Source organism: Aedes albopictus, chromosome 3 (assembly GCF_035046485.1).
Source record: "Aedes albopictus strain Foshan chromosome 3, AalbF5, whole genome shotgun sequence".
Taxonomy (NCBI): Eukaryota; Metazoa; Arthropoda; class Insecta; order Diptera; family Culicidae; genus Aedes; species Aedes albopictus.
In genome coordinates, this window is record NC_085138.1 from 329564545 (window position 1) to 329636633 (window position 72089).

The 72089-nt window shown below is 40.2% G+C and overlaps 3 protein-coding genes across 3 annotated transcripts; 1 reads left to right on the forward strand and 2 right to left on the reverse strand.

Moving 5' to 3' along the window:
• Positions 1–10512: 10512 nt before the first annotated feature.
• On the reverse strand, positions 10513–11220 carry LOC134290836 (uncharacterized). Its single transcript, XM_062858045.1, has one exon. It carries the CDS (start codon positions 11218–11220, stop codon positions 10513–10515), a length of 708 nt encoding a protein of 235 aa, XP_062714029.1.
• A 501-nt stretch (positions 11221–11721) lies between these two features.
• On the reverse strand, positions 11722–13158 carry LOC134290837 (uncharacterized). Its single transcript, XM_062858046.1, has 2 exons — positions 12637–13158; positions 11722–12246 (listed from the first exon to the last, which is right to left on the reverse strand). The coding sequence occupies exons 1-2, from the start codon at positions 13156–13158 to the stop codon at positions 11722–11724; spliced, it is 1047 nt and encodes a 348-aa protein (XP_062714030.1).
• A 16576-nt stretch (positions 13159–29734) lies between these two features.
• On the forward strand, positions 29735–30406 carry LOC109427046 (uncharacterized). The gene is made up of 2 exons (XM_019702597.3): positions 29735–30021; positions 30085–30406. The coding sequence occupies exons 1-2, from the start codon at positions 29799–29801 to the stop codon at positions 30336–30338; spliced, it is 477 nt and encodes a 158-aa protein (XP_019558142.2). The 5' UTR covers positions 29735–29798; the 3' UTR covers positions 30339–30406.
• The last annotated feature ends 41683 nt before the right edge of the window (positions 30407–72089 follow it).

Consider the following 72089-nt stretch of genomic DNA (forward strand, 5'->3'; position numbering starts at 1 on the left):
ACCGAACACGACCGGATCCGTCTGGGTAGTAATGTTACGATAGACGGGGATACTTTCGAGGTGGTGGAGGAATTCGTCTACCTCGGATTCTTACTGAGGGCTGACAACAACGTGAGCCGTGAAATTCGGAGGCGCATCATCAGCAGAAGTCGGGCCTACTACGGGCTCCAGAAGAAACTGCGGTCGAAAAAGATTCCCCCACGCACCAAATGCACCATGTACAAAACGCTAATAAGACCGGTGATCCTCTACGGGCACGAGACATGGACCATGCTCGAGGAGGACCTACAAGCACTCGGAGTTTTCGAACGACGCGTGCTAAGAACGATCTTCGGCGGTGTGCAGGAGAACGGTGTGTGGCGGAGAAGGATGAACCACGAGCTCGCTGCACTTTACGGCGAACCCAGCATCCAGAAGGTGGCCAAAGCCGGAAGGATACGTTGGGCAGGGCATGTTGCAAGAATGCCGGACAACAACCCTGCAAAGCTGGTGTTTGCAACGGATCCGGTTGGCACAAGAAGGCGTGGAGCGCAGAGAGCACGATGGGCGGACCAGGTGGAACGTGACTTGGCGAGCATTGGGCGCGACCGAGGATGGAGAGCGGCAGCCACAAACCGAGTATTGTGGCGTACTATTGTTGATTATGTCTTGTCTTAATGATGTTGAACAAATAAATGTATGTATGTGTGTTGATCAACCTTTCAGAAAGCACATCGTGATAGCTTATTATCGATTATTTTTACAAACTTTCCATAATCAGCAGATTTCAAAATTTTGAACCACCCTTATATAGTAAAATCAAAATATATGATAAGTTCCATGTCACAAATAGATTTAGGGAGCTAAAGTCATCATAACCTGTGAATTTTAGCAATTTAGGTTAACATTTTAGGTTTTGTCCGACTTTTGTATGGAGGCCCGCCACTGTGCAGCGGTCCAAAATCGAAGATGGTGGACCGAAATATAAGATGGCGTCTATTTTATGGAGTTTCGAGCTCTGAAACTTTGCAATATACGGAGAGATGTTTGGTGTTCAGATATGGTTACCAGTGATTCCAATATGCCGGGCCTAAATCCAATATGGTGGACTAAAATTCAAAAGATCAGTTTTTTTTAGTTTTGAGCCGTAAAACTATGAAATATGAGCAAATTTAGTGTGAAGAAGTTGCCTGGAGTTTAAAATTGATGACCAGTAGATCCAAGATGGCGGTCTGAAATCCAAGATAGTGCTCCAAAATTCAAAATGACGGACACAAATTTAAAATGCCGTCTGTTTAATTTAGTTTTGAGTTATAAAACAATGCAATATGGGGTTAAAAAAGACTCGGGACACACGGAGCATGCAGCAGTGGATAAGGAGAAGAAACTATGCTCGCGAAAAGTTTCATCGCATGGAACGGGAATCGAACCCTGGTGTGAGTAGAAGCTTGTTTACCCTAACCGCACGGCTACGAGGCTCCACAAATTCACTATGGGGTTGTTCGCTATAGGGAAGATGTTCGAAGTCTAAAAATGATGTCCGGGCAAATTTTTGGATCTGTAGTTTTGCCTAGAATTGAATCGCCAATGACCTACTATATAACAATTTTCAAACCTTCAAGTTTATATCAAATTATATATACATACAAACAAGTATTATTCTTCAACATCACCTTAAGATAAGACATAATCAACAATAGAATGCCACAATACTCGGTTCGTGGCTGAAGCTCTCCGTCCTCGGTCACGCCCAATGCTCGTGCTCCACCTCTCCAAATTTGCAGCGTTGTTGTGCGGCATTATTGCAACATGCCCTACCCATCGTATCCTTCCAGCTTTGGCCACCTTCTGGATGCTGGCTTCACCGTATAGTGCAGCAAGCTCGTGGTTCAGCTTTCGCCGCCACACATCGTTCTTCTGCACGCCACCAAAGATCGTCTTAAGCACGCATCGCTCGAAAACTAAGAGTGCGTGCAGATCCTCTTTGAGCATGGTCCATGTTTCATGTCCGTAGAGGACCACCGGTCTTATTAGCATCTTGTACATGATATATTTGGTGCGTCGATGTGTCTTTTGAACGCAGTTTCTTCTGGAGCCCGTAGTAGACACGACTTTCACTGATGATACGCCTTCGTATTTCACGGCAAACGTTATTGTCAGCCTTTAGCAAGTAGACTAATTCTTCTGCCACCTCGAAAGTATCCTAATCTATCGTAACATTGCTGTTATGGCTTATCCTGTCCTGCATCCGTTCCAAATGTTCTTGCAATAATATATCCATGTCACAAAACAGACAAATTGGCCGGATTGCGTGAAGTTTGTATCCCGGCTGTTGGGCAAAGTTCGTAGCTTTACACCTTCCAAGGCGATGTTGAATTGAAGGCAGGAAAGTCCATCGCCTTAATAAGTTAGCCTACGAATGTATTATTTAGGCTGGCAATAGAGCTAATAAACTATAGAGGGAGATTGTCGCTGGCGTCTCCGCCGCAACATCTCTTGTTGGCGGAGATAGGCAGGTATAAGTGTCAAAACGAAAAAGTATGCAGTTTTATAGATAGACAGGGATGGGAACACTCACTTGTAAACAGTTACATTCATTTATCATTTTTTTAGTTCAGAAGCATGCTATCAAAAAACAGTGTATGGAGCACTTTTACCTTGTAGTTTTATCTAAAACTTTGCCGAACACATCAAGGGTCGTACACGCATACCAAAGTCGTGAGAGGGCTATGAAGATGAGTCTCCACGAGGTGAAAGCAAATTACACTCACTTCGTGGAGAGTTGCCTTCAACGCTCTGTCACGACTTTGGTAAGCGTGTGTGACCCTTACTTTATTCGGAAAAGTTTGAGATAAAACCACAAGGTAAAAGTGCTCTGTTTTTTGATAGCATGCTTCTGAGATGATAATATAGCAAGTGCGTGTAACTCTTTCCAAGTGAGTGTTTTCATCCCTGCAGATAGATACCCGACATGATTTCGAGCGAGAACAAAAGGAACACCAGTGACATTCGTCCTCTATAGTTTATTAACTCTATTAGGCTGGCTTAGCCTACGAAGTGTCAATCTTGTGCAGAAATGGAAAATGATGAAGATTGCAGTTGAGCAGACACAAACCAAAACCAACATACTCGTGAACAACAGGGGCCGGAGAACACTCGCACTTCTTTACTCGTGAGTAAACGAAGCTGGCAAGCACTCGCATGTGATTCGCGAAGCTTCGTGAGTTTTTGCATTTTGTCGAAAAACGCATTTTAACGACTGGCAGTGCTGCTTTTCAGGAACAATGTAGCATAAAGCATTAGTTTATGTTGGATTATCACTGGATTTGCTATTATAACCACAATAAAATGCACTTCCCGCACATCCACTAGTTATTCACGAATAAAAACTCATGAGTGTTTGTTTTTGTTTTGCTTCTTACTCACGAAACAGGCGGGTGCGAATAAACTCACACACTGTTTACTCTCGGAATCGTTAGTAAACCTTGTGTTGGCTTTACACTCGCGAATTGCTTCATGATGAGAGTAAATCCATCACTGATCTTGTGTGCCTTTTAATAAACTTCGAATTTTCATAAGTGTCAAACAAATGTTTTCGCTTTAGTTCATTAAAATATTTAACCTCGTGTATTTGGGGCGTCATGCTTACACCTAGAAAAATCATGCTATTTTTAGGTTGCCTTAGCCTGCCATATTCGAGCGTGTTCAAAGACACTAGTTTTACTTGGAAGAACATCGCCAGCCGGGATGGGAACACTTACTTTCAAAGAATTACACTCACTTGCTATTTATTCAGCTCAGAAGCGTGCAATCAGGAAACGATGTATGAACGACTTTCGCCTTGTGTTTTTTTTTCTCAAACTTTGTCGAACAGAGTAGGGGTCGCTCATGAATCCCAAAGTCGTGACAGAGCTGTGAAAGAGTGTAATTTACACTCACCTCGTGTAGAGTTGCCTTCGCAGCTCACTCATTATTTCGGTATGCATGTGCGACCCCTACTCTATTCGGCAAACTTTTAGACAAAATCACAAGGCAAAAGTCGTTCATACATCGTTTTTTGATTGCACGCTTCTGAGCTGAGAAAACTGCAAGTGAGTGTAACTCTTTGCAAGTTAGTGTTCCCATCCTTGATCGCCAGTCTCCACTATGTGTATTATACATCCCGCGCTGGAGTAAAGCTATGCTGCGTTAGGGATGCTCTAACTGCAGCAGGTTACCCCAAAGTTCCGTTCGGTACGCGAGTAAAAACGAATTAACATTTAAAATGTAGAATGCTGCTTGTGTCTCGGATCGGGATCTGGTGATAAGATAGGAGCCGAGTATTTTAATTAAATTATTTAGATGTCTGCCCTTTAGCGAGTAATTACCGTTGGTTTGAGCTGCCGCGTTTCAGTTCGTGCGGGAACCCGTAGCGATGGGAAATCCGTAGGAATCCTTCCTTTGGCGTGGCTGGATTGAGACAAACTGACGCACAAGCCCAATTGCTCTCTCCGAACTGCAATCAAACCTAAATACCGGGTCATTACTTAGATTTATACTGCGAGGATAGGCTGGCGAGGATTGAGATAAGAACCGGGGACTTCACGCTCGCCGAGGGGCACCACTTCATAAAAACTTCAGAATCGGGCTCGCAGCGAACTCAATCATCAACTTTTCATCCCTCCAGGGCCGGTGGGAGGCTGGATGATGCTGCAAGAAGCGACCAGAATCGTCATCGCTTCGTCGTCATTTATCGTGGCTTTAGTGCCATTGCTTGATCCCCGGCGCGTACGTACTGTACCCCCTCCGGGGCGAGCAGATCCTATTAAATCTTGACTGCAAGGTGGCAATAAATTGATAAATGTTTTCCTCTTCCAAACGAGCGGACCCTGATGGTTATCTTGAGACGGCTCCGACGGCCGGGGACTGGGTTTTATTACAAGCAATCATACGTCGCCTTTGTTGCCCGCTGGTTCCTGCGCGATTTCATATTTTCTCTTCCAATACACGGTTCAAGACCCCAAGGTGCGAATGCAATTCGTAGTTTTAGTGGCTCATCATAGTTGCGAGATTGCTCGACTCGGCTTTTGAATTGAGGAGCTGCGGTACACCTGGCAATCATCTGTGATTCCGATTCGAGGTTCGAGGAGAAGGTCATACCGAGAAGTTCTGTACCAAGGTGTGAATCGAATCGTAAACTTATGATTGTCGACAACTTTATTCCTAGAGCGATGGGTCGCAATCGGTCACGTGTGTTATAAAAAAACGGAAAAATATGAGATTCTCGATTGCTTTCTGAAAAATTAATTGGCAATTCGTAAAGAGTAATATTTCACATCGGAATTTACGGTCACATGATTTTGCTTATTCTTCTTTATGTATTATTTTAGGTTTAGAGAAAATCATACAATCTACCAGTGCTGCGGCAACACATGTGAGCTGGGAACAGCTTTTATCGTGATGGGTGGCATGCAGAGGCTGCATAATGGTTAGTCCATAAGGAGAGTGTCCAACATAGCTCTGATCCTCACAAGTTCCTACCTAATGCTTCCACGGGTCAAGCGATGGCAAAGACCGTCAGCAAAGAGTTGTGCGCTTAGCTGGTAGTGCAGCCTGGGCACTGTTGTGCTTCTGACTTTAGCTAGATTGAGGAGGTACGACCCGAGCGTCTATTCACCAAGGAGGTGCAGCTCAAACAGCGTCTGTTCTGGCATCCAGCGGCTGAGTAAGAAACGCAGCACCACGCCTAGCTAGATCCAAGGTGGTAGCCCCATCAGCGTGGTCGTCCCAGTGTTGGTTGGGACGTTAAACAGAACTGGCACGATGGCCCTCCGGCGAGACAGGAGTGTTGGCGTAGGCCCTATAAGCCACCTGTAAAAATCCATATTGCGGATAACATAGGAGAAAAAACGACTCGATACAATCGGCAAAGACTCACGCGACGAGATAAGGACTACGATTGGAAACTTGGAACATGGAATTGCAAGTCACTAGATTTCGCAGGATGTGACAGGATAATCTACGACGAACTACATCCCCGCAACTTCGACATCGTGGCGTTGCAGGAACTTTGTTGGACTGGACAGAAAGTGTGGAAAAGCGGGAATCGAGCGGCTACCTTCTACCAGAGCTGTGGCACCACCAATGAACTGGGAACAGGATTTATAGTGTTGAGCAAGATGCGACAACGTGTGACCGGGTGGCAGCCGATCAACGCAAGAATGTGTATGTTGAGAGTTAAGGGCCGTTTCTTCAACTGCAGCATCATCATCGTCCACTGCCCACACGAAGGGAGACCCGATGACGAGAAAGAAGCGTTCTTCGCGCAGCTAGAGCAATTATACGATGGTTGCTCGCCGCGTGACGTGAAAATCGTTGTCGGCGACATGAACGCGCAGGTAGGAAGGGAGGAAATGTACAGACCGGTGCACGCCGTATCGAATATTACGGGCAGCGATGCGTAAACTTTGCAGCCTCCCGTGGTATGGTAGTCCGAAGCACTTTCTTCCCCCGCAAAGATATCCACAAAGCCACCTGGAGATCAAATTCTGGTAAATTCTTCGCGGATATAACCAATGTCCGCACATACCGCTGTGTGAATAAAGAATCGGATCACTATTTAGTCGCTGTATGCATGCGCTCAAAACTTTCGACAGTTATCACCACGCGTCGAAGACGAACGCCGCGGCTCAACATCGAGCAACTTCGTAACGTAGAAGTGGCTCAAGACTACGCGCAGCAGTTAGCAGTGGCCCTACCAACGGAAGAGCAGCTTGGCGCAGCTACACTTGAAGATGGCTGGAGGGACATCCGATCCGCCATAGGTAGTATCTCGGCTACAGCACTAGGCTTCGTGACTCCGAATCACAGAAACGACTGGTACGACGGCGAATGTAAACACTTGAAGAACGAGAAGAATGCAGCATGGGCGAGAATGCTGCAACACCGTATGAAAGCGAATGAGGCACGTTACAGACAGGCGCGGAACAGGCAGAACGCAGTCTTCCGGAGGAAGAAGCGCCAGCAAGAAGTACAAGATCGCGAAGCGATGGAAGAGCTGAACCGCTGAACCGCTCGCGCAGAGGCTTCGTGCCACAAGCCGACATGTGCCGAGATAATTACGGGAATAGTCTCACCAGCGAGCGCACGCTATGTCCAAAGGGAAGAATTATGAAAATCGAATGTACCTCAAATGTTATTCCATAGGATCGTAGGTTTGAACCTCTAGTTTCAGAATCTGTGCGTGTTTACGCACATAGAACGTTCCGGAGGTCCGCGGTGATATCGTCACTAATGAACACTTATTTCGCGGGTCGAAATAACAACTTTATTTACGGCAAAAGTATGACACAGTACCGATCACGGCGGAGGAATATTTATTACTAACTGCTATTTACACTTTCTGCTGCCTCTGTCCCGCAGAGATGGACAGGGAGCGAAACGATCGTGAAGCAATCGTTGCCTATTCTATTGTGTGCGTAAGCGCACGCACAACAGTATGCGACGATCAGCTGTTGTAGCTAATAGTAGTGGAATGTTAACAAGGAGAGTGAGTGACCACGCACTAGGGTGGCACTCGTAACATAATTGAAATCAGTTAACTTTTGGCGCAGACATAGCCGGCCGCCTTGAAACCTACGGATTTAAAACTGGTTTCCTAATTCGCTATTCTTTCACTTCAATTGAATTCAACGGTTCAGATGCTGCTCTTCATCGGTTCCGGTTTCGGTGGAGTTGACATGGGATGTTGCCGGACCGCTTCTTCGGTCGTCGTGCGCTACACGGCATTCGGACGTTCTTCCTGACTTCGATATCCTTCGGACTCTTCGTGCGAGGGCTTCAGGGGATTCTTCTCTTTGACGTTGCTTGACGACTGGGGCTGGATGGTACAGTGCGGGACGGGTTGATCTTCGGATTCCTGGTACATCGATTGACGACGCACTTCTTCAGGGATGTCCTGCGGTCGTCCTCGACCGCGGGGGGAGGGGATCTTCACGCGTTGCTGCAGATGAGAGGGTGCTTTTTAAACAGGATTTATGAACAATACAAAGACTTGCCTGGAACGGAGGCCCTTGCGGCCTCCGCAGCCGCTACTAGCGGCGGTGACGATGCCCAACGGATGCAAAAAACGGATGCCAAATCGACTGCCGAGGGTCTCCTGACGGTTGCGGTGAGCTCCTACCGCTTCGAGGGTGTTACGATCCGGTGGTCACAGTGCCGATCGTGGAGTTAGTCAAACTTCAACAGACGCTAGGGATTGCTGGATCATCGGAGGGTGTCAGGTTGTACCTCGACGAGACGAAATGAAAAATCTTCGGTTGAGTCGATGGACCCAGAAACAAACGAAATGCTCCACTACTAGGGGATCCTCAATTGGACGGACGGACTTCACAGGACTTCAACAGCTACCATCACCAACGCATGCGGATACCTCAAACTTGGAGACAAGATCTTGGACTGGTTGACTTCGGAGGGTGGAATGTCCCGGGGATCCGGGACCGGGTAGAACAGCGGCTATGGGGTATGGAACTTCGATTACTTTTTGGAATTTCTGATAAATATACAAACTTACTGGAGTGCGGAGGCCACAAGGGACCTCCGCGAGTGCCGAAGCACCACCGGTGGAGGCGAATTATGCCTCTTCTTTGGAAAACTCCACGTTGTCCCTGATAGGGAGCACGCAAATCTTCGAGATTGCTCTCCGAAATACCCCAGTGCTGGTCCGCACTTCTACCACTCGGATGTTTCCGTCCGAGCCTCGGAACACCTCACTAACACGGCTGAGGTTCCGCTTCAACGATGGAAGCTGTTCGTCCATCAACAAGACCATTGTCCCAACTACGATGTTGTCACGTTGTTGCCTTGTCCACTTTGTCCGGATGTGCAAGTCGGAGAGGTACAGCATAGTCCGCTTCTTCCGTACCTTAACCACGAGGCAGACGAAGACTGCTATTAAGCATTTTACGGGAGGACCACGGGACTTCGGATAGGAAACCTGGAACGGATCGCAGTAATCCACTCCAACCTTGAGGAATGGCGGTGCCGCATTCACTCTCTCCGGCGGCATCAATTGTTCCTGGCATCGTGGTCTCATTCGGAAGCATGTGACACACTCGTGGAGGACCTTCCGTGCGAGCTTCCGAATGTTCAGTATCCAGAACCTCTCTCTGGTGCTGGCGATGACTACCTGCTGCCCGGAATGGAGCATCTTCAGATGGTAGTGCTGGATTATCATCGAGGCGAGCGGATGACGGTAGTCGATAACACAAGTTTACAAAACAAAACGAAAGTCGTGAACTTCTGTCAACGACCAAAATTTTTGAAGCACAATTTAGTGCTGATTTCGAAACCGACCTTCAAAAAATTTTAAGTAGAACAGTTTTTGAGTTTTAGCTCAATATCGAGTTTTACAAATTTTCAAAATAAGTAATTTACTAAAATTCAAATATATTGCGTTTTGTTCAACCAATTTTAAATCTTTTTTCGTAAATTGAAAGCTGAATACAATACCATTCGATCATCTGAATACAGGTTTTGCGTCAGATTGATGAAATTCAAGATACTGGTGAGCTTTGGGGACGATCTTCTTAAATTTTAGCAAAATTCCCAAATTTTTTTGAAGAAATGTATTTTTTTCAATATGAAAAAAAAAACAACTTAAAAATTCTTTCTCGACGTTTTGTTGACATATCATATGTAGGCGAGTTACAGTAAAAATTTCAGCTCAATCGAAGCATTGATTACGGAGAATGAGATGTTTGAAGTGAGCGACTTTGCTTAAAAATAGAACAAAAATCGATTTCAAATCATCAACCTTGTATGGAAAGTCGAAAAAATTTCCGCTCTACTGTATTTTTTTTCTTTCGCGTTTTCGAACTCAGGGCATGATTCTACACCAAAAATGATCATCAGCTTACCGAGTTCAAAAATGCTGTAAACTAGTGTAATCATCGGGTGCTTCCGGTCTTCCGAAACTGGTGCGTTCCGTAGCCGGCCGCCAACGCGGAGTACTCCTTCTCGCAGCTTGGGATGCAGAGCCAATATTTTTGTAGAATCTTTCACTTGATCCTCCCGGGACAAACTTTCTATCTCCTGCGGGAAGCATTCCTCTTGAGCCAGCCGAACCAACTGGAGCAGCGCGTTCTCGTACTCCTGGTGCTTCCGGTCTTCCGAAACTGGTGCGTTCCGTAGCCGGCCGCCAACGCGGAGTACTCCTTCTCGCAGCTTGGGATGCAGAGCCAATATTTTTGTAGAATCTTTCACTTGATCCTCCCGGGACAAACTTTCTATCTCCTGCGGGAAGCATTCCTCTTGAGACAGCCGAACCAACTGGAGCAGCGCGTTCTCGTACTCCTGCGAGCTGAGGTACTCGGTCTTCCTAGAATTGCGGTTCACTCTCTGCGAGTTGTGCCTAAATCGTCGTATCCAAGCAACCAGCCAGACTAAGGGCGACAGGGACGAGCGCAGTGAAAAGATTTCGCTAGGAGGGACTGCTTGCACCGGCAACGCTACGCCCTTTCGTTCTTCCAATGATGCTGGATCTAAGAAACCGTACTATTGGGTGGATATCGAGTCCTTGGCGAAACGGACCCATCGCGGGATGCTGATAGATTCGAGAGGTCTCAAATGTTGCTTCTTCAGCTGCGGGCTTGCAGCGAATCTTCTCTCCAAGCTCATGAATATCCTTTCGGCACTCTTCCTGGAATCTCTCAACTGTGCCACGATGCTCTGCTTCCTCGGCAACGGTTCTCGGCCTTGGGGCTCCGCCGTAGAACACAGTGTGGTGGCAGTCACTTGAACGGACGCAGTAGCTTTGGAGATACGGCCAGACACGATCCAACCAAATACCGTGTTTTGGAATGTTGGTCCATCTTCGCTCGGTCGGAATCTTTCCTCCTGCAGCAGATCGAGGTAGTACTCGGCACCGATGATCATGTCGATGTCCGACGTTTGGTAGAACTCGGGATCTGCTAACACGATGCGATCTGGTAGATTCCACCTGCTGACGTCGAACCCTTCGCATGGTAGCGGAGTCGTCAGCTTCGGCAGCACGTTGAAATGCATTGCTTTCTCGGAATTGGAGATGCTTGCGAAGCGTGGACTGACCGTGCCACTCACAGTCCTTTGGGAGACGCTTGCGGAGCCTCCGATTCCCTTCACCGTCAGGTGGTTCGGGAATTCCTTTAGGTTCATTCGTCGACAGAAATCGGATGTGACGAAGCAATACTGCGAGCATGAATCCAGCAATGCTCTGGCCAGCATCGTGCTTCCGTCATCATCACGAATCCGAACAATGGCAGTAGATAGCAGGACTTGCCTTGAGAAAGGTTTTATTTGTGACGGAAGGGAGACAGTGTTTTGCAATGTGGGTTGTTGGTCTGTGGCGAGTTGTGGATTTGGCGAATGTGTGTGGATAATGGATAGAGAAGTGGATGGTTCGTATTGGTGGTGTGTGGTGGATGCTGTCTGGTGTGTTGATGTTCCCGGCTGTGCTTGCGCTTGAGATTGACTTGGGGGTTTTGATGACGTCTGCGGAACGCAGGATATTTTAGCACTGTTTGCTTCGGAGTGAAGCAGAGTATGGTGTTTCCTTCCACATTGTCGGCACAATCCCTTGCTGCAGCTCCTGGCCAAGTGTCCCGATGACAGGCAGTTCATGCACAAACCGTTCTTCCTAACAGCATCGTATCGCTCTGGTATCGTCATCTTCTGAAACCTTCCACACAGAAACGCTGGATGGAATGACTCTGAACAGAAGCAGCATCACCCGGTGCTGCCGGTCGAAGGATGGCTCACGCTTATCTTCGCCTTCTTCATCTCGACGACGGGGTTTCTCGAACCGACGGATTGGAGAACAGCGCAGTGATTCTTCAGGAAGGTGATGAGGTTTCGGTATGTGGGTACTTCTTTCGAATTGTGCGCCGCTTCCCAGAATCGTAGGGTAGCACTGTCAAGTCTCGAGCAGACTATGTGCACCAGAATCGTGCTCCAGCTGTCGGTGTCCTGGTTCATCTTCTGCAACATCTGCAGATTCTTCTCAAAGTCGCTGATCAGCTGGCTCAGCGCTTCGTAGCTCTCTCGTCGCATGGACTCGATTTGGAAGATGGCATCGAGGTACGCCTTCACGATTAGCTTTCGGTTGTGATAGCGATCCTCCAGCGCGTCCCACGCTACCAAGTAGTTGGCAGCGGAAAGCTCGATGGAGCTGACTTCCAAAAGTGCATCACCGGACAACGATGATCGGAGGTAGGTGAACTTATCCATGTCCGTGAGCCAGGGATGGGAACACTCACTTGCAGAGAGTTACATTCACTTGATGTTTTCTCAGCTCAGAAGCGTGCAATCAAGAAATGGTGTATGGACGACTTTTGCCTTATGGTTTTGTCTAAAAGTTTGCCGAATAGAGTAGGTGTCGCACACGCATAGCAAAGTCGTGACAGAGCTGCGAAGGCGACTCTCCACGAGGTGAGTGTAATTTACATTCACCTCGTGGAGAGTTGCCTTCGCAGCTCCTTCACGACTTCGATATGCGTGTGCGACCCCTACTCTATTCGGCAAACTTTTAGACAAAACCACAAGACAATAGTCGTCCATACATTATTTCTTGATTGCACGCTTCTGGGCTGAGAAAACATCAAGTGAGTGCAACTCTCTGCAAGTGAGTGTTCCCATCCTTGCCGTGAGCTCCCGGTTCCTATGAATCAGGCTTTGGAACGCGTCACGGTACGAAACCCAATCTCGCAGTACGCCGCTGAACGATGGGAGCTTTATCTCCGGAAGCTTCACCCTCGAGAGAACCGGCTGTGCAGCTGGGACCGCAGAGCTTGGATTGGCAGGCCTTATCTGATTCTGCCACTTCAGCAACGCAGACTTCGCCTTGCAGTAGCAGTTCTCCACGCTCCTCGAAACAACTGCGCGTTCAGCTTCCCGTTTCTTTGCCGTATATTTGAGCCTTGCTTGACGGTCCAGTTCCGACTCCTCTGTATCGACCACTTCCTCTTCGTCGGCTTCATCCAGAATCACGTCAATCTTCTCGCGCACATTGTGAAAGTCATGGAATGCACTTTCTAACAGCTGCAAACGAACTACCACCTCATCTTTATCTTCTTCTTTGAAATCTCGCACAAACGAAGCCACGGAGTCCAAACTGTCCCGTATGCGCTTCTCTCGCTTCAGCAAACCACGCAAATCGTCCGCCATGATTCACTACTGTCCACTGAAGTCACTAGTCAAAGAATATTCACAACACTGAGGAGTTCGTTTGCACTGTGCACTAACACCGCACTATACGCTGCCGCACTATTCACTACCACACTGTAACACTGCACTTGTTGACTGTTGATCGACTCAACGTTCCGCGCCGCGAGACGAACCACCCAAATTGACAGCACAGCGGAGGGGAAACCGACCAACGAACAGTCAAAGCCAACCAAAACCAGCAGAATCCAAGACCGATTTCTAATGAATGCCACAGGGACCAGATCCACTTGAATCCAAAACACAATTTCGCATGCAAATCGCACTGCCAGCGCAATGGCTACAACCCACAGTGGCTCTCTTCATGCAATTTGCCACAGACCCAACATGCAATACTGTACTTTCCTGTGTTTCTGCAATCCGTCCGGAATCGTCCTGCTCGATCGGGTTCAATCCTGGTTCCGTCGTCCTGATGCGGGTTACATCCACCGGTGGTTGTCCCGTCTCAGCAGTCACCAAAAACGTCGATCACCGCAATGGCCCCAGCACACAAAAAAACCATCAAATTATATCGCCGCCGCGCCGCAGTGCGATGGCGATCGTTTAATTTCACCGCACTTCAATGCACTTATTGTTCGGCCAACTTGGCACTTTCACCCGCGAAACGGAGCACAAATCCGCGCGAAATCGATCCACATCGCGTATGATCCGGCTCGAAGGACCATTTATGTTTACGCACATAGAACGTTCTGGAGGTCCGCGGTGATATCGTCACTAATGAACACTTATTTTGCGGGTCGAAATAACAACTTTATTTACGGCAAAAGTATGACACAGTACCGATCGCGACGGAGGAATATTTATTACTAACTGCTATTTACACTTTCTGCTGCCTCTGTCCCGCAGAGATGGACAGGGAGCGAAACGATCGTGAAGCAATCGTTGCCTATTCTATTGTGTGCGTAAGCGCACGCACAACAGTATGCGACGATCAGCTGTTGTAGCTAATAGTAGTGGAATGTAAACAAGGAGAGTGAGTGACCACGCACTAGGGTGGCACTCGTAACATCATTGAAATCAGTTAACTTTTGGCGCAGACAGTGCGGTTTAAAATATTTTATCTTGGGTTTTTCGATTTTTTTCGATTTCTTTGATTTTTTTCTTATTTTTCTATACAAATGGCTAAAAAAGTCATTTTAAGGTTAATTTCATCCCATATAAAAATATATGAAAAAAAAACCCAAGATGGATTATTTTAAATCAAACATATTCTGAATCTATAGGTCCACAAATACGGTTCTAGCGAATAAATTTTGAGGTACATTCACTTTTCATAATACTTCCCTTTGGACATAGCGTGGAGCGTGAAGTGGTCGACAGGTGGCGGCAGCATTACGATGAGCACCTCAATGGCGACGTTGCAAGTACCGAAGGTGGCGTGGTAACAGATTTAGGAGTATGTGCACATGACGTAAGACTTCCGGCCCCTGACCTCCAAGAGATTGAGGAGGAGGTTGGCCGGTTGAAAAACAACAAAGCCGCTGGGGCAGATCAACTACCAAGCGAGCTACTAAAATACGGTGGAGAAGCACTGGTGAGAGCACTACACTGGGTAATTACCAAGATTTGGGAGGAGGAAGTATTACCGGAGGAATGGATGGAAGGTATCGTGTGTCCCATCTACAAAAAGGGCGACAAGTTGGATTGCGAGAACTACCGCGCGATCACACTACTGAGCGCTGCCTACAAGATACTCTCCCAAATTTTATGCCGCCGTCTATCACCGATTGCAAGAGAGTTCGTGGGACAATATCAGGCTGGATTCACGGGTGAACGCGCTACAATGGACCAGACGTTCGCCATCCGCCAGGTGTTGCAGAAATGCCGCGAATACAACGCGCCCACACATCACTTGTTCATCGATTTCAAATCGGCGTATGATACAATCGATTGAGAATAGCTATGGCAGATTGTGCACGAATACGGATTCCCGGATAAACTGATACGGTTGATCAAGGCGATGATGGATCGAGTGATGTGCGTAGTTCGAGTATCAGGGACACTCTCGAGTCCCTTCGAATCTCGCAGAGGGTTCGGGTAAGTGATGGTCTTTCGTGCTTGCTGTTCAACATTGCTCTAGACCGTGTAATTAGGAGAGCGGGGATAAACACGAGTGGAACGATTTTCACGAAGTCCGTCCAGCTACTTGGTTTCGCTGATGATTTTGATAATATGCTCGTAAATTTGAGACGATGGCGGAAACGTACATCCGACTAAAGAGTGAAGCCAGGCGAATCAGATTAGTATTTAATGTGTCGAAGACAAAGTACATGATGGGCATAGGGCTTCAGGGATGAATCACCAAGTCCGCCACCCCGAACTTATATCGACGGTGATGGAATCAAAGCGGTTGAAGAATTCGTGTACTTGGACGCACTGGGGACCGCCGACAACGACACCAGCAGGGAAATTCAGAGACGCATTGTGGCAGGAAATCGTGCTTACTTTGGACTCCGTAGAACTCTACGATTGAACATAGTTCGCCGTCACACGAAGGTAACTATCTACAACACGCTGATTAGACCGGTAGTCCTCTATGGGCACGAAGCATGGACCCTACGTGCAGAGGACCAACGCGCCCTTTGAGTTTTCGAACGGAAGGTGCTGCGTATAATCTACAGTTTAGTGCAGATGGAGAACGGGACTGGCGAATGAACCACGGCGGTAGACGGGTCACGTCATCAGAATGTCGGATAGCAACCCGACTAAAATGGTTCTCGAGAGTCATCCGACCGGTACAAGAAGACGTGGTGCGCAGCGAGCTAGGTGGGTCGACCAAGTGGAGGACGATCTGCAGACCCTACGTAGAGTGTGGAACTGGAGACAAACAGCCATGAACCGAGTGGAATGGACACGGCTACTATGTACAGCAGAGGCAACCCGAGCAAAGTCTGATAGCAAGTTGAAAACTGATTTTGATGTTGTGATATTGCAAATTTTGATAACTCACGTTGTTGTCGTTTTGGTCGTTTTAACGGTTAAAACATCAAAAATGAGAGCAGAAAAATGTTCCTGTTACAACACATTGAAAACAATTCCTGCTATCGATGATAGCAAATTGATAACTGTTTTTGTTATCACCGCAAGAAAAATGAAAAATCGATAAATGTAAAGGTTTTCGGTTGATATTAAATCATAAACGCAATAATATAATTGCACTTATGATATATCCCTAGAATTACTTTACATTGTTTACTAAAAGATTTAAAACTATTCTAACACTAAATATTTACAGTAATTAAAAGTGACAGCAAACCGAAAACAAAATTTGAAATCAAATTAAGTAAAGATAAACTGATATCAAAATGTGATATCAATTTGCTGCTGAATACAAATCATGTTTTCGATTTGCTGTTGTTGTTGTTGGACTTTGCTCGGGAACCCTGATCGGAAAGGTATCTTGAAATTTGGTCGATCCAATTTCCAGAAACACTGCCGTAAGTTTATATTCATTTTTTAGAAAATTTGGCAACTTTACGTTAAGTTTTCATACAAATATTTTTGTAGAAGATTCACCTAAATCATGTTCAAAGTTACTTTGACTTTTTATCTTCTGAATGAGACCTAGAATTCTGAAATCGCAAATTGGTGGAGATATGGGCCTGAAAAATGATTTTTTTTTCTGGGGGGTGACTCCCAACTTTTGATCAGGAGTGTATGTAGTAATTTCAGTAGCTGCCTTAACTCTGCAAATTTTGGTTCGCGGCACGAAGTCTTTGCGGGATGCGTTGAGCTTCTGGTAGAACTTCCGTGTTTCTAGTAAGCGGTACAGTAGTCTGTATTTTTTTCTTCACAGAAAACTTCATCCTTCTCCAAAAAGAAAAGAAAATAACAACTGTGATAATTCAAACATTAGTAACTGGCATTATCTCAGGGAGAGATGAAAAATACCACAATTATGGTTATTTATGAGCGGTTTATCTCCTAATCTTCTGGTCGTGCCGGAAAAGAAGCTGCCGTGCCTTCACCGACCTATTCGCCCGTAACGCGCGACCGTGTACCTACCTACCTAATGTTGATCCCGGTTTGATGTTGACAAGATTAGGCCATCGAACAGCTCCAACGACCAACGCCAGTCCCCAGGAGACAAATGATAGGGTACCGAAGGTTGGGTTTATCATGTCACACTGACGACGACGACGACAGTTACGGGATACAGTGTCCGAGCCTGGCTGAAAATGCATAACGAGCTTCATATAAAACTGATAGTTTAGATTACAAATGATTTCAATTAGAGATATATCGGTGCGGAGCCTCGAGGGCTTTCGGTCGGGAACGGGTGGTCCCCACTCTCGGACGGCTCTCGGAATGGACCCAGCCCCAGCATCAGAGGTGGATTCAATCCAAACAACGCGAGACCACGCGTTCCCGGGCGTCAATGGAGAATAAATTATGAAAATTTATTATGCTCTAAATGCAGAGGAAAAACGCGTCGACATCTCCCGGAGGACGGACGACGAACGGACAAACGGACGGCTAGCTCTGCTCTAGTCGGTGACGTTTACGGTGACTGTGAGTTACGATAACGATTTATTTATGCGCTGTTGAATTAGTGCGGACATTAATGGGTTCGGTGTGAATGTGCGACTATTTGAAACCATGCAAATTAGTGTTTGGGTGGAAATTTACGGGTAACAATATTGTCGGTGCAAAAAGGAAATAAATTTAAATAATTGACAGAAATAGAGGTATGCTCTAGATGTAAATAGGTATATTTCAAAAGAAAAATCTTAGCTTAACCCATATCCATCCAGCGTCCTTTTTTTACGACAGTAAGCTACAAATTCAAGATGGCAACTGTTTATTGGTGTTTTAGGCTCCAAAATCATGCAATATGGGTATATTTGGCTAAGATGTGTGGAGTTCAAAAACGACTAGGATATCCAAGATGGCGGTCTTAAACCCAAGATGACTGCTCCAATTTCAAGATGGCGGCTGTTTAATGGAGTCTTATGTCATCAAACAATGCAATTTGGATGCATTTGATATGACGAAGATGACCGGAGCCCAGAAATAACGACACAAATATACAAGATGGTGGTCTACAATCCAATATGATGGCCCAAAATTCAAGATGGCGGCTGTTTAATGGAGTCTTAGGCCATAAAACAATGCAATATGGGCATATTTGGTTTGACGTAGATGTTCAGAGTATAGAAATAACGATTAGAATATCCAAAATGGCGATCTAAATCCAATATGATGACTCAAAATTCAAGATGGCGGCTGCTCAATAGAGTTTTAGGCCCCAAAACCATTCAATATGAACATTTTTGATATGGGGAAGATGACCGGAGTCAAAAAATGGTGACCAGAATATCAAAGATGGCGGTCTAAAATCTAAAATGGCGACTTCTAATTCAAGATGGCGGCTGTTGAATTGTGTTTTAGGCTTTAAATCTATCTCTATATATAAAAATGAGTTTGAGGCAACAAAACTCAGGAACGGATGAACCGATCAGCATGACTCTTGCACAGTTCGATTGATATTCATGGTGGCTGTGTTCAAAGTCTAAAAAGTTACGAAAATCAACTAGAAAAGTAAGAAAATTGATAAAGTGCTGATTTTTTTTTGAACTGGGAAGAAAATCAACACGATCGAAGTTAAACCAATCTAGAGTGCGGTGATGTTATGGAGTGAAAAGTGTTAGTTTGGGCTCGCCAGTCGAGGAAAAAAATCCGGGCGCCGAAAAGTGAGTCGCATTCAGTGTATTTCTGTGTGGAATAGACTAATGGTTTTTGCTTCCTGCTGGAGTGGGGACGCGCGATAGAATTTTCTTTTTGGCTTGTTTTTGCGTTGAAAAGTGGCTGGTTGTTGACGACGGTTTATGTATATTGATCCATTGTCAAATCATATCACCAACCATAGGTGAAACCTAGACTGACAATGTACCCTACCCTACTAACAAAAATTTCTCCCTGTGACAAACAGGAGATGCAGCGGTTCGCGGTCTTTATAACAACGTTTGTCTTACTAACATGCCCTCTCATCCTCGATGACCGTAAGGACGTGGCCGGCGCCGTTATTGACCTAAACTAAAGTTGAGAACTCTCGAACTGTGTACATTGAGAATAGTAAGCTAGTCCTAAGCCCTATTCATTGCCATTGTGCAATTTCGATTGCTCTGGTCAATCACGGAGTAGCAACTACGAATTGTGCGGTCATCTATGCTCATGATCATGCTCATGCTCTAGAGTGCGGTGATATTATGAGCTAAACAGTTGTCAAACCGCCACAGCTTAGCAAGACAACGTTTGCCGGGACAGCTAGTTTGGTATAAAGAAAATATCCGGAGGCTAAAAAAAACACCAGAATAACCAAGATGGCGGAATAAAATCCAAGATGGCGACTCCAAATTCAAGTGGCGGCTGTTTAATGGATTTTTAGGCCCCAAAACCGTTGAAAGTGGGTATATGGTGGTCTAAAACTCAAAATGGCGGCTGTCAAATGGAGTTTTAAGACCTAAAACCATGCCATATTTGATATAGCAATGATTTTCGGAGGCCAGAAATGGCAACCAGAATACCCGAGCAAATTCTGACAGAAAATTGAAAACAAATTTTGATGTTGTGATATTGCAAATTATGATAACTCAGGTTGTTGTCGTTTCGGTCGTTTTAACGGTTAAAACATCAAAAATGAGAGCAGAAAAATGTTCCCGTAACAGCAAGTTGAAAACAAATCCTGCTATCAGTGATAGCAAATTGATAACTGCTTTTGCTATCAGTAAGAAAAAAAATGGAAAAATCGTTAAATATAGGGTTTTTTTCGATTGATATGGAATTCTAGATGCCATAAGATAATAACACTTATAGTCTATTCTTAGAGTTATTATACAAGGTTGGCTAAGAAGTTTTGAAATACTTTAACAACTTATTTTTTATAATGGTTTGAAGTGACAGCAAAGCGAAATCTAAATGTGTAATCAAATTTAGTCAAGACAATCTGATATCAAAATGTGATATCAATTTGCTGCTGAATACAAATCGAGTTTTCGATTTGCTATCATTTTGTTGTTAGACTCTGCTCGGGTAACCATTATGGCGATTCAATATTCAAAATGGCGGCTATTTAAGAGAGTTTTAGGCTCTAAATCCGTTCAATATGGCAATATCTGGAATGGGGGAGCCTTGGAGTTCAAAAATAGCGACCTGAATTTCCTAAAGGCGGACTTGAGGACAGACTTGTTAGAATTCCAAAATGGCCACCACAATGGCTGACTTTGGCACCCACACACGATTTCGAGCGCACAAATCTCTTCGTAAACAAAACCAGCGAACGTGATATTCTTATTTTATGCTTATTGCAAGTGAGCAAGATCAGAACAAGTACTGTTATTTGTAGCTTGCATCTTGAGATTTGTGCGTCTGATGTTCTGATGCGTTAAAGTTAAAGTTAAAGCGGAGTTTCAATACGTGTGTCCTCAAATCAAAAAGGGCGACTAAAAATTCAAGATTGCGGATTTTTTAAGAGTTTAAGGCCCAAACATCAAAAGCCAAATAAACGATATGATTTCTGGTGCCATGAAATGTTTTTTTTTGTTAAACGTATGAAAGTGTCATATTCATCAACATTTCACTTGAGTTTTGTTGAAATGGGTTTAAGAAAGCACGAGAAAGGCACCATCACCGCTAGGTGGATTAATTAGGGTTTTTTTAAAGAAATTTCTCCGAGTTCCCTTCAAGCATTCCACCTGGGATTTCTCCCTGAATTTCTTTGAAGATTCCTTCTGGAATTTCACCATTGATTACTCCAGTGATTCTTTTATAAATGTTTTTTTTTGGTATTATTTTACCGGAGTTCCTTTAGTAACTTTCTCCTGGATTAATTTGTTGATCCTCCAATTTTCTCTAGGAATTTCTCTTACGGTTCCTTCAAGAATTTCTCAGTTTTTCTGGATTCCTTCAAACATTATTTCTAAAATTTCATTACCAATTCTTTTTGGAATTCCTTCATTTAGTCCCGCCAGGATTCCCTTAGAGATTTCTTCCGGGATTCCTTTAGGTATTGCTTCCAGACTTCTTCGAGGAGTTTCCCCGGAATTTCATCCGGGATTCCCTCGTTAATTCCTTTTGGGATTTGTTTCTTTCTTTTAGGTTACTTTAAGAGATTCCATCAGAGATTCATTCAGAGATTTTTTTCAAGGATTTTTTCGAAATTTCTTGTGAGAATCCTTCATTGATTTCCACTGTGATTTCTTCAGGCATCCTTTCAGGTGTTCATCCCAACATTTGTTAGCCCAGATAACCACATAACCGTGTAAGATGTTGCATGAGATGATAAAGTGGAGGGCTATATGCGAGCATTTAGGTACATGTAATATGTACGCATATTGCCTCAACTTTGACATCTCATTCAACTCCTTATACGATAACTGGTTGACTTGGAGAAATTCCTATGATGATTTCTCCTAAATTCAGGGATTTTGTCAAAAAAAGTACCGCATGATTTCTTCATTGATTTTTCCTGGGTTTCCTGGGAAATACTTCACGAAATTCTTACGGGATTCCTACCCAGATGCTTTTAATTTCAGGGATTCCTCACGGAATGCTTTTATTTATTTCTTCTGGGATTTCTTCGGAGACTCCTCCTGAGATTCAATAGGATTGCTTTGGAAATACAGGGATTACTGCCAGATCCCTTAAGGTTGAAGGATTCGTCATTGACAACTTCGTCATCATTGAAATTTCAAAAGCAGTTTTCTCGTTCAAAACACAAATGTTCGTAATGAAAATGTATTCACTGTATTTCAGATAGAGAATGGAATACAGTGAATACATTTTCATAACGAACATTTGTGTTTTGAACGAGAAAACTGCTTTCGAAATTTCAATGATGACGGAGTTGTCAATGACGAATCCTTCAACCTTAAGAAATATGATATTTTTCCCCGGCGTCCTTTAGAATTTTTTTCCAAGATTTCTCCCTTGAGTTCTCCGGGGATTTTTCATTGATTCTTCTTAGGTTTCCTTTAGGGATTCTTCCCGAGTTTCTTTCTGGAATTATTTCAAGGACACTTTTCGGGATTCCGTCATCCATTATTTTATTGATTCCTCCCGGGATGCATTTAGGGTTTCATTTTAGCATCCCAAGTAACATTTTAAGTCAAAAAGACTAGAAGAGCACAGATAAAAATAATGAGGTTTACACGTCAAGTAAACTTCAGTTTAGTCATGTAAACTTAGTGTTATGGTGGTTTACATGATATATCATGTAAATTTGTGTTATATGTCATGTAAACACACAGAGTCATGCTGAATTACATGACATATAATGGAAGTTTACATGATATTTTATGACTTTTACACGATATGTCATGTAAACTTCTGTGATATCCCACACTCCAAACATGTGCATAATATGTCACAGAATTTTACACTCTTTTTTCGATCTGTGAGGTTTGTAGAATCATCATTGAACCAAAATAAATGGTAAAAGGCTTTATGACAGTTCTAAAAACCTCGACAAGACTGATTGGTCATCAAAATGTTACTTGGGATGCTTTCACGTATTCTTCGATTTTAGTTGGAGGATTCTTTCAGAGTTTTCTACCGGGATTTATTTATTCATTCTACACGAATTTTCTTTAGGGATTTCACCCAGGTTTTTTTTTATAAATTCTTACGAGATTCTTTCAATGATTTCTCCTGGAATGTTTTCAGGATACCTTCATAGATTTCTTTCAAAATTCTTTCTTAAGTTACTCCTGGGATTTTATTATTTTTTTTTTCCTGTTGGGTACATTTCCACTACGACCAATTGTTGATCTATTGTGGCGGGCCCCTATTTAATATATATGCCATATGCCAGTGTGTCATATCACTATGAGTTAAGTGATTCCACTTGCTGACTGTACACAGATAAAAATAATGAGATTTACACGTCATGTAAACTTCATTTTAGTCATGTAAACTTACTGTTATGATGGTTTACATGATATATCATGTAAATTTGCGTTATATGTCATGTAAACACTCAGAGTCATGCTGAATTACATGACATATAATGTAAGTTTACATGATATTTTATGAGATTTACATGATATGTTATGTAAACTTCTGTGTTATCCCACGCTCCAATCATGTGCATCATATACCACACATTTTTACATTCTTTTTTCGATCTGTGTAGGCATTATCCCAGTAAGGTATTACAGATCGAATAAAATGTATTACCTTGCTAGGAGAAGTCATCCATACGTCTGATGGTTGTATTACACTCTTATCAAAATATATGCACCTCTTATGGAAAAGTGCATCACAGTTACACAATAAATGCTCCGAATCTTCCTTGCAACTTCTACAGAATCGACAAATGTCATCTTCCAATATTCCTAGTAGTTTTAAAAAGTATTTGCTTGAGCAGTGACCTGTTACTAAACCACAAAAAGTATTCAGATCTTTTTTTAGACAAACTCAGAAGGTTTCGAGTAATGTTTTTGTTTGGAGATATAAATCTTTTAGATTGTCGTGCTATTACCGTGTTTTTCCAAACTTCTTCTATCATATTCTTTTCCCAGTTTTTCAGTTCCAGTTTGAGGGTACATTCTGAGGCCCCACATAATGATTCTGGACCTAGGAAAGGTTTTGAAGATCCAAGTCTTGCTAACAAATCCGCCTTTTCGTTTCCTTGAATCCCACAGTGCCCAGGTACCCAGAATAGATTAACAGTGCTGTTTTTAGCCACCTCGTGTAGTGATTGAATGCATTCCCAAACTAATTTTGAAGTGCATGTGAAAGATTTCAACGCTTCAAGAGCAGCCTGGCTGTCCGAGAAGATACATATATTTGCATGCTTATAGTTACGTCGTAAACAAATTGAAGTACATTCAATTATTGCCTGTATTTCTGCTTGAAATACAGTTGGCTATTTTCCCATAGATATAGATATGTTAATTCCAGGGCCAGTGACACCAGCTCCAACCCTGTCATTTATTTTTGAGCCATCTGTGAAAAAAACACTGAGCCTGGCCGAATATTAGGCCCCCCTGATTCCCACTCAGTGCGACTTGGAAATGTTACATTGAATAATCGTTCAAAGTTATACTGCCTGTTCGTCCAATCTTCATGATTAATTAAAGAATTGATTTTAAAATCTTTAAGAACACTGAGATTACCCCTAAGGTCTCCAGAAAAAAGATCTCAGGTTCTTCTCAACCTAAGAGCGGTTTTCTCAGCTTCTAATTGAACAAACAAATGTAGTGGTAGCATATTTAGTATTGCATCTAACGCCTTTGAAGGCGTACTACGTATAGCTCCAGTAATGGAAATAGTAGCAAGTCTTTGCAGTTTCTCCAACCTCTGTTGAATACACTTTACTTTGGTTGTTGGCCACCAAACTAAAGCTGCATATGTTATTCTGGGTCTTACTATAGCCGTATAAATCCAATGAATCATTTTTGGCCTAAGTCCCCATTTATTACCAAATGTTTTCTTACTTATCCATAAGGCATTTATGGCCTAACTTATTATTTGATCTAAGTGTGTGTTCCAGTTGAGTTTACTTTCGAGAATCACTCCCAAATATTTTACCTTTAGACAAAGCAGTATTTTAGTTTCCCCCAAGTAAATATCTGGAATTTTACATTTCCTTCTTTGTGTAAACGGAATAATAGCAGTTTTTTGAGGATTTATGGATAACTTTTTCAAATTTACCACGAACTATAATGACTATATCATCTGCGAATCCAATTATTTCAAATCCTTGCTCTTCAAGGTTTGACAATAGTTCATCTACTAGTAATGACCACAAAAGAGGTGAAAGAACACCTCCTTGAGGACAACCTTTAACGGTTCTCACTGTAATTGTTGAATGTCCATGGCTACTTATTATTTCACGTTTTTGCAGCATTTCAACTATCCAATTTACAACAGTTATATCAAATCTACGTTTATTCATCACATTCTTCATTGAACTGTGAGAAGCATTGTCAAATGCTCCTTCTATATCAAGAAAAGTAGCCAACATCATCTCCTTGGCTTCAAAAGTTCTCTCAATTTTAGTTACTAGAGTATGAAGTGCCGTTATTGTTGATTTTCCTGGCTGGTAAGCAAATTGGTGTTTGTTTAAAGGAATCGATTTTAAATATTTTGATTTAATATAGTCATCAATAAGTTTTTCCATTACTTTTAACATGAATGACGAAAAGCTAATGGGACTAAATGATTTTGAATTATTTTTATCCTTTTTATTAGCTTTAGGAATAAATACAACACGTACTTGTCGCCAGTTCTTAGGGATATAGTTTAACCTCAAACTAGCTTTAAACATTTCAGTTAAACAAGGAATCAATATTCCCTTGCTTTTCTGGATCATCACTGGACGAATCTCATCTGTGCCTGGTGACTTATATGGTTCAAATGCATGCACTGCCCACTCAACTCTTGCTTGAGTAAAAATGCAACTTGCTAGATCTTGCATGTTTGCCCTGGTCATTTGTTGCCCAGTGCTTGTAACAATTTCACTAGGTCTGGCAGACTCAACTCAAAACTGGCAGAGATCCTGGAAAATGCACTTGCATCATCAAGTTCAAAGTTTCTTTTGCGTTAGAAGTAAAACATCCGTTATTATTTTTAAGAGTACCAAGTCCATTACAATGATCTTTAGATAAAACCTTTTGCAATCTAGCCATTATTGGAGTACTTTCAATGTTTTCACAGGTGTGCCTCCAGTTTTGACGTTTAGACCTTCTTATTTCTACGTTATACAGAGTTAATGCCTTTTTATATTCATCCCACTGTGAATTACGCTTAGCTCTATTAAACATCTTTCGAACTTGTTTCCTTAAATGTTCTAGCCTGGTATTCCACCAGGGAACATCCCTATTTGTGGATCGTTCCTTGAGTGGGCAACTGCTATTGAAAGCATGAATTATTCTATTTGTTACTAAATTAGAAGTGGTTTCAAGATCGTCGCATGTGTGGATAGAATTTTCAAGAAAATTGCCACCCGCTTGCAGATTAGAGTAGCAGAGCTCCCAGTTTGTTTTCCTGGGATCCCTGAAAGTTTCTTTAATAATATCCTTAGCTTAATATTCAAATATTATGTATTTATGATCAGATAGTGATATTTCATCGGAAACATGCCAATTTTGTATGTTTTCCGAGAGTGTGTTACTACAGAGTGTTAGATCTAAAACTTCTTGTCGTATAAAATTCATGAAAGTGAAATTGTTACCTTGATTACAAATATCAATATTATTCACAGTTAAATACTCCAATAAATACTCACCTCTTGTATTGATGTCTGTGCTGTTCCAAACCGTGTGATGCGCGTTAGCATCACATCCAATAATAAATGAGTTGTTCTTTGATTTGCAAAATTTAACGAATTCTGAAACTACAGGGAGAGGCACATCGTCTACATCCCCTGGAAAATATGCAGATGCTACGTAGATTTCTGTTTTCCCACGCGTAGTAGGAATTTCCATAGCTGCAGCAACAATATCCCGTTTTACGAATTCTGAAATGGGAATCAGGTTAACATTCCCATTTACAAGGATAGCAGTCCTTGGGAACTGCTCTGTATCATCGAAAATTAACAAGATTTTGTGTTAATACCCTATACTTTTCCATTAACCGCCCACGGTTCCTGGATGAAGGCAAGATCTAGTTGGCTCTGAATAAATTTCCTACAAAGTACATACAGCACTTGCACCCTTTGCATGATGGAGATTTATTTGGATGAATTTGATGTTGTTTTTTTTTTGTTTTTTGGGTACTTTGACTCCTTCCCCAGAAAAAGTTACGCATTCTTTCGACAGTTGGATGTCGCCTGCCGAAATTTCGATCTTTCGAAAATCATGTTGTTGAAGAGTTCGTACAGTAACTTGGTCCCTGCTTGATCCTGGAATTTGTTGATTTATGGTGTTTCCGCCCATGTTATCATCTCCAGTTCTTTCCTTTTAGTACTGTTAACCTCTTCAATTTGACGCTGAGTCCTTCCAGTATTAGGGACTTCACTTGTACCTGGGACTTTCTGATTAGTGATGGTATTCACTTCATCGTCACCAGTTTGAGAAGTCTTACTGTTAGCCTCAACACTTTCACTAACTTCGACGTCCATCGTATCAGTGTCAACTTTTTTGGGAGTTTTTTCCTAATCGGAGCATTCCCAAATTTGTAATCCAAAACAAATTCACATTCCTTCAATGTTTTCATAGATACTGCATCAACGCTAAATGTAAGTTCTACATGGCGTTTATTAATGATCTTTCTCAAAAATATTTTTCAGCTGTCAACTACTAAGCCATCATTCTGAGACTCCAGAAGAGCAAAAATTTCTTCATTGCTATCTTAGGCGCTCATAAAAAAACGATCAAATCTGACTATACATGTCAATGGTTGCTACTCCGTGATTGATCTGAGCTGGTACCAATTGCACTGAGATCCAAATGAATAAGGGCTGGGACACTCCACTTATTCTCAAAGTGCAATTCTAGCAGCTCATACATTTTGGATCAATACCGGCGCCGGCCACGTCCTTATAGTCAGTTGGGAAGGGAAAGGAATGTTAGAGTGTGCTGGTTGTTGCTACTAAAGACCGAGATCACCTCTGCATCCCCACACCCAGCACGGACTGGGGTATTTGTTAGTCGGAAAGGATGGGAGATCTGGGAGTAACCGTTGGGTCGGTGATGCGATCCATGGATAGGGGTTATTTTTATAGTGTATAGATTGTGTGGTGAATGAGGTAAATAAGGTCAAGCGGCACAGCACGCTTTGGTTGCATAACTTGTAGGCGTTATATACACTGTGCTGTGAGTGGAAATTGGAAGGGAGGGAAACGACTTTTTTCCAATTCGTTTCTGGTTCTAGCGATGGCTATGAACATATGAATATACATATGAGTTGTATATGTAGAGAAGAGAGAGAGAGTGAGAGGAAGTGGATAGAAAGATACAAAGTAGGATGAAAAGGGACGGGCCATGACCTTCTGCATACGAATCAGAAGCGGTAGCCACTAGACCACCAAGCCCGTCTGCATTGCTATCTTTGGCGCTCATTGGAAAAAAGCCAATTAAAGTTTCCGGTTGTGGAATTTGATTCTCATCAACCGCAACAAGTTCCGCACCCTCTCAAGGAGTTATGTTTGAAATTGTATTCTTTAGCCAGTCAGATGTTTCCTGTTTTTTACAAATTATGATTAGGTAGCCAGGCCTAATCAAGCAGTTTCCAAATTTGGGTTTAATCTTTTCTTTGCGTTGATGGATCACATTACTGAGGACAGCTTTCTGTATTGCCATCAACTGCTCAAACGTAAGTTCTGTGTTCGGGTAGTCCTTTGACAATATGCCTCCTTCACACTAGCTAGAGCTTCCTTGTAGGATGGTTTGTTTCTGCCCTCTGTACTTTTGGACTGTCCAAAAGGTTCCGCCCCACATTGCTCCAAATGATTTTGCACCGATTTCCCACCCATAGGCAGTTTTGATCCCGAGGGATTACTTCAGGTATTCTTTCAGAGTTTCCTCCAGGATTTTGCGAGGGCTATTTCAGAGGGATGTAGGAATGAGGTGATTTCTTCAATAGTGCAACGAGCCATTGTATCAAGTATGGTAAAATGTGCTACAGTAGGCAGGAAAATACAACTCCCTTATGAAAAGATTCTGATCCAACTAAAAATCGAACCCAGATACTCTCGAATTAAAAAAAAATGAATAGTAAGAAAACATTTTGGAGATAAGCATCTCTGTAGTAAGCATTTACCAAAATATGAGTACTTTCATAAAATTGGATCGACAACAGATTTTGAAGCGTTTTACACCAATTTTTTAGATAACGCGACGTTTTTTTAAATAACGCGTTTTCTACGCGGTTTTCTAAGCGTCGTAAAAATACTTCAGTGTATTAGAAAACATGTTTCTAATAGACACTGTGTGTTGGTTTATTGGTATATTGAGAGATTAACTATCGAAAACTATCGCGATCTGGTGGGATTTGGCCCACGACAACACATCCACTAGGCACTTTAACCAACTAAGCCACAGAGCGGGTTGAAAATCTGTGGATCACAAAGCTCAACTGAATCTGAACCCACATCTCTAATCGAATTGCACCGGACGCAACACCAGTAGTTACACATGAAGATTAACCACAAGTGGTATATTTTTATCCCTTGTACAGCTAATCTTGAACAAACGGATATCCGGTATACTGATTTTTTCGTCAGTTTGATAAACAACTTGAGTGAATCAATCTGAACGATCGATTTTTAATATCGGTTGATTGCAGAAACGGAAACAAATATTTGCTCAATTCCGAGTGCTTTTGAGCTTATAACACATACTCTTATTATATGTACTAAGAAAGTACAATGCGATTGCTCAGCATGTGATTAAAGTAATACTTTCCAGCGGGCAAGCGGTCAACCACATATAAGTGTGTCCATTTTTTTTTTTTTGTAATTTCTTGGAATTGATTGGCACACTTACATTTAGATAAGATAAACTAATTGATAGGGAGCCAAGCCACTTGAAATCAACTAGATAGTGAATTATATAAAAACAATCCACTACCAACCATCGGCATCAGTGTCTAGTCCAACAGTTCAACCCAGCAAACGAGTAGCTCAGCAGCAGTCCAAGATGTTCAAACCAACCAGTTTCGGAATTGCCCTGTTTGCTTTGGCCTTCGGAGTGGCCATCGCCAGCGTCGAAGAAGAACATGCACAGATCGAGGCCAAGATTGAAATTGTCCAAGATATCGCAGCCTTCAAGGCTGCTCATCCGGAACTGGACGTCGTCCCATTGGAAGTTTCTGGAAGTGCCCGTCAACAAATTGTTTACACCCTGGGAAACCGATTGTCGGGTTCGTAGAGCTTGAATGCTTGAACATTCAGCAGGAAGTGTAACATTCTCATTTTCAATGTAGGTGACCGATTGGTAGCAACCAGTCAGGATGGCGCATCGTGGGCCACCTTGCAGGACGTGACGTTGAACTTGCGCTACCCACAGGCTGGAACCGGAGCGGTCGTCAGCTATGTGCAAGTGGTGGTCAACCAGAGCTCCAACCAAGGACGGGGATACGTGGTGAGTGGAGGAGTCGGTCAGCGCTACATTCAACTGGTGATTGAAGCATACTCTACCAGCTACTTCCAGTACAATGCTCAGATTTATGGATATTGAATGTGATCTTCAATTCGTCATATAACGTTTGAGTTAAATAAATGTTTTGAATTGAAGAAAAATGGAAAGGTAACAATGTAATGTGATTTAATAAAACAAAAATCTCGGTGCTTAAAAATATTTAAAAAACACATCTTACCTTTTTTTGTTAACTGTCATACAAAAACTTTCTAAGCTTCTTATGAAATGACAGTTTAGATATTTACATTCTAGAACTTGCCAGTAATTACATTAACCTTACAAATTATTACGCCTAATTAAGTTATCAACGCGCTCCAACAGTTCGATGTTAGGGGCTCAACCGGCTACTCTGCAGCTCTATCGATGAATCGCCATTAATCGCGTTTTAACAACTTCATTAAGCTTTAACGCTATCTTTAAAGCTATCTCGCTAGCCAATGTTCTCGGCCGCGGGTGCCATCATTTATGAAATCAATATTGGCGCCGGCAAACGGTTTGCTACGTATACTCAGGCCGATAGTAAAAGGTTGCCTTTGAAAGCGATCCCCGGCGATATTGAGTTGAACACGTGCGCCGAACGAACCGTGTGCGGATATTTACAAGCTAAACGATTCCAATTATGTGTATTTTAAAAGCCTCATTTATTAAATTAGCTTCTCCCTTTCATCGCGGGAGAACTCGGTCGTTCTACGCATAACCGCCTCTTGTAGATAGTATGTTGCACACAGAACGTAGGACAATTGTGCACATAATGGCAAATATTGCAGAGGATAAAAGCCGCATCAGAGAAGAGAAGGCCATCTCCCGAGTCAGAAATTGATAAATATTTCATGCTGTTGGTCGCGACACCTAGCGGTTGAAGCCACACTTTTTACACGGAAAATTTCAACCGTGTTGACACGAAAAAGCAAAGTACTTCGGAGGCAGGTACACCAACTCAAAAACTGATTCGCAAAAAAAATGTGTTTAACAAGAATGTATTTCGGGGACACAGTCAAAGTTGCTTATCTCCTGAAACCGTAAATAGGGTACGCGATGCAATAGTGATGGAAATATGTATGAAACCGTTATGATAATCAAGAATAATTGTTAAAACACCATTATTATGCTTTATAACAGCCTGCAATTGCAAAAACATCTTTGGTACGTGCACCATATTATTGCAATAGTGGTCGAAACAACAATTGATATGCTCTCAATGAAACAAAATTTCGAAGAATAAGATAATTTATCATCGATATGACGTCATCAGTTCATTAATTTTGATTATACCTGAAATAATCAATACACTTTGAGCCATGCAGTTGTTTTGACGTTTATACACGATGGAAACGAAATGGGTAGAAACAAAATAAATCGAGTCGACTTTTCACGCCTAAAATTTATCACTTTTCGTGTGTTCGGTTTGTTCTGAGATGCCCTTCTCTTCTCTGGCCGCATGCTAACAGGACGAATGGTATTGATTCCCGGTACATTACACAGGCGAAACATTGGATAATCATAAGTTAATACGATGGCAAGGTAAATAGTAAAACATAGGCTTAAGAATAAAGTTATGAAGAGTAAATTTATTGTGATACCATGATCGTAAATATAATAACATAAGGGAGGATTACTTTTTTATAATCCGCAGGTTGACCAACTTCGCTACCAGCTCAGCATTGCTTATTTCGTCTAATATAGAAATAAAAGGATAGTGACCACTCTTCATTTCAGTCTACAGGTACCACATGGTGGGAATCAAGGTAACACGCACATCCCAAAGTATGAGTCGGGTTTAGCCGATCTCTTTCAGTCAGAGTGTAAAAACATTGCAGATTCAAAGCGAATATTGACATTTTATGTTTTCATTCGTGTGTTACAGCATTTATTGTCAGCTTAATGCCTCGCTTTTTTCATTCACTCTTCGGTCATGAATGTTTTCCTCTCAGATTGTAAATGTCCAATTTCGAGTAACAGATGTACAATTTGACTTAACCGTTATGTGTCCGACAAACTTTTTGCTTTTTTCTACACCGTGCTTTTTTAAAAGGGATTAATCACTAAACACAAGTGTTGTGGAATATAATCGGGAGTTATGGTCGAGTTATCTGTCTCACTCAAAATTTTCAATGACAGAAAAATGAATGAATAAGTGGGAAAATTCATTCATCAAAATGAATATTAATTTAATCCCTGGTGTAGAATTTTCAAAATTCACGTTGAATGTACTCATTGACAATGGACATTCAGAGCTATGCTTTCAGCTAATTTTCCTCGATATGGAGCAACCAAATAGATGAGCATTGGTTTTGTTCCATGGTGGATCTTGATCAGATTTTAAGTCTCCGCATTGCTGGGAAGCTTCTTTCTGTGTAGTAGAAATAGCAGAACACGTTTTAACCTTATAAAAGCTTTGTCATGATCGTTCAATCGAAATTCTTGCGAATAAATCAGCGTTCCACTTTATTTTCTTTTAAGTTATCTTAAATCCCTAAATGGTAGGTTTTTAGACAAACACTTGTTTAAAAAAATAAAATGGAAATATTGAAAGTTCGTGATTGGAATATTGTCGACAATTTTAACCCACGAACGATCGCGCTGTTGTATTTTGTACAACACGTTGAAAAAATCTCGCTTTTTGTACTCAGCATTAGCGTGGTGCTGACGCAGGTAGTCAACCGCGCGAGTTACGGAAGGTTAAGTCCGCATCTCAAGGTCTAGTACACGCAAAACAAGATAAGCTACCAAAAATTGAGATATGCCTTTTCTACCAATTTATGTATTAACACACGGTTTCATAGCTTCCATACCACTACACACAAACACCTCCATTCAAACCCGAGAAGTTGAACCGGGTTGCGTCTAAAAATAACTTTCGCTTCGCTGCTGAGTTTCGCGTCCTATTGTCTACATGGAATTTTCCACTTGCAAACAGCAACCTGCTGGATGCGGGCTTTTCAGTGCACAATGGGTCTAGAGTCGTATTTACGAAGACAAAAATGTTTCTGCCAAGTTCTGCCATTTCTTTTTTTTTTCATTATTGTCAAATGATTACGGTCAATCAAGTGTGGCTTATCCAAAAATCTGCTGATTAATCATTCTCTATACAATATCAGAATGTTTTACAAAGTTATAGCAAATTTACAAAAATAAAACATTCGATTGATTTGATCGATTTGTCTTTATTAAAGAGACTTTCAGCCCTTGGATAAAACATTCGAATCATTACAACTTTTCGAAAAGTTTTCAATAAATTGCAACTTTTTTGCCTTTGGTCATATTTTAGTCGAGTCCAACGATACATGAAGACCAATACATTAGTCATAAACTTTCAAAATTTAATTTAATTCGGTTCGCTTAGTCCTAAGGTACAGTAATTTGATAAACGGAAGTCAAAAACTAGATATAGATAGAAGGGCTCTAATTTAGTGTAAAGTTGAATAATCAATCAAGCCCAAATTTGCACCAATTAAATCAAACTCGTTGAGGAACAAGTAATCAAAATAGTTTTGGTGGACTTTATAAAAGGATACAACTTGCTAAAAATGTTTTAGGCATTTTTTAAAACTTAGCATGCTTTTGTATATACCACTAGGCGGTGCTAGAGGTCAAGCAAATTTTAAATTTAATATATCTCAGAATTCTGGTCACTTACAAAGTTGGTGTCTTTGACAATGTTGTTTCGTAGGTCAAGGGCTTACAGTTAATGGTCCACTTGTTTCGAAATTTTGCCACAAGGAAGTGCAAGTTACACATTTGCAAAATTATGGAAATGAATGTTTTTTTTCGTAAAGCAATCAAAAAGCTGTAATATAGTTTTCTTTGAACATATTTAAGTCAAGTCAAAGGTTTTTCAAAGAGCTATATATTAGTCATAAATGTGCAAAATTTCATTTCATTCGGTTCACTTAATCCAGAGATATAGCACTTTAACGAAGAACACTCAAATATGAAACATTTTACTAGAGTCGCTCCAACTTCATGTAAAACTATCCAATCGAGCTCAAATTTGTACCATTTATAGCTAATTAGTTGTGCAACTAGCAGATAAAATTTGAGAATATTCCCTACATATTATAGAAAGTTACAGGTTGCTGAATATATTCGAGATAATAAGTAAAAGATACATGCTTCTTCTAATTTGCAACTAGCGCCGTCTACTGGCAGAATCCTGAACCAATCAGCTAATCAACTGAAACGCCCTAATAAACCAAACAACATTGCCGAAGAAACCAATTTTCTAAGTAATCAGAGTTCTGAGATATATGGAATATAATAATTAATTTATCGTCAGCGCTACCTAGTGGTAGAATTTTGAATCAAACGGCCCATCACCAGTAAAACCTTGGCTGGCCTAACAACTTTGCCAAGTATACCGAATATTTAAGTAATCATGGTGCTAAGATGTACGGTACGGAAATTTCGCCAGTGCTACGTCTTGCTGTCTGTGACATCTGTCATACCAGAGACAAACAGACGTAACACTGATGAAATGTTTATACCAAATATCTCATCATCCTGGTTACTTAGAGAGTTGGTGTCTTCGGCAATATTATTTGGCTGGTCAAGAACTAACAAATGATGAGCCGTTTGATTCAAAATTCCACCACAAGGCAGCGCTAGTGAGCAAACAAATATTATATTCCATATATCTCAGGACTCAGATCACTTAGAAATTTGATGTCTTCGGCGATGTTGTTAGGTTGGTTACGGCCGCTCAGTTGATTAGCTGATTGGTTCAAGGTTCTGTCAGTAGGCGGCGCTAGTTACGAATTAATTGAAGCATGCAACTTTTATTTATTATTTCAAATATATTCAGCAAGCTGTAACTTTTTCAAAAATGCACCAAATATTCTCAAATTTTTCCTGCCAGTTGCACAACTAGTAAGCTATAAACGGTACAAATTTGGGCTCGATTGGATAACTTTACATAAAATTGGAGCAACTCTAATAAAGTAGTTCATATTTGAGTGTTCTTCGTTTAATTGCTATATCTCTGGATCAAGTGAACCGAATGAAATGCGACATTGCACAATTATGACTAATACATAGCTCTTTGAAAAACCTTTGACTTGACTTAGGCACGTTCAAAGAAAACAAACTTACAGCTTGTTGATTACTTCACGAAAAAATATCAATCATTTGAACGATTTAGCAAATGTGTAGCTAGCGCCGCCTAGTGGACCATTATAACTGTAAGCCCTTGACTCACTTAACAACGTTGTCGAAGACACCAACTTTCTAAATGGTGAGAGTCCTGAGATATATGAAATTTAAAATTTGCCGTTTATTGGTGGAATTTCTAATTAAACGATCCATCACCATCCATCATGGCATCGCACATAAAATTATTAGAAAGCAGATTTTTGAATTAGTTAAACCAGACGAACCACCCTAACATAACAATAATAGGGAATAGAGTCAACAATTGAAAATAAACTTTCTAAAACACAATATATGTCTTAAAACTTAAAGCTGAAGCTTAAACAGTTTTGTCTTCGCAAATACGGCTCTGGACCCATTGTGCAGTGTGGCGGCTGTATCACTTCCATCACCAAGCCACGTTTGTGTTGATGATGATGGCTTTCAGCCTCGTGTCTATCCATGTGCAGTTGTAGCCGTCCTGGTTAGAGCGCAGGGTACTGTGAATCACCATTACAGTGCCTCGGTTCGATTCCCGCCGCCGCCCGTATTTCTTTTTAAACATGTATTGGTATTTGATGCCGCCGCTGCTGCCATGATCAGTCTAAAAATAGAACAAATAATGAGAAACCAGTGCGACAGAGCACACGCACACATGCGAAATTTTCCTTTTCCAGATTCTAGGAAGCCAATACAATTTTTGGTATACTGCCACCTACCAATTTTTGTATTTGCAAGGCCCTAATACAATATTTGTATATGTTTCATACCCAACTGTATTAGAATCTGCCAATCTCAGGTTGCGTGTAGGCTCTCAAGGGGCCCAAAAGTTCTCAAGAATTTTATGAAGCCCAAATAACATGGAATCTTTTGACGAAAAAATATCCGATTTTACATAACATACATACAATTTTGCTTAACATCATATTTAACATAAGACAAAATCAACAGTAGTCCTACGTCACAATACTCGGTTTGTGGCTCGCCAAGTCACGCTCCACCTGGTACTCTCTGCGCTTCACGCCGTTTTGTGCCAACCGGATCAGTTGCGAACACCAACTATGCAGGGTTGTTGTCCGGCATTCTTGCAACATGCGCTGCCGATGTTGAAGAGTAGGCCGATGTTGAAAGTCCGTCACCTTGTCTCAATTTGTGACGAAATTCGAATGAACTAAATAGTTCTCTAGAAACCAGAAGTTTTGCGTTGCGTTGAGCCGTTTTGTAGAACTTCCGTGTTTCATGGGATCGGTAGAGTTGGTGTCTTGGGCAAAGGTGGTCAGGTGATAGCTATCGTTCGGGAAACAAATAGGCCTTCAAACCAGCTGTGGCCATCGGAATGGATCCCTGGAGAAGCTGTTTCGAAGTACATTTGAGTATTTCTCCAAAATTATAAACATGCGACGTCTCTATCTTCTCGGTAATCCATATTTTACAAAATAATGGTCAGAATACGATCCAATAATGGTCACTCTAGTAATCCTCGGTCATCAAAATATGTTTCAAATAAACCCTTGTTGAGGGTAATTGATCATTACTTACACAAAAACGGTTCTATTTCCTTGGTTTTTAAACTATTAATCATAATCATCGTTAGGATTACCTCAAAAATGGGTTCATTTGGGCAGGGGAACTTATTTTGGGAAAATCCCTCTGTAACTTTATAAGGGGCTGTCCATAAGCTACTAGACCAAATTTTGGGTAATTTATACCCCTCCTCGTAGACTTTTGTCCATAAAAAAAAAACTAAAAATTCGTATGGAACGTAGACTTCGGCCAGACCTACTCCTCTATCCTCTTCTAAAAGTCTACGTGGTTTTTGAACAATCCCTTAGTTTAAATCATTTGAGTAAATTCTAGGGCATATTGAGATACCTACATAGTAGTTTTTCGCAATACCGTCTACACTCGTTTGGTTCGACCTCTTTTTGATTTGATCCTCTCTACTCTGCACATCGTTCATACTAAAAATGGTTTAAACGTCATACTGCTCATGGAACGGGATGAAACGCAACGCAGATTTAAAACAAAACAGCAAATAAGATTACCAGCAGTGTGTGTCCCGACGCCCATGGGGTTACTAGAAGTTCAAATTTAAAATGAACCCCGTTGGTTTGCATGAAGTGTCGTTCAAACCAGAGATGCATTTTGAACGCTCATGAGCTGTAAGCGTGCCGAAAAAGTTCACTGATTGCTCTTACGTTCGTATTAACATTTTTGATCATAATCTAGGCAACTAGATTGCTCACGGAACGGTGTTCTAAATTGACAGCTCAGATCGTTAGCCAAATATAGATAAATAAGGTACTTGATGTTTAACGACAGCACGCTTGCACTTGAATCCCAGTAACTCCTTTCCCCAATTGCACTGGTTTTATTAACGCTTGACGTGTAACCATTTGTCATTGAAATCATCGTCACCATCAAACATTTGAAAGCAGTTTTTCCGTTCAAATCAAACATTTTTGCAACGCAAATGGATTCACTGCATTCCACGCAAGGAATATACAGTGTATCAAACAATTGTCCGTACAGCCAATTTTTTGTCAACATCTTCTTCTTCTTCTTCTTCTTGGCGTAACGTCCTCACTGGGACAAAGCCTGCTTCTCAGCTTAGTGTTCTATGAGCACTTCCACAGTTATTAACTGAGAGCTTCCTCTGCCAATGACCATTTTGCATGTGTATATCGTGTGGCAGGCACGAAGATACTCTATGCCCAAGGAAGTCAAGGAAATTTCCTTTTCGAAAAGATCCTGGACCGACCGGGAATCGAACCCGTCATCCTCAGCATGGTCATGCTGAATACCCGTGCGTTTACCGCCTCGGCTATATGGGCCCCCTATATCAACATATTTTTTCATTCAAATGTTAATAACTTTTTTATGCGTCAATCAGAAACTCTGAAATTTTTACCAATCATGAATCATATATTAAAGCTCCATTAGTAAAATTTTGAGCGAAATCGAATAAGTTTTCTAAAAGTTATAGAACTTTTAGTAAAACTTATAATATTTTTGAACACATTTTCAAAACATTATATCTCAATATGTACTCGATGAAATTTTTTCAATTTTTTTTGTGCTACATCTTATACCTAAGGCTTTCATATGCAGCCATGTTTGGGGTTTTATATTAACTACAAAAAATATGAAAAATGTGCGTATGTAGTTGACGATATTTTAAAATTTACCATATTTTGCATATATAATCTGCCAAACGTTTTCCACCTATAAAAGTGCATTAACTGAAAGAAAAATCCATTGGACCTACTCTTCATATGTAGTTTAGTAGGTCCTGTATAAAAATATATCATTAAGAGAGTTTAAAAAAGTTGAAAACACTTGGCACTTTTATTGATCAAAATATGATAAATTTCCAAATGACACTCTGAAAATATACAGATTTTTCATATTTTTTGTAGTGAATATAAAACCTTAAACGAAGCTGCATATGAAAGCCTTAGGTATAAGCGGTAACACGAAAAATATTGAAAAAGTTTCATCAAGTACATATTGAGTTATAATGTTTTAAAAATGCATTAACAAATTTTATAAGTTTTACTAAAAGTTCTATAATTTTCAGCAAACTTATTCGATCTCGCTCAAAATTTTACCAATGGTGCTTTAATATATGGGTTATAATTGGTAAAAATTTCAGCGTTTTTGATTGACGTATAAAAAAGTTATAATCATTTAAATGAAAATTATTTTGACCAAAAAATTGCTGTACGGACAATTGTTTGATACACTGTAGTACAGTGAATACATTTTCGTGGTCATTGTTTCGGTTTACAACGAAAAACTGCTTTTCTATTACCGAAAAATGATGACGAATGCTTGAGCCTTAATTGATTCGCCATGTCCCTTCAAAATTTTGATTTAGATATTTTATTATTATTCTTAATCACTTAACCTAATTTACAGCTCTTTTGTCCACTTGGGCACTACGTGAGCGATTCCAATTGGACGCTGCAATTACACTTTTGTACAGCGTCTACATGTATTCTATTCTAATTCAACTATATCGAACTGGTGCCTTGTACTGCTTCAACTTTTCTACTCTGTCCATGGTAGAATGATGAGCACGTTGATGCTGGTGGTTGGCTGTTGTTCCTTTTCCAGTCCAATTGGGGGTCATCCATTATGAGTTGCGGTTCGCCGATATCCAAATTCCGGGTCCGTTAGAGCTATATGCTCCGAAGAGGGTCAGGTGCCAGCTGCTCTCGGGGGGAAGAGCAACTGACGAAAAATTGTAAGTGCCGGGGCTGGGTTCGAACCCATGACCATCCGCTTATGAAGCGAACGTGTGGACCACTGCGCCACGGGCCCCGACTAGATATTTTAGGCAAAAGGTTATTGCAACCATAACAAATTACGAATGCTCCAAAGAAAATCAAAAAGCGCTCCATAAAGAATGAACATATGTTCCATGAAAATGTGCAATGATACCCATAAATAATTGAAAACGTTCCATACTTTATAAAAAATGTACCGGTAAAACATAAAATTTTCTCATTAAAAGTGAAATTTTTCACCAATAAATAATACTGAAATGCTCCATAATAAAACACAAATGCTCCATAAATAATTAAAATTGTACCCATAGAAAATTTAATATTGCTCCATAGAAAAGTTAAATTGCACCATAAAAAATTGAAAATGCACCATAGATAATAGACAAATGCTCCATAAGTATTATCAAACAGCACCACATAAAATACAATTTGCTCCATAAAAAAATTAAAATTCTCCCTAAATTTTAACATTTGCACCACTAAAGCAATGCAATGTAAAGCAAGTCAGCCCTGTCGAATTAAATTATGAGAATATGCTATCTATGGAAGATTTTCAATTTTTCATGGAGCAATTCAATTTTTCTATGGAGCAATATTCAATTTTCTATGGGTACAATTTTAATTATTTATGGAGCATTTGCATTTTTCTATGGAGCATTTGTGTTTTATTATGGAGCATTTCAGTATTATTTATTGGTGCAAAATTTCACTTTTAATGAGAAAATTTTATGTTTTACCGGTACATTTTTTATAAAGTATGGAACGTTTTCAATTATTTATGGATAACATTGCACATTTTCATGGTACATATGTTCATTCTTTATGGAGCGCTTTTTGATTTTCTATGGAGCGTTTCTATTTATTTATGGGTGCAATAATTAGGCTGCCGATATTTTATATTTTATGAATCATCGATATTTTTTTCACCCAGTTCAGCGAATTGTCTTATGGGTGGTAATAAATGCCGTTGTGTAGGATGTTGGGTGGCCGAGATAAGGGCTACCTTCATTACACCAGGCCAGAAACGGACCGAACCCTGACCACTAGGGTGGCCCACACCTCTATGTAAAACAAAAATTTTGAAAAATGCCAAGTCTTATCTCCTGAATCGATTAAGCTTAAGGGGGCGCTTAAAGCGCTTGAAGTTTATATGGGAAAACGTGACCAAATGTATGCAGAAATATTAAGTTTTAGATTTTTGCCGCTAGGTGGCGCTGTAAGCGTTAAATGATAAACCCTTTGGTTTATTGTTGGTATATAACCAACACGAAGACCGCAAAGTTATCCGACGCCTATTAAAAAAAGTTATAGCCTAGGCTTCAGTGCGAGCTTACTCATCAGCCAAATCATTTTCAGCTATGGAAGAATGGCCAGGTATCCAACCCATACAATGTGAACAGCGTTTGCTGAACTCAGCTCCTCGATTTGAGTTCGACAAGCGATAACTACCTTCGACCGAGAGTTGGCCGAAGCAAGTGCTTTAATAGCAGCCTGGCTATCTGAACAGAAGTATATTACTTTGCCCATTGCGTGTTGCTGAAGTGTCGCTTGCACTCTGCACATAAGAGCAAAGATTTCGGCCTGAAAAACGGTACAGTGTCTCCCAAGTGAGTAAGACTGATATAGCCTTAGCTCGCGAGAATAAACACCAGCACCTGCTTGACTTTCGAGAAGGGAATCATCAGTGTAATATACGATGCTGTCTGAAATACTTCTTTCCAGATATCCAGATGTCCACCCTTCCACGAAGGGAGTTTCGTGGAAAATGCCCTATATGGTAAATTACAAGCAATTGTAAGATCACTTGGAGCAAGGACAATTTTGTCTCAATTCCCTAAAAGTGGAAACAACGAGGTGTGTGTTGATGTGCCGTTCACAGAAGTTTACTCCAGTAGACCGAGTACCCGTTAACGGTAAGTGCGGTAACTGCAAGAAAGTGCTTCTTGTTTGAGATGAATGTGTAGTGGGGCAACGTCAAAGAGAACTTCGAGCGCTGCCGTGGGAGTTGAAGAGAACGCTCCAGACATCGCCATTAAACACATGCTTCGGAGATGGCCTAACTTTGATTGGATCGTTCTAATTTCGCCCTTTTGCCTCCACACAAGACATCCATAGGTCAATATTGGCCGAACCACAGTTGTGTAATTCCATTTGATATACTTGGATTTTAGACCCCAAGTTGTACCAAAGGTACGCCGGCATTGCCCGAAGGCCATACACGCTTTCTTGATTCTGAACTCAATGTAAGCTGTCCAGGAAAGCTTGGAAGCAAAAATAACTCCAACGTACTTTTTCCTGTTCAGTCACATCGATTTCAGAATCAAAGAGATGCAAAGGTTGGACGCCATTACGGTTTCACCTTTCCGTGAAACGAACAATAGATGTTTTACTCTGATTAACCGAAAGGCCGTATTGACGACACCAACCCTCAACTACCTGAACGGCAAACGAAGTTCGTTTTCTCGGAAATCCTTAGATTTCGCAAGGATTTTATTTAACCGACTGACTTCACTCAAACTGGAAACATTTGTACAAAGGTTTTTCCAGCCGGAGCGTTCAGCAGACCGGAGCGGAGAATTTTCTTGTAGCCCTTGCGAGCCAACCTGAAAGCCTCTGAGCCAGCCGAACGCTGTCTGTTCCAACTCTTTTTGAATTGTTTCCTGAGTTTCGCCAGATCAGAGTTCCACCAAGGGGTCCCTCTTGTGATCTTCACAGACTGTAGAGGGCATGCTTCTTCAAAAGCTCCCATGATGAAGGTCGTTTTAGTATCAACGGCATCATCTAAATCACTTGGAGTATATCCATGAAATGAAATCAGTAAAGAGATCCCACTTTGTTGAACGAGGATTCCTGAAACGCAAAGTTTGCGGAATAACATTCAAATATTCAAAAAAGATGTAGCGATGGTCAGATAAAGATTTTTCATCTGACACATGCCAATTGGTCAGCTCGTGACTAATTCTTCTAGAACAAAGTGGTTTAGACATACTTGTTCTCTAGCAGATACCATGAAGGTTGGACGGATGCCTATGTTAAGTAATCCAAGATATGTACTACTTCAGTACTCCATCAAACTGGAGCCTCTCAAGTTAATGTCTGAGCTGCCCCAGATGATATGGTGAGCATTAGCATCACTGCCATCAATCAGCGGAAGGCCTTTCGAAGTACAGTATGCATTGCTTGAAAGCATCCGTAGGGGATAGTTCATCATGCCGTAAATATACCGAACAATAGACGTATTTCCTGTTGAGATTTCCAACAGGGACATCTATTGTGATAACACATACATCTCTGGTGGTTAGTTCAGAGATGAGTGTAGCAACAATTGCGTTGTTGACAAACACACAGGCTCGAGACATGACACGCGAGTTTGCCATTTCATTTTTAGTGAAAGTAGCAAGCACCGGGTTCACAAGGTTTCCTAGATAGAAATTCCCCTTACTAAAGTAAGGTTCTTGGAGCAAGGCTATTTGTGCTGTAGCATTTTGCATAAGTCTACAAAGATTGATCGTTGCTGTTCTTCTATGCTGAAGATTGATCTGAGCTATCCTAACCGTAGCCACTATCCAAACTAGTCAAGATTAAACTCTTCTCAAATTTAGTCAATTTGAAGGCTGATTTTATTCGCCTTCTTGTAATCAAATGCAAAAAAAATAGTGTTAGGTTAAGAAAGAATATAGGCTTAATTGCTCTCCATAAAAAGTGGTACCTTTTTCCATATTGTGCTATTCCACATTACGTCAGTTTTTCGAATGCTGTTCTCAATGAAATCATTGTAGAGTGCCAGTGTCATTGGCTAATCAAATTCCCCGAGGACCAGCTTTATAGGGTATTGGTTCCCTGATTAAGCATGTGGCTCCCATTTTCATCCTACGAAAAACAAAGGATTGAAGCGTTGTTTATTTTGTTTCTTATTTTTGTATCTTTTGTTAGGAGTGAGCACGCGTGATAACAGAAAGAACGGAATCAATCGGTGCCGTAATCGCTTGTTTTCGAATAGGATGAATATGGGAGCGTGAGATTACTGATGGAACACATACCCTAATACATTTCCATCAACAACTTTTTGCAGGCCCTCTCTCGTGACAGCTGGGAAAATAATGTGTCAATCAGCATTGAAATGTTGGATTCCCCTCCGGGTACGTAAACGTTACCTATGCGACTATACCGGTTATGCGATCCGAATAACGTTTGCATACGTCATCTGTATTGGAACATTGAGTGCCAACAACCAAACGACCCTACAACGGCCGTTGATTCAATACAGTTTCCGATGTCTTAGTCTCGTTGGCAGAATCCGGAGGAGTGCCTTCATCAATGAATTGAACAATTTTCTGCTAAAACTCATGGAGGCACTTTTAATGAAGTAATTTTCCGTGGATGTTGTTGATGTCTCAATTTCAACTTATTCCAATTGACGATTGGTTGAGGTACGAGGAATGCTAACCGGGACGCGTGGCGGAATCTGCAGTCGCCGTTTTTGGCGCAGACACACACGTCTCGGGTAATTGAAAGCTCAAAAGTGCGTTTGTTGTTTGTTTGCATTTTAGCAGCCAGGCAGTCGGCCAGCAGCGCCAGGCCAGCGAATGGATCAATGTTTGTTCTTTTTATTTTAGTTTGGAATCGAATGAGCATTGGTGGTAGGTACCCTCCTCCCCAGCGAGCGTTTGAACGAGGAAAGTGAATTCGTGCTTTCGTTCGCGGGGCTTTGTGGGAGCCATTAGCATTAATACGTTAAAAGAGCGCGCGCGCACTTAGCCAGGTTTAAAACGTATAAATAACGGATTTGCATCAAGGGGGTACGGTTGCGGAGATGCGGTTGCGGTCCCGGATTACCAAAAAGCGAAACGAAGATGTCTGGGCTGTCAGTACCTGGTAAATCAATTAGCATACGTATTTCGTCTGGAAAGCAATTTTAAAAGCCTGTGACGACCGATGAAAAAAAAATACTCGGAGGGTTTGTTTCTTATTTTCGTTCAAAGAAGAGTTTCACGAGGATCGGGGCGGCGCGGTGTAGCGTCCGCCGTCGCCAACAGATAAATGTTGGTCAATTGTTTAACTTTACCAAATAAGATTAGAAGAGTCGTGAATGGAGTTTGGATTGGAGGGTGGCGGAAATAGAAGAGTATTTATTCATTGACGGATGAAATCGAAGGCACCAAAGCGGGAGGTCGACCGAGGGCACTTCGTGACTTCGTTGATTAAATGGAACGATGGCTTAGAACAGAGGTTCCCCATTCCTCATTGTACACTGTATATACACTGTGGTGCATAATTGATCGGACAAACGCCGATTTTCATACAAAATGGCCAAGTTTAAGATGCTGTAACTATGGTTTGCTTTGTTGGGTTGAGCTCAATTTTTGACACGGAACTACAAATATGCTGAATTTTGTGTACACGAAGTATAAAATGTTTTTGTTCACAGGTCTGGGCGTGGCAAGGCGTTGAAAAAATTGCAAAAGTGATCGGACAGCGGTACCCCTTTGATTTACACGCGTGCCGCTGTCCGATCACTTTTGCAATTTTTTCAACGCCTTGCCACGCCCAGACCTGTGAACGAAAACATTTTATACTTTGTATACACAAAATTCAGCATATTTGTAGTTCCGTGTCAAAAACTGAGCTCAATCCATCAAAGCAAACCATAGTTACAGCATCTCAAATTTGGCCATTTTGTATGAAAATCGGCGTTTGTTCGATCAATTATGCACCACAGTGTAAGTATAAAAATGGTTCAGAGCAAAGTATCAATTGAAAATCAACCAATAGTAATATATTGGAAGCATAGGGTGTTTTCAAGGAGAGTCCAGATTATGAAAAAAAGAGATCTTTATAGCTTGCTGGAGCCCGTGGTCACACGATCGCTTCATAAGCGGATGGTCATAGGTTTAATTTCTAGCTTCGGTAACCCTCGCCGACTCTCTATAGAGTACATAGCTCAAATTGACCCTCTTTTGTGTCCATGGCTCTAACGGACCCGGATACTTGAACATCGGCGAATGACACTCAATTGAACTGAAAAAAAGGAACAACCATCACCTAATCATATACACTGAAGTTTTTTTTTACGACGGTAATGGTCCCGCGTAAAAAAAACCGCGTAAAAAAAAACCGCGTTATTTCAAGACCCGTCGTAAAAAAAACCGCGTTATTTCAAGACCCGTCGTAAAAAAAACCGCGTTATTTCAAAAAACGTCGTAAAAAAAGTCAAGTCACGTTAGATGTGGTGCTGACTATTTTACGCGTGTTTTTGAAAAAAACGCGGATTTTTTTTACGACGGTTTTTGAAATAACGCGGTTTTTTTTACGACGGGTCTTGAAATAACGCGGTTTTTTTTTAGGACGGACCGCGTAAAAAAAACCGCGTAAAAAAAACCGCGTAAAAAAAAACCGCGTAAAAAAAAAAACTTCAGTGTATATCCTAGTGTACATCATTCTACCATGATAAGGAAGAAAGTGAAAACAGTACAAAAACAACCAGTTCGATATAGTAGAATACTATACATTTTGTCGCTGTATCAAGTGTAACTGCAGATGTGAATTGTAATCTCTCACGTAGTACCGTAGTGGACAATAGATCTGTAAATTATCTAATTAAGAATTGAGAAAAAAATGTTTACTTCAAAACTTGATCCATTTATTTCTTTAAAAACGAATGGTTTTTTAGTAAATCAAAATTTGAGTGTAAAGAAAACAACACTTTTATTCTTCAAGTATGTCCCCCAAACTACTAAGAACAATTCAAGGCTATTATAAAAAACTACAAGTTATCGTTTTAATTTTATTTTTGTTGACTACTTTGTGTAAAAAATATGGCATTTTCGTAGTTCTTCGGTTAAAACAAAACAAGAGTGTAATAAGAACATTTTTATTGTTCTTCAAAAATGCCCAGTACAGTCCTACGAACAATTTAAGACCAAAAAAAAACTATATGTCATCGCTTTGAATTTTGAGTTATCGCTTATTTTATGTGAAAAATAGGGTATTTTAGCAGGTTTTTCAGTAAATTAAAATATCAGTGTACTGAAAAATCACTTATTTTGCAAAAACATGTTCACTCTGGCTGTACGCAAGATTAAGGGTAAAAAAACATATGTCATCGCTTTAAATTTTATTTTATTGATCAAAGTGTGCAAAAAATGCGCTCTCTAAAAAACTAGGAAGTGCCTTTTGCTTAATAACTTTGTGTAGACGCATCTATTTTAAAATCTTTAAAATGGACGCTGTTTTTGAAACCTGTCCGGTTCCATCGCAAAAACAATTTTTTAAATCGGTTCAAAAACGGCCTGGAAATGCCTTGTCAAAGTTGGACTTCCGATTTTTTTTGGACCCTTGGTAGTTTAAGTGTTAAACGAAATATTTTGCATGAGTTGTTAATAGGCCAATTTATCCTTTGATTGCTTAAAAAAAAAAATTTCCATACTTAATGGCATGCAGTTAAAAAAGCCCAAAATAAGATATTTTGCCCTATGAATTGAGGTATAGCACAAAATTGTGACGTGCTGGAGCAATTCTGAGCCCAGGTATTCCTTAATTAACAATAACTTCTTATAGCAAAAACAAGGAATGACAGTTAAAATGTTTCAAAAAACAACTACTAGACGAAGAAACAACAACTTATTCGGTATGTGTTAAGTGTTGCGTAATGTGTTAAAAACCAATGTAAACGTCCAATAAAATTACAGATTCCCTGAAGAAGATCCAATAAGGATCGAAACGTTGGAAATAGAAAACATATAGTTGTTTTTGATCCCCGAAAAGACTGAAACGCCACAAAAATACCCAAAAAGTCTTTAGACAAAACATTTTTGTGATGTGTTATCTAATTCTTAATAAAAGAAAAAAATGTGCTTTAAAAATTAATCCATGTATTTCTTTAAAAACTACTCTTGTAGGAAAAGCTTGAGCAATTCGAACAAGTATTTCTTCTTGAACTCCTTCAAGGATTCCTTTCTTAAGAGAGTTGATTTGAAAGTTCCTCATTGTACTTTTCCAACAACAAAAATCTTCAGGATTTTCTCCATACCTCAAGGAATTTCACCTCGGATTCTTTCAAAAGTTCATTCTGAAATTTCTTCGGAACTAATTTTTGGAAATAAATACAAGAATACTTTAATAAATAAATGAAAAAAAAACTTTTCTTGGGAATTTAAAAAATCTAGGTTTGGAGATTTGTAGTAGGGTTTCTCCAGGAATCATTTGAAATTTCCTCGCTTAAATTATTTATGAGCTCCATCAAGCGTTTTTCTAGGAAATTCTCTAGTCCTGGTACTCATCCTGGATGTTTTTTCAGAAATTCCAAACGAGTTCGACTGGATATTTCTTTAAAAAATTCTCTCAAGTTTTTTTTTCAGAAACATCCCCAGAGACTCCTTCAGTATTTCCAGGACTTTTCATGAGTTTCAAAATAAGATTTCTCCAAAAGTTTTTTTTTTCATATTTCTTTCCTGAATTCGTCTACGAAATATTCTAAAATATATTCCAGGGGTTTCTTCGAAAAAGTTTCTCCTGGGTTTTTCTTTGGATTTGTTTCCAACAATTGATACTCCTCCAGGGATTTTTTTGAAAATTCTTCCAGATATGGCACAACAAATACTAAAGGAATTGCTGAAGCAATTTCTTAAGTAATTCTCGCCCAAGTAACACAACTAGTATTATAATAGTTTAAAATTCACGATTCATACATAGTCCGTTGTTCATTTCCTGCATTATTTACTCTAAATCAAACACTTATATAAGCAAAACAGCGCAAAAAATGGCGGCTTTTAAAACATCTTACAGGTTATTTAAGATGTACTCAAATACACTAATATAACTCCAAAGGTACGTTTGAAGCAACTCTCCAATATTGATAAGTTTGAATCGAGTGGTATATCACTCGATTCAAACTTATCAATATTGGAGAGTTAGAAAACTTGCAAACAACACATATAACACAATCACAATTAAAGGTTGAAATTAAGCTATTTCTAGGTGATAGAGATATGTAGAAAACTTTTATAGTGCTTATTATTTTAATTTTCGTAATAATGCTATTTGAAAGTTATATAACTTGAAGATTGCATTTATATATGACCAGTCCCTTAAGAGACCCTACTGTACTCAAAGCGAAACAAAAACATGAAAAAGAAAAATAAAGAAATCATTTATTTTTTTCTGACCACATGAAATTAGATTCTTCAACATCAAGACAGCTTTTCAATAAGTGGAGCTGATGATAACTAAATATGTGAATATTGAATAATAAAATGGGACATGTTCCGTGATGCTAGAGGATTGCTTAACTTACGCTTTAAAATTTATGGTGAAACTTATAGTTTCAGTCATTAATAATTTATGCGCCATTGCAATGCATTGATTTGAATTTAAAAATGTAGCATAAATCAGCCATTTGATACTGTTTTGTTGGTTATTTTTGATGGGCATGTAAAAAGTAATATGGCAGATTGCTCATGGAGCTTACAGTGCTGTTCAAAATATTTTGGATACAATTGTAATTTTGGTGCATACATTAAATTGGACCCTTGACCCGTTATAGACTAACTATGCCTCATAATAGAACATTATTAAATTTTAAAGCAGCTTCTTGAACGACAATGAGCAAATCAAGGAATATTTTATGTCATTTCGTTCTATACTTTAATAACCGTACTCATATTTTCATTTGGCACTGAAATTCTAACCATTTTTCCTATAGAATAAAGAAGAAAGTACAAATATTTTGTTTTGATTTAGAAGAAGTTTAAATTTCATCAAAATTACATCTCGCAAGCAACCATATAACTAGAGCTTGCCAATACATTTATAATACATTTAAATAACAGTTTTTCAACATACCAACTTCTTTGTTGGTTTTGTGATAATCACTACAATGCCAAAATAACTATATTATAGATATTTGGTTGATCTGTCAGTGTCAAAACAAAATCAATAGTAATGGCGATTTATTATGCTGATTGAGGCTCATAATTGTATCGGTAAAATGCGCACAGCTTACAGGAATCGGTGATAGCCCACTAGTTTATGTCGGGGAAGACAACCAGTAACTGGATGGTTCCTGAGTGTGGAGTACTTGGCAGCAGCTATTAAATGCAGGATATGAAATCGAAACAGAATCTTACTGGTAATTGTTGATGAATTTGTCGACCGTGTTCCGGTTGCTGATTTGGCTTACTAATGGACCGTAACGCCAAGCGCTCTGGCCGGATACTTTTCAGTGAATGTTGACCCTGTTTGCATAAGGACGATAATTGCGGCTGCTCAGAAGAACTTGGCGCGGGGAATGTTAGTTTCCTTATGGGAACTCAGCGCTGTATCGAGCTGCCGACCTTATTGAAACTAAACTGGTCCCGGTCCAGCTTAAGATTTTTTTTTATTTAATATCTAGCTGATTAAGTTGGTTCACTGGTGATTTTTGCCGTAGGCAGGTTTTCCCCCGCATCACTTGGGATAGCTTTGGCGGATGAAACTGAGTAGCCGCAGGATGACCGCAGTTTGGTTCATAAACAAACTACGAATTGAAACGTAAACAAATATTGCTGTCAACATTGGACGGTGATAGGTGTTGAATACATATAAGAATTTTATACATACGTATTTTTTCATGTTAGACAACCAAAGATATTCTTTTGCTATTAGTCAGCACGCAACAAAAAATGAACTTAATAATAACACTTGATGTTTTCTCATCCTCTTATAATACGTTTAAAGAGCATCTTTTGAAGTTTTTATATCCAAAGATGTTTTCTGTGTTACTTGGGCGGATGACTTTCTGACAGAATACCTAGAAAAACTCTGTCAAAACATTCTGGAGGGATTCCTAGACAAAAATCCTGGAGTAATTTGTATAGAGAAATTCCCTGAGGAACCTTCGGGTTAATAACTGAAGGACCTTCTAGTGATACCATTGGTGGACTTCCTGGAAGAATTTCATGAAAACTTCTGTAAGAATTCTGGAAGAAATTTAGATGAAAAGTTCCTGGAGGAATTTTTAAAAGAATTGCTGGAAAATTTCTAGAGGAAATTCAGTTGGAATTTTTTTAGTTTATATGAAGAAATCTATGAGAAATTTATAAAGCATACCCTTGAGGATTTTCTGGAGGATTAAAAAAAAACAGTGGGAATTCCTGTAGAAATGGCAGACAAAGGTAATCGAGCATTTTTTAAAGAAATATCTTAAGGACTTCCGAGTTCCTTAAAGAACTCCTGAAGATATCTCTGGAGAAACTCTGAGAAGAATCTACAATCTGTACAATTTCGGAAAGGATAAGTAGACAAAAACCCCTGAAGAAACTTCTTAAGATATCCCTGGTTATATGGAAGAATATCTGTAGGTAGTTTTGGAGGAATACTTACAAGTTTGGTAAAGAATTCCTTAAAAAAAATTGAATTACTGAAGGAATCCCTAGTGTCATTGCTGTAAGAATCTCTCAAGGAATCTCCGCTGGAACTCCTGCAGAAATCTCCGAAGGAAGAAATTTGTGCTGGAATTGCAATATTTAGAGAAATCTTCGAGGGAGTTCCATGAGAGACCACTAGAATTCCTATAAAAAATCTGTATACATTTTCAAAAGATCTCCTGGGGAAATCCCAGTGAAAAAAAAACTAGTGCAATTTCTGATAGCATACATGGATGAATTGGTTCATAAATATTTGTAGGAATTTCTTGCAGTATCCCCTTTGAAGCTTCTGAATCAGTTCTAAAAACAATTGCTGAAAAAAAAAACTCAGTTGGAGTTTCTGGAGTAATTCCTAGAAGATTACTAGTTCTGAAGTAATATCGTAGATTATTTCCTAGAAAAAAACTTTAGAGGAACCTTTAAAGAAATACATTTTAAAAAGACACGTGGAAGAATCTTTGAAGAAATTCTTGCTGAATTTATTGATAGGGTTTCTAAAATAAATTCTTCTCAGAAAAAAAATACAGTGAAATCGACAAGTCCTAAAAGAAACCCAGAAGGAATTTGTGGCGGTATCGCTGTAGGCAATCGTGGAGAAAATTATTAATGAAAATCTATAATTCATGCTAAGCATATTAAATCAATTTTTGCAAGAATATCCTTTCTACTATAATTCCAGAAGAAAAAACATTAAAAAATAATTCATCGAGAGGTTCTTCTGTTCTGTGGTTCTTAATCCTTTTCCAGCTAAATGTGCTTGTTTTCACGTGAATATGTCTAAAAATGATGAACTGCGGCATTGAAATATTCCGATTGTAATCCTTCTGGAATCCAGGGAGAAACTTTTAAGACTGTAAACAGAAATATAGGACAAAATCCCGGCAAGAATTGTTGCAGAAAATTCATGAAAAACTCATGAGGAGGGGCTGCCATTGAATTCTCAACCTTTGTAGAAACCGAACACCGAACACTGGAAGGAATCGCGGAAAAACTTCAAGAGAATTGCCGAGAGAACTCTAGGAGAAATTTTATGACAACATCTGAGATATGTCCTGAGAGAAACTCTTGTTGAGATCTCGATATAAATCCTAGTAATTCTGTGGATGCTATCACCTGTTAGGGCTGCAAAACGGCGGTGGGTCGAAAAGGAGAGCGTTCAACATAGCTCTGGTCGTCACAAGTTCCTACCTCATGCTTCCACGGGTCAAGCGATGACAAAGACCGCCAGCTAAGAGTTGTGTGCTTAGCTTGTAGTGCAGCCTGGTGTCCTTCTGACTACAGCTAGATTGAGCAGGTACGTCTCGAGCGTCTGTTCACCAAGGAGGTGCGGCTCAAACAGCGTCTGTTCTGGCATCCAGCGGCTGAGTATGAAATGCTCCTCCACCGGAAGCTATACCTAAAATGGCAGCCCTTCCACGGTGGATAGGGGACCTTAGGCTAACAACCTACTGTATCCGAAGTCCAAAATAAAACGTCACTGAAACCGAAAATGAAAGATTACGAACTGATTCAACGGCAACGACTTTTAAGGCGAAACTGGAAGCATTTCCTCATTATTTTGGTTTTTGATTTTTCATAAAATAACGAAGCAATATTTTCAAAATCGGGTTTCGTGCACATGTAGAGTATGGATCAAGGTATCTCCTGAATTTTTTTCAGATGGAAAATGTTTTTCGTTTTTGCAGAAACCATTTTTTTGTGAAATTTTGTTCAAAAATGGTTTCTGCAAAAACTAAAAACATTTTCCATCTGAAAAAAAAATCAGGAGATACCTTGATCCATACTCTACATGTGCACGAAAACCGATTTTGAAAATATTGCTTCGTTATTTTATAAAAAATCAAAAACCAAAAAGTGAGGAAATGGATCCAGTTTCGCCTTAACGTGAAACAACGGACAATAATTGGAACTTGAACCCTAGCCCAGCAGGGTAAACTGGCACAACTAGGCAGTGAGACATGCCGTATGAAACTTGAGATTCTAGGAGTCCGTTGGCCGAATTTTGGAGAACACATATTGGCGTCGGGTCTGATTCTGCTTTACTCTGGCCTACGAGGTGAACACGCTCCTCGCCACCGTGGAGTTGGTTTCCTGCTCAGCGCTCACGCCCACGCTGCGCTCATGAAGAGGGAACCTATTAATGAGAGGATAATTGTAACCAGATTCAGAACATGGGTTAGAAAACTTACCATGATCCAATGTTACGCGCCAACGATGCTGCCGAATTGCAAGATAAAGAGAACTTTTACAGTCAACTGAATGCTGTCGTGGACAAGATTCCGAAAGGTGATATCAAGAACCTCAAAGGTGACTTCAACGCGAAGGTTGGTTCCGACAACTCGGACTATGAGCACGTCATGGGACGCCATGGTCTTGGAGAAATGAGTGAAAACGGAGAGCTGTTTACAGAGTTTTGTGGCAACAATGACATGGCGATTGGGGGATCGCTCTTTCCTCATCGACCATGGGTTTCCCGTGATGGCGTCACGGGAAATTAAAACGAACACATCTGCATCAGCCGAAAATGGAGACGAAGCCTACTTTATGTGCGGAACAAACGTAGCGCCGACATTGCTTCCGACCATCATCTCCTAATCTGCGAGATCCGACTGCGCATTGCCAGGATCCAGCGACAGGAGGAGAAAACCAGGCGCCGGTTCAACACATGCCGACTGGAAGACGCTGCGGTTAAAAGATCCTTCGTCGGAGAGCTAGAGAACCGTGCTGCGAATATTCCAGAAGGTGGAAGCATAGAAGATCAATGGAGCGCCATTAGGAACGCCTTCATCGCCACCGGCGAGAATAATTTGGGTGAGCTACGCACCCGAAGAAATCAGTGGATTACAAATGATACCTGGAGGAAGATAGAGGAGCAAAGGAACGCCAAAGCTGCAATAGAGCGAGTGAAAACACGAGGAGCCAAAGCCGTAGCCCGTCAGCGTTCAGCTCTCGAGAAAGAAGTGAAACGCTCATGTAGACGGGACAAAGAAGCGTGGGTGGACTTCCTAGTCGACGAAGGCGAGAAAGCCGCAAACACAGGCGACATCCGTCTTCACTACGATGTTTCACGTCGCCTTAGTAGGACCAAGATGAATGCTACGATGCCCGTGAAAGACACATCTGGACAGTTACTGACCGACCCGGCTGACCAGTTGAAACGCTGGTTCGCTGAGATGCTCAAAGCTGACCCAGTAGTATCCGAACAACTACTGCATCAATTATTCTGCAATATATGGGAAACCGCGACATTTCCGGCCATCTGGATGCAAGGCGTCTTAGTAAAGGTGCCCAAAAAGGGTGTCCTGACATAATGCGATAATTGGCGGTGCATCATGTTACTGTGTATCGTTCTCAAAGTCCTCTGCATAGTGATCCTTAATGGCTAGTTTCCACCTGATAAGTACTGTGTAAAAAGATAGGACAAGTAATGGTCACGTAAAACTTTTGCAATCAAAATTACTTAAGCGTTCGCAGTTGATAAGTAATTTGCAGCCAGAAAGATTTGCCAACAGATGGCACTGTCATGCGATGCTGTCAGTCATGTTGTTAATTTTCCGTACGGAATAATATGTCGATGTATTATTCCGTGAGTAAAGGAGGTGGCATTTCTCTTTCGTTTTTGTTTCTTCTTTCGCACCAAAGACATCAGTGTGCATTAGGCTGTTAGTACACAGGGGCCTTAGGCATGTAGTACACAGCGTCAAATATTTCTGGAGCTCGATTTGAAAAGGTCGTATGTGCTTTTGTCGATTTAAAATTCGATCAGTTGGATTCGCTTATTATAGCAAAAACCGTTGAAATTGAACAAAGTTGATACATACAGCAGAATCATCACAAAACAGGCTTTCCGTTCCATCATTAAAAGTCTCCAAAATATCTTCCATATTGTTACAATAACTTAAATAAACTGATCGAATTTTATATCGAAAAATGTACATACGACCTATTCAAATCGAGCTCCAGATTTTATTTATTTATTTGATTGACGTCAAATAAATAAATAAAAAATGACAAGGAAAGAACTCAAGAAACAACATCAGTTTGAAGCGGAAAACGCACTGCGGTACGTACTAAAAAATCCGCAAGTATGCCGCTGCGGCAAAGGCGCCAACTTTTGACGTAGTTGGGGGTCGAAACTCTCCAAAATTTGACAAAATTCAACTTTTTTTCAGTTCAATGTACTAGTTTTCACGTGGATGCCTGAATAAGATGAATTGCATCGATATTTTCCGCATTCGATAGGTTTTGAAAGGCCTTGCCCCCCCAACTACGTCACAAGTTGGCGCGTATGCGCTACGGCAAAACACAATGAGCGCGGATATCCTGCGATTAATTTCAGAACAACACCAGCTCGGTGAATATGTTTGTTTCCTGGAAGAAAGGAATTATGTGAGAATCTGCAGCATTGCTCTTGCTCTGTTTTGCTCTATCAAAAGAAATCTGGGGTTTTCTAGTTCTCGAAAATTCCCAAAAGAGTTCTCTCAGCAGTTTCCCAATATTTCCTCTAGAATGTCCCCCAGGAGTTCACGGAAATTCATCCAGAAGTTCTCCTCCAGTTCTTCCTCCAGGAAATTATCAGGAATACTTCCGGGTTTTCCCAGATATTCCCGTGGGAGTGCCCCGAAAATTCCTCCAGGAGTTCCCTGGGAATTCCTCAAGGAGTGTTCCGGAAATTCCTCCAGAGATTCCTCTAATAGTTCCTCCGGAGATTTCTCCAGCAATTCCACCGGAGATTCCTCCTGGAATTTCTCCGGAGATTCGTCCAGGAATTTCTCTCGAGATTCCTCCAGAAATTACTGCAGGAATCTTTGGGGGAAATTCCTGGAGGAATCTCCGGTGGAATTCCTGGAGAAATCTCCGGAGGAATTCCGGGAGGAATTTCTGGAGGGACTACGGTAGGAATTTCTGGAGAAATTCTGAGAGGAATTTCTGGAGGAATTTCTCGAGGAATCTTTAGAGGAATTATTGGAGAAATTTCAAGGAGGTATTTCTGGAGGAATCTCCGGAGGAGTTGAATGAGGGATCTCCGGAATATTTTTTGGAGGGATCTCCGGAGGAATTCCTGGAGGAATTTTCGGAAAAGTACCTGGAGGAAACTTTGGAAGAGTTCCTGAAAAAATCATCAAAGATAATCCGGAGGAATCCCCAAAGAAATTCCTGAAGGAATCCTCAGAGGAATTCCTGAAAAAATTGGTGGAGATAATCCGGGAGGAATTTTCGGAGGAATTCCTGGAGGAATCCTCGGAGGAATTCCTTGAGGAATCATCGGAGAAATTTCTGGAGGAATCCTCGCAGGAATTCCGGGAGGAATTTCTGGAGGAATCTTCGAAGAAACCTCCGGAGGATTTTTAGGAGGATCTTTTGGAGCAATCTCCGGAAGGTTCCTGCAGGAGAGGAGTTCCTGCAGGAATCTCCAGAGAAATTTCTGCAGGAATCTTTGGAGGACTTATTGGAGAAATCTCAGGAGGAATTTCTGGAGAAATGTCCGGAGGAGTAGGAATCTCCAGAGGAATCTTTGGAGGAATTATTGGAGAAATCTTAGAATGCATTCTTGTAGAAGTCCTAGAAGGAACTCTTGGAATGATCCCGGAAGGAATTTCTGCGGGAATCTCTGAATAAATATCTGAGTGAACCCCGAAAAAAAAAATACTACAGAAATCTATCATGGAGGAAAATGAAAATCCCAGAGACATTTTAAGACAATCCCCGGCGAACTCCTGGTGGAGCACCTGGAAGAATTTTTGTGCGAAATCTCAAATAAAAACCTTCGTCCGGAATGCCAGAAGATTCATCACAAAGATTCGTGGATCTTCATTCAATTCCCTGTGAAGCTTTGTCCCAGCCCAAGTAACATTCTCAGAGCTGATTAGATTTATTTTTGTTTTATTAGTTTTATAATGGCCATAGATAATGCCATCGGTTGAAGTTTTATTAAACACTAGCTGGCCCGGCAAACTTTGTCTTGCCGTCTTGTGGAGGTTTGACAACTGTTGAGCTCAAAATAGCACCGCACTCTAGATTGTTTTCATTTTAGATCGTGTTGATTTTCTTCCCAGTTCATGAAAAATCAGTAATTTATCAATTTTCTTACTTTTCTAGATGATTTTCCTAACTTTTTCTGCATATAAACACAGTCACCATGAATACGAATCGAACCATCCAAGAGTCATGCTAATCGGTTCACCCGTTCGTGAGTTTTGTTGCCTCAAAGGTACATCAAACTCATTTTTATATATATAGACTAGAAGCGTTTCATAGAGCATCAATAACATTACTACAAAACTTATCAACACTGCAACCTATTTGGTTTATGAAAAGCTTTATACAGTGACGATTCGTTCGTTGAGAGCTCGTTAGATGGGCTGTCTCGATGGTTGAATGTTCACTGGTTGGGGCAAAACCCAACTAAAAGGCACTGTCAATGTCAAAATAGATGCCAAAACGCGTTTGACGTCTGACCGCCGTCGCATCACAGCTCCTGTATACAGAACGTTTACGCAAGTATGAGAGTGTTCCGTGACGTATTTCTCGTCACTTGCGTGTGTCTAGAGCATTTTGATCAGTTGTCAGTTGCCCCAACGAACGAACACGATTCGCTAATCGGGGCGCAGTCGTGACCCAACCAGTGAATCCGGACTGTAACAGTCATCAAAAGTACTATAAAATAATCAATTATAGAGTAATCACTGCGTGTATACCATGGCAGCAGATGCACTATGTCATTTTAAGTGGCCAAAACTTAAAGCAATCCTAATCACGGCTTAAATTATTTATTATTTTTAATATTCTTTAATTCATAATTCATTGTTTTCAAAACTTTACACTGAAAACATATTCTTTCAACAAAATAAAAATAATTGTAATTTTTTCACACATTCCATAATTTGTTTTGGCCAACCTAAGTCGACCATTGTGAAATCGTCCCCTTAATGCTAGAACTAGGTAACTCGAAATTTGTCGTTTTTGAGTTGAATATACCATTATATCGAGCTTTTTAAGCTCTATTATATATCCAAAGACCAATGAAATATGATTATAAACGACGAAAATATTCACCAGTTTCAAAACTAGGTATCTCAGTGTAGAATACAAGAACTGAGTGCTATAACTAGGTAACTGAGAAAATCATATCTATTTACAATCGCACAGGTTGAAATCTATCGAACGCTTGGACGTGGAAATGTTACTAGTCATTCTTTTGTTAGTTGATTGAAAATCTACTACTGTTTTACATTTTAGGCCAAAAAAATGGAAAATATTTTAACTTGTATTGATTTAGCTAAAACTGTGATTGTTCGTAGACGACTATTTTATGAACATTTGAGGTGTCATGTGGTGATATAGCAGGCATCCTAGCAAATTCAGTAATTACACATTAATTTCAATATGTGAACCCTTTTAAATTTGCATACTGTAACAAGAAAATTGAAAAGTATGATATCAATAGTGGTAAGAACTAGGTATCTCAGTACATCTCCTCCATTATTTATGTTGCATTTTGAGTGCTATAACTAGGTAACTCGACAATTTTTTAACTATTTATTGTTTTTATCAAAAGTTTAAACCAAAATAGTTCAAAACTTTTCCTGTAGCAGAAAGAGTAGAAGCTGAATAAGCAATACATGCGAAGAATAATCATTTTCAAGGCTCCATACCTTTGGAACAACTGCATGAAAAATTGTCAAATTTTCAAAGTCGTTTTTCTCGAAACTATGATTTTTGAGTTACCTAGTTCTAGCATTAAAGGGACGAAATGCTGTTCATGATCTATCAGAGCGCCATCTCGTAAAGAGTAGCGAAATCCATCAATGGATTTATTGGCAGCTTAACATGGTAACGTCACGTCCAATTGCACCTATTGCGGCAATAATGAAGATACATTGGACTTATTGTCGAAGGTGGTCTTTTTACTACGAAGCAGCTGCTGCCATATTAAAATTCAACGCTTTTACTCAGCGCAAATTCGAAAGAAATGGCAAAATTGTACATACCTTGATGATGTGACGCATCTTGGGAGAAGTAGAACTGTGCCCGCCACTAGCAAAGTCATTTTTAGGGGCACTTTATTTTCACTCTGTATCCACATTATTTCCGTAAACTGCACTGTTTACAAGGCGCGTTAACTAGTATGCGCCTATAATTGCTAAATTTGCGGTAAAACTACGATCGCACATAATTATTTGATGCCACAATCGTCACAAAGTCACACATTACTAAGCATCAATTTCAATTTCAATTCCATTATGTTTTACGACCACGGCAATAGTTTGTTTACCTTTTCCAGCCCGGATGAAAGAGAAACTGGATGTCAAAATTTTTCGAGCAGAAATGAACAACATGATTGTTTTATTGCGAACTTATTGTTGCTCTTAATGTCGATTTGTAAGCCTCTATAAGTGTGGTCCACTTGGTTGGAATGCGTGCTTATAGCGGTTCACGGCGTGTGTATGGGAAAAGTTTATAACAAAAAAATAGGCATCGTCAAATTTTTCGCTATTCAAAAATAGAGGCTTTCAGCTTTCATTTGCAGGGTCCCTCAAAAAAATCCACCGAGGGATCCCGAACAACTTGTTCAGAATACTGTTTTTCCCCATACAAAATGCGCGGTTCCAAATTAATCCCTATTTCTACTTAACAAACATACCCAATTTTTGTATGAAAAAGTTCCCCCGATGGAATATTTCGATGTTGGGCTTGAATGAAAGCTGGTAGCGTCAACTTTCACGTAGCGTAAAAATTAGCGATGCCTATTTTTTTGTAATAAATTTGTTCTACCAGACACACCGTGGGTTATCAGAAGGTTGTGATGGATTGGTTGGTTTTATTAGCAGTTTTATAAAATTTGTCACGAAAATCGTTTATAGAGCTTCATAAATCTTAAAATGTTACTTGGGAGTATTTCTACAAGAACTCCATGAAGTAACCGTAGTGCGAATCCGTAGTCTGGATTTTCCCCAGAAGCCCACCCAAAAGTTATAAATTAAATCATTTTCCCCACACGCGCGCGAAAAAGTACATTTCAATTTCAATAACATTTCCTGAGGAAACGAACGAAATTTCTTCAAGCCCAAATCGTAAACAACCTGGTGTCCTTTTCTTTCACATCCTTCTTACAGCATCGTTTCGTTAAAATGCTGTCAGTTGAACAAATGTCAAAATTACTTACGGAAAAAGGAGGAATTTTACTTGAGCGCTCTACTTGGGAGCAGGAAACTAAGCTTAAGTGAATACAGGAGAAGATTGGCGCAACTCTCCTAAGGCAGCAAGCAGGATTCCATGCCGGACGATCTTGTGTGGACCATATTGTCACGCTCCGTGTCATTCTGGAGGAAATCAATGAATTCCAAGAGTCTCTCTACCTGGTGTTCATTGATTATGAAAAAGCTTTCGACCGTCTCAATCTCGGAAACATGTGGGAAGCCCTCAGGCGCAATGGTGTCCCTGAGAAAATCATCGGCCTCATTGAAGCACAGTACAGGATATTTTCGTGCAGAGTACTGCACAACGGTGTTTTGCCCGATCCCATCCGGGTCGTTGCTGGAGTGAGGCAAGGATCCCAGTCAACCAGTGATCGTATAAAATATTGCATAAGATGTTAAAGTGGAAAAATATAATGAAGCACTACAAATGCATATTAACATATAGCATCTTGTAGTGGAACCTTATAAATGAGTAATAAATTAGGACAATACAAGTGGACAAATACTCAACACAGAACATAAATCTTGCCCTGTTACCCTAGTGGATAACGATTTCCGATGACAGGATGACGAGGTTTCATTAACCCTCAAAGCCCCAGGACAAACTTCTTTTTTTAATCGTCTGATACTCAGGATCTGTAAAATATAAAAATAAGCGGTTTTCACTATGATCGATGGGAAGAGTTGTACTTCATGTAAGAGTAGTTGTCAAACCGGAAGTACATGTTTAAACCTGTTTTTGCACCGGAAATAAGTGTTCCCTGGGGCAATGTTTTGGCGAGTCGTCTATGAATCTGGTATTTTATAATAATTCTGAAATCTTTAACAACTTGAAATGGTAGGCCAACGCAAGAACACAATGCTGAGGCTGCTTTCTGGCATGAGATGCATCTGAAACTTGGTCCCAGGAGTGTACTTCCGGTAGGACTCCCTAAGACCCAATTTCGTGATCATAATCATTTTGCACCTGAAAAGATGATTTTAGAAGTTTGGTGTCTATGGAGAATTTGTTTCGTATATTTGAGCCCTTCTTTTAAAAGTATCACTCATGTGATTAATTCACCTAAAATTCAAATGCGGGTCATACTTTTAGCCAACGAATTATTACTTGATCATTGCATACTTTTAGGCGTTTATCGGTTTCTGTCCCAATTTACAAAATTCATTCCAATTTGTAAAAGCACGCTTCGCTACGAAATTTAAGGCCTGATTTAGATTCCACCTTGATTGATCTACCGATAATTAACAGCGAATTATTAAGAAAGTAGGCTAAAGGCAGCTGTAGAACATATCGCCAAACATAGCACCAGGGAACACTTATTTCCGGTGCAATATCAGGTTCAAGCATGGACTTCCGGTTTGACAACTACCCTTGCATGAAGTACAACTCTTCCCATCGATCATAGTGAAAACCGCTTATTTTTTTTATTTTACAGATCCTGAGTATCAGCCGATTAAAAATAAAAAGTTTGTCCTGGGGCTCTGAGGGTTAATGTAGTTGGTCCATCAGTCAATCCTGTAATCGTATTTTCTCTGGCGGTTCCCTTTCGTTCGCAGCATTAGTTGCTTTCATAGCTTGAGTTTTGTCTAGGAATTTCTAATCCTAAGGGGGCATCCCGATTCGGGTTTCATCACTAGAGTTCTATAACTTGAAGGCTGTGCCAGGGAAAGGTTGACACCTCTAGTACTTAATCACAGCCCGAAATGGCCTGAATGTTGGCAATCGACATAGGATTTCGGGCCTCTATTCTACCAGAGCCCTATAAATGCGCATTAATTCTAGGGAAATATTTACAAGTTAAAATAGCACATTCAACACAAAAATAAAACTTGTAGTAGGGTATCGCGCTACTTGGGCGGTGGCTTCTATATTCGTCTGTTTTCCACTATAGCTCAGTCAATTTTGAACCAACTGACTTGAAATGTTGTACACGGGTAGATACTATACCTATCTCACCACATTCCAAAATTTGTGTCAATTGGTTAAAATTTGACTGAGTTATAGTGGAAAACAGACGAATATAGAAGCTCCGCCCAAGTGGCGCGATTCCCTACGATATGCGTACATTTTATATGCGCCTAAATGGAGGCATGCACGCATATGGCCTCCGCTTTATCATCTTATGCAACATCCTATACGATTACTGGTTGTCTGGGATGTATACTATCACCTCTACTGTTCCTCATCGTGATCGACGAGATCCTGGTTGGTGCGATTGACCGTGAACCAAATCGTGGATTGCTGTGGCAACCCATTACCATGGAGCACCTAAATGACTTCTAACTGGCTGATGACGGCGCTCTGATATGCAGAGCAAGCTCGATGATCTTGCCAATCGCTCCTCAGTGGCAGGTCTTACCATCAACGTCAACAAGACCAAATCGTTGAATGTAAACACGGTCAACCCTTCCAGCTTTACGGTAGCTGGGCAATCAGTGGAGAATATTGAAACCTTCCAAGATTATGGTAGAAAAATGGCGGCCGATGGCGGCACCAAGATCGACATAGGTACACGGATCAAGACGGCGAGGGCTGCTTTTGCGATTTTACGAAATGTATGGAAAATGTATGGAAAGATCAGTCGACGCACCAAAATCCGTATTTTTAACTCGAACGTGAAATCTGTGCTACTATACGCCAGTAAAACCTGGTGTGTATCAGTGGAGAACACTCAACGGCTGCAGGTCTTCGTCAATAGATGCCTGCCGTATATAATTCGTGCACGGTGGCCTTACAATTGGATCTCCAACGTGGAGCTCCATCGTCGATGTCATCAAAAGCCGATAGCGACAGAAACTCGGGAGCGAAAGTGGAGGTGGGTCGGCCACACTGTGCGCAGGGGCGAAAACGAAATCTGCAAGCAAGCGTTAGACTGGGACCCAGCAGGACATCGCAGCAGAGGCAGACCCAGAGGCTCATGGCGGGCGCAGCCTCCACAACGAAATCGAGCAAGTCGACAGAAATATGACCTGGCCACAGGTCAAGGCGATGGCTGGCAATCGCCCATGATGGAAATCTTTCAATTCGGCCCTCTGCACCACCTTAGGTGCACAGGACTGAAAGTAAGAAAGTATCCCAAAAATTTCGGCCACCCCCTATGGAGCAATCTTATTGTAAGTATAACGGTTTCGAGGTTGGAAGAAGCAACTCCGAACCAGATTTGTGACGGAGGCTAATGTTTATATTGATGTTATATTGAATAAATGATTTTTTTTATCAACTAATAAATTAAACGAATGAAAGTATTGTTTATTTAATTTTTCACATCGTTGTCATATTAGAAACCCTTCGATCACTAGTTTGAGAAACACTGACTATGACTATCGGCAAAAGCGATTTCTGATTTCGGCATTAGGAACGATGTCTACAGTCATTTACAATTATTATGAACCGGAAAGCATTTTATACTTTTTCGTGAGTCGATGTGCATTAACCCCCGTCGTAAATCATAAACCCCGCTTTATTCCGTGCAATACACCTACGCCCAACCGACGATCCCAACCGCAGCGCAGAGCGACTTCAGTCAAAAAGTGCAAACGATCGTAACTTTCAGCAGATTTGTCCGCATTGATCTTCTTTCCGGTTTTTTTTGCCGGTCATCCCACACGTTAAAACCTTTCGTCGATGCAACCATGCAGCACTTCGTGTCATTCACGGCGCGTCGGGTCCAGTTTGGCGGCCTGAACCGGCTACGGCGCGACACAATGATGATTTGAATTTGCATCCCTGCAGCCGCCGTCTGACTGCATCTGCAATCTGCATATGCCAATCCACTATTTGCGAGCCCACTCCGTGAGGGATGAATCGAGAGCGCATTCTGTCGATGACGACGACGACGACGACGACGACGACGACGACGACGACGACGACGACGGTCGCAATCGGTGTCATAAACAAATAAACACAAATTTATGTATTCCAATAACGATTGAAATTTACAACCGAGCTAAAAGCTCACACAGTTCCACGATTCCACGGGAAAAAGTGTTGAGGCAAATGTAGGTTTCAACTTTTTGGAAACGGCATCATGTGGGCTGGGCAGGCTGCTATTGCTATGGCACGCCAGGGAGCATTTGCTGCCCCTATCATCCATGAACACACGGAACCGTATGTGACCGCTGTAAATAAAAGCACAATTGCTTGTAATATTCATAAAGCATTTGTAACGGGGCTGGCGGGGCATCTCACATGAACGACAATGGAGCTTTGCACTTTGTTTTTTTCTGACTTCTTAATGGAGCAAAATCAGATCGTGTAGAGAAACGAGGTTGGCGTTTTTTTTACAACTTCTGTTGATTTACATTGTAGAATTTCAAAGAAGGAACAAAGCGATTACTCAACCTACACTGGTGAAACATACCATGCAGGGCCAAATTTCTAGATAAGTCCATAGTGGTTCAAAATCTAGAAGAAATCTTGGATTCTTGAAAGGATACTACTGAATGATAACATGGAATCAATTTTCGAGCTGAAAGTTTTTAAAAGACATTCACACCGTCTTCAGCCAAAGGCTGCACAGACTGAACATTACACTAACAAGAACCAACAAACAACATACGAAACACCCAGTGGCCCAGTGGAGTATTTTCCGTTTGACGAAAAGTTTTCCCCGACTGGAGCGTGAACCGAATCCACACTCCGAGGATAACAGAACGCCTAGGCGACTGCCGCCGCTAACTGCACGGCCACGAAGCCCATAGATATTTGTTTCCGATTTTTCTGGTTGATTTCCATGTATTTTTTTTATCATAGCACAGCGAAACATTTTCAAGAGCAAACGTATGTGTCTCTGACAGATTTTGCGTCGCTAAATCCGAATCCGGGCTCAGATTTTTTTCAGCACGTCACAATTTTGAGCTATACCAAAATTAATAGGGCAAAATAAGCGATTTTGTTTTTTTTTTATTGCAAGTCATTAAGCATGGAATTATATTTTTTAAGCAATTAAAGGGTGAATTGGTCGATTATATCTAAATTAACAACTCATGCAAAATATTTCGTTTTTGCTAAATCTAATTTGATAGATTCAAGCATTTAATGTCAATAAGTAAACTTGCATGCAATTTTTTGGAGGGTGACTTGTATGGGAAATATCGTACCTAACATAAATCCCTTAAAACTATCAAATTCGATTATCTAGAACGAGATATTTTGTAAGAGTCGTTAATGTACCTGTTAATTGAGGAATTTACTTTTTTTTTATTGTTAAAAAAATATTGATCAAAAAAACCCAAAACGTTTTACCCTATAAAAAGAGGTTTAGCTCAAAATTGTGACGTACTGAAGAAAATCTGAGCCCGGATTCGGATTCAGCGGCCCAAAATCCGTCGGAAACACATAAATTTGTTTTTGAGACAGATCAATAGTTAATTTTTGTTTTGCTGTGTAATTATTCATGTAACGAGTTGCAAACGGTTGATTTTTTCAGCACGAGTCGTACATTTATCAAACGAGGCTTGCCGAGTCTGTTTATTTTCCTGACGATCTGCATTTTTTGGTCAGCTTATTTCTCTTCAAACGCCTGAAGGCAAAAAGCAAGAAAAAATCGTAAAACTAAGATGAAGGCAAGTGAACTGTGCTAAGATTAGTTGATGAGAATTGCATTGCTTAAAAAAGAAAAAGAAACAAAAAAAAATGGATAGGATTTGGTATGGAATTGGATTCAATGGAGATTGGATTTGAAATACGTTTGTATAGAATTGAATTTGGATTTTATGTGGATCGGATTTGCAATTGATGTGGAATGGATTCGCAATGTATTTGGAATCAATAAGGATTGTAATTCGATTCAATGGGGATTGGATTTGTAATGGGTATGGAATTGATTTGCATTGGATATATTAAATTGCAGTTGGATTTCTTTGGATTACATATGCAATGGATTTGGATTGGACTGGATTCGGATTCAATAGAGATTGGATTTGGAATAAGTTTGGATAGGATTTGATTGGATGTGCATTCGATGTGGATTGCATTTGGATTGGATTGAATATGGTATCGGATTGGATTTGGATTGGATTTGGATTGGATTTGGATTGGATTTGGATTGGATTTGGATTGGATTTGGATTGGATTGGATTTGGATTGGATTTGGATTGGATTTGGATTGGATTTGGATTGGATTTGGATTGGATTTGGATTGGATTTGGATTGGATTTGGATTGGATTTGGATTGGATTTGGATTGGATTTGGATTGGATTTGGATTGGATTTGGATTGGATTTGGATTGGATTTGGATTGGATTTGGATTGGATTTGGATTGGATTTGGATTGGATTTGGATTGGATTTGGATTGGATTTGGATTGGATTTGGATTGGATTTGGATTGGATTTGGATTGGATTTGGATTGGATTTGGATTGGATTTGGATTGGATTTGGATTGGATTTGGATTGTATTTGGATTGGATTTGGATTGGATTTGGATTGGATTTGGATTGGATTTGGATTGGATTTGGATTGGATTTGGATTGGATTTGGATTGGATTTGGATTGGATTTGGATTGGATTTGGATTGGATTTGGATTGGATTTGGATTGGATTTGGATTGGATTTGGATTGGATTTGGATTGGATTTGGATTGGATTTGGATTGGATTTGGATTGGATTTGGATTGGATTTGGATTGGATTTGGATTGGATTTGGATTGGATTTGGATTGGATTTGGATTGGATTTGGATTGGATTTGGATTGGATTTGGATTGGATTTGGATTGGATTTGGATTGGATTTGGATTGGATTTGGATTGGATTTGGATTGGATTTGGATTGGATTTGGATTGGATTTGGATTGGATTTGGATTGGATTTGGATTGGATTTGGATTGGATTTGGATTGGATTTGGATTGGATTTGGATTGGATTTGGATTGGATTTGGATTGGATTTGGATTGGATTTGGATTGGATTTGGATTGGATTTGGATTGGATTTGGATTGGATTTGGATTGGATTTGGATTGGATTTGGATTGGATTTGGATTGGATTTGGATTGGATTTGGATTGGATTTGGATTGGATTTGGATTGGATTTGGATTGGATTTGGATTGGATTTGGATTGGATTTGGATTGGATTTGGATTGGATTTGGATTGGATTTGGATTGGATTTGGATTGGATTTGGATTGGATTTGGATTGGATTTGGATTGGATTTGGATTGGATTTGGATTGGATTTGGATTGGATTTGGATTGGATTTGGATTGGATTTGGATTGGATTTGGATTGGATTTGGATTGGATTTGGATTGGATTTGGATTGGATTTGGATTGGATTTGGATTGGATTTGGATTGGATTTGGATTGGATTTGGATTGGATTTGGATTGGATTTGGATTGGATTTGGATTGGATTTGGATTGGATTTGGATTGGATTTGGATTGGATTTGGATTGGATTTGGATTGGATTTGGATTGGATTTGGATTGGATTTGGATTGGATTTGGATTGGATTTGGATTGGATTTGGATTGGATTTGGATTGGATTTGGATTGGATTTGGATTGGATTTGGATTGGATTTGGATTGGATTTGGATTGGATTTGGATTGGATTTGGATTGGATTTGGATAGGATTTGGATTGGATTTGTATTGGATTTGGATTGGAAATTACTGCTTAAAATTAAAAGAATTTATAAAATTTTGTATATTTTCACAAATGTTTTATAAAAATAAATACCAGTAAAAATTTAAAAAATCGTCTAAAAGTAATTCAGCTGTCCACCCGCCTGAAATCCAAAGCAGCAAAGGTCGGACTGGTGGTGAATGCCTCAAAAACAAAGTACATGCAGGTAGGCGGAACCGAATACGACCGGATCCGCTTGGGTTGCAATATTACGTAATTCGTATACCTCGGATCCTTACTAACGGCTGACAACAACGTGAGTCGTGGAATTCGAAGGCGCATCATCAGCGGAGATCGGGCGTACTACAGGCTCCAGAAGAAGCTCCCGAGCAGAAGGGAATAACAACAGCATAAGGAACTGTGTTATTTGGGCAAAATAACTGAATAATAAAATCGATTATTTTTAAGTCATTAACATAACATATTATGTTATGAACTTGTCTGTCATGAGCGGCAAAATAACAAATATCATAACAAAAAAATGTTCCTGGAAAACCATTTTAATAACTTGTTTTGTTAGTTTTAATAACAACTTAATACACGCAGAAAAATAAATTGTAAACATAATTAAATTCTAGTTCAAATCAACCGATTTTTCAGTTTACTATAGCGACAAACTGATTTCTAGTTTAAACTGAACTGTTGCAACTGTTTGATAATACAAATGTTTTCATTTGACGAAATTTTTGACAGTTTGTCAGAACAAACAGAGATTTGGTAGTTTCAACATAAAATAACATATTGTTTTAAACGACTGCACTTTTGTGACTAACAAAGCCGGAATGTGATTGTGTTGGTGACGGCAGCTCCTGCGGCAGCTCGGAAATCTATTTTTAGACCGTCGGTGAGCGGATGGGGAGGAGAACGACTAAAAAAAGACAAAAAAGGCGAAGCCGATCAACTTTTTGTGAATGCTGTCGAGAGTACCTGCGCGTTATCCATCACGACCAAAGCTGCACTTGGAAGTTGGCGTGATGGATTTGCTGCACCTTCTTCGTTGTGGCGATGTTGGGGTAAGCATTTTATAGGTGTGTGAGTGCTTTCGGACCATGTTTATGGTTTTTATTTTGTTGAAACAAATGAAATTTTTGACATTATATGAAATGATGGTAATCGGTTGTTTTTATCGATAAACCCCAAATGAAAACAATTAAATATAACTTTGGAATAAGTAAATTCTCAGTTTGAAAATCAACCATGCGTTTTATTGTTTTAAACAAGCGCCATTTTTCTGCGTGTAACAGTGAATTCGGAAAATATTTCAATAACAAGTTTTGATATTAATATGTTATTAATAATAACTGGAGAGCAAAATTTGTTATGACATCAAACTCGTAACTAAGTAAGTTATAATACTTATTATATAAAATTATTCACTTTGTCTCACAAACCCGCCAAAAACACGAGTTTCATCACTTTGACGTAAGAAATATTTTCAAATAATCGAAAAATACTATTCAGTTTTAATTTCATTCTAAGAGATTTGAACTTGGTTCACTACAACGCAAGATATTTGAACTTTAATATTTTGGATTTAGTAAATTCAAACAAAACGAATTTTGACTGTACATTACAGCTGTAATTTATAAACTGTTCTACTTCAATTGTTTTCGGAGCACGGTTTTGAAATCAACACGTAATTATGCTTGAAAAAGTTTGATCGTTGGTAGAAATTTGAGTGCTTCAAGAACACTCAGTTGAAGAGAGGCAGGCCAACTTCCAATACGAACGTCGAGTCATAAAGAAGAAAAAGAAGAAGAAGAAGGGTTGGGAATATCTCGCAGATTTTTCTGGAAACTTTGAATTAAATTCATTTCTTTTCTGAATTGAAGAATTATGTCGAAAATTTTGCTAGATTTTCTCCTGAAATTCCTCTGTTGATTCCTACAAGACATTCACCAGAAATTTCTGCAATATTTTAATTAGAATTCCTTCATCGATTTCTCTAAGGATAGCGTCAGGTATTCCTTCTTTGTTTATCAAGGGACTTTTTTGAGATTTTTTTCAGGAATATGTCCAACAATTCACAAGGCGCGACGCAACGCGTCGCGTCTTGTGAATGTCAGTTTGTTCTTACGTTAGCGCAAAACATAAAAATGAGTGTTATGTCCTACAACTCTTCCAGAACATCGTCGACAGATTTCGTCATAAACTTTTCCATAAATAACTCCAAAAAATCTTCCAGAAATTTCTCTGAGAGATCTTCGACAGAATCTTTCACGGATTTTCAAAGACTCCTCTAGAAATTCCTCCAGAATGCTGCATAGAATCCCTTCAAGGATTTCTTCAGAATTTCCTGTGATCATTTGTCCCGAAGATCATCTTTATTTTCTTTGAGAATTTCACCAGAAGTTTTTCCGATAAATTCTCCAGAAGTTTTTCAAAAGATTCTGCCAAGAATTCTAATAATTACTTCTGGAATTTCTAAGATTACGCCAGGAGTTCTTTTGAAGACTTCTCCAGGGAAGATCCTCCAGAATTTCCAAGAGTTTTTCCGAATATGATTCAAGGAATTCTTCAGAGGATTCTTTCAGGAATTTCCTTTTAAACGAAATACAAAAATGGAACAAAACAAAGGGACAAGTCATAATTGTCAAATTGTTAGTTTGATTTCAAAACTTGTTACTGTTGTGCTACTGTTCATAAGTTGATCAACAGTACAACAATAACAAAACATGTACTTCAACAAAACATGTTATTGAAATGTAATTCAGTGAACTACATATCAGTATATCAATAGCTTGATTATACTAAAATGTGATTGTCCAACAAATTTTTTTATGGAAAATCTATGCCTTAAAAGTTTTATAATAACAAAACAAGATAAAAAAAACAGGTTATGTGATTTGGTAGTTATTAATTTGCTGTTCTCCTCTGCTCGGACTGTGGTCTTAAAAGATTCACCCACGCACCAAATGCACCATGATCAAAACGCTAATAAGACCGGTGGTGTTCTACGGACACGAGACATGGATCATGCTAAGGACGATCTTCGGCGGTGTGCTGGAGAATGGTGTGTGGCAGAGAAGGATGAACCACGAACTCGCTGTACTTTACGGCGAGCCCCGCATCCAGAAGGTGACTGAAACCGGAAGGATACGGTGGGCAGGGCATGTTGCAAGAATGCCGGACAACAACCCTGCAAAGGCACAAGAAGGCGTAGAGCACAGAGAGCATGATGGGCGGATCAAGTGGAACGTGACTTTGCGAGCATCGGGCGTGACCGAGGATGGGGAACGGCAGCCACGAACCGTGTATTATGGAGAAATATTGTGAATTCAGTTTTATCTTGAATTTGATGTTATACTAAGTATTTTTTTAATGATTTTTATTAGTATCTAAATCATTATTAAGCTATTATCAATACAAATAATTACTAATTAATAACATATTACATTTCATTTGCTGTAGCAGTTTAGATTTTTTTGCAGGCTTTATTTTTCACCTGCGTGTCAGAAATACATTTTTATTAACTTATCCTAACCCTAACCTAACTTATACTAATTATACAAAGAACTAATCGTAGCAATAGAAGACTGCAACGATTTTTGATGAAAGTTTGCAATGATTTTAGTTGACATCTGTTCCAATGTTTCAATATTGGAAATTTGATGCAACTCATTAGTGCTATACAAGGGAGCCAAAAGAAACATATGATTTTCAAATAACTCAACGTACATATTTACAGGTGGGTAAAAAAAGTAATTGTATTCAAGATCTTATCAAGATATTGAGAAAAGGCAACAAGGAAGAGGTTTTCGCTAATTTTGCGAAGGGTTGAGGGGCGCCTGGTGTATGTAACATCAGTAATGAGAGAGGTTTTACCCCGAAAACCTGTGCACAGCATTGATATATGGTATATGCTATATGGTAAGAAATTTCAATTTGCGTACTCATGGTAGGTACTTCTTTGATGATGATAGGGTCATGGTAGTATGAAAATAAGACCTTCTATAATTTGAATGCGCCGCAATTTGGAAATAACATGTTGTAATCGTAACTGTGATTTTTATTACAGTCACGCAAACTTATCGGATGTTGAGAGCATCAAGGTTCGGTACCAGGCATAGTCCAAGATCTTCAGGTTTTGTAGCAGTTCGGATGTCATTTCACAAAAAAAAAGAAGTTGAATGAAAATGTTTTCAAGATATGTAGAA

Coding starts and splice junctions, on each gene's coding strand:
- LOC134290836 (XM_062858045.1), bottom strand. CDS start 11,220: ATGCTGGCCAGAGCATTGCTGGATTCATGCTCGCAGTATTGCTTCGTC.
- LOC134290837 (XM_062858046.1), bottom strand. CDS start 13,158: ATGGCGGACGATTTGCGTGGTTTGCTGAAGCGAGAGAAGCGCATACGG. Junction 12,247..12,636: donor ATAGGAACCGGGAGCTCACG/GCAAGGATGGGA, acceptor TCTGCAAGTGAG/TGTTCCCATCCCTGGCTCAC.
- LOC109427046 (XM_019702597.3), top strand. CDS start 29,799: ATGTTCAAACCAACCAGTTTCGGAATTGCCCTGTTTGCTTTGGCCTTC. Junction 30,022..30,084: donor CCTGGGAAACCGATTGTCGG/GTTCGTAGAGCT, acceptor TTTTCAATGTAG/GTGACCGATTGGTAGCAACC.